The 72,089-nt window shown below is 37.2% G+C and overlaps 2 protein-coding genes, 1 long non-coding RNA gene and 2 pseudogenes across 4 annotated transcripts; all 5 read left to right on the top strand.

Annotated features, from left to right (window-relative positions):
- The first annotated feature begins 17,344 nt into the window (after window positions 1-17,344).
- LOC147498867 (serine/arginine-rich splicing factor SR30-like) lies at window positions 17,345-19,321 on the top strand (annotated as a pseudogene).
- A 446-nt stretch (window positions 19,322-19,767) lies between these two features.
- LOC147498868 (uncharacterized) lies at window positions 19,768-21,101 on the top strand. Its single transcript, XR_015195621.1, has 3 exons — window positions 19,768-20,724; window positions 20,848-20,904; window positions 21,014-21,101. It is a non-coding gene; the product is annotated as an uncharacterized LOC147498868 (long non-coding RNA).
- Window positions 21,102-27,122: 6,021 nt separating this feature from the next.
- On the top strand, window positions 27,123-30,857 carry LOC147498869 (phytochrome A-associated F-box protein-like). The gene is made up of 2 exons (XM_086560741.1): window positions 27,123-28,149; window positions 30,559-30,857. The coding sequence occupies exon 1, from the start codon at window positions 27,138-27,140 to the stop codon at window positions 28,140-28,142; it is 1,005 nt and encodes a 334-aa protein (XP_086416867.1). The 5' UTR covers window positions 27,123-27,137; the 3' UTR covers window positions 28,143-28,149; window positions 30,559-30,857.
- A 2,765-nt stretch (window positions 30,858-33,622) lies between these two features.
- On the top strand, window positions 33,623-38,824 carry LOC147498870 (beta-glucosidase 11-like; annotated as a pseudogene). Its single transcript, XR_015195620.1, has 13 exons — window positions 33,623-33,927; window positions 33,997-34,060; window positions 34,160-34,212; window positions 34,843-34,918; window positions 35,005-35,076; window positions 35,419-35,506; window positions 35,625-35,880; window positions 35,962-36,077; window positions 36,164-36,383; window positions 36,984-37,012; window positions 37,096-37,183; window positions 38,160-38,251; window positions 38,337-38,824. The product of XR_015195620.1 is annotated as a beta-glucosidase 11-like (transcript).
- Window positions 38,825-43,005: 4,181 nt separating this feature from the next.
- LOC147498871 (cyanidin 3-O-glucoside 7-O-glucosyltransferase (acyl-glucose)-like) lies at window positions 43,006-44,854 on the top strand. Its single transcript, XM_086560745.1, has 5 exons — window positions 43,006-43,277; window positions 43,364-43,427; window positions 43,527-43,585; window positions 44,423-44,496; window positions 44,816-44,854. Exons 1-4 carry the CDS (start codon window positions 43,125-43,127, stop codon window positions 44,462-44,464), a joined length of 318 nt encoding a protein of 105 aa, XP_086416871.1. The 5' UTR covers window positions 43,006-43,124; the 3' UTR covers window positions 44,465-44,496; window positions 44,816-44,854.
- Window positions 44,855-72,089: the final 27,235 nt, after the last annotated feature.

A 72,089-nucleotide genomic window follows, 5' to 3' on the forward strand; every position in this document is an offset into this window, starting at 1 on the left:
TGCATTGTTTCAAAAAGTGCACATTTCGAAAAGGTCGCACCTTTTCGCATAATGCAATCGTTTCAAACAAATGCATCATTTTGAAAAGGTTTTTCTCACATTACGCATCGCTTCAAGAAAAACCCATTTCATCTTAAGTGGGGTAACTTGGGAGACAAACTACTCATTCATATTTAAATGGATTTGAGCAAATCATTTTTCTAACAATCCCCCACATGAATGAAAATTTGGCTTCTTCTATCATAAACATCGGATTTCTCGTTTCTTTTACAAATGAAAAGATACCGCGATCGTCAAGTAGCATGGGAGGCCTTGAACTTGCCTTAGTGAAAGACGATCGGATTTAATTGGATGATCAGTAGACTTCAATTAATGTCCTTGAACTGTCACCGCTTGTATAAACCCTAGACAATCATCTTCACGCCAGCATCACCGCCTCAAATCTTGTTGGTTCTCACGCTTGTGTTCATTTTGGCCTTGAACACTTCTTGGTTTCGAGATAGTGCTTTTGAGACATTTGTCTTTAAAATTCTCATAGAAGCGGCCCATTCTCGCACTAACATAGGTGATTTCTATAAAGAATATCCCGCAATACTCCACTTGGATAACATAACTTTCCAAGATATAGTAAATCATTAAAAGCTTGACTTATCCCGGTTCTCATGGCAGATATGCACCGCCTTATATAGGAATGGGTTAGAGTATAATATTACCCCTGCTAACCGAGTCACAAACATAATTCAGGTTGGCTCATTGAACCTAGATCTTGGGATCTCCAAATAACTAGGTTGGTTTTTCCATTATGATAACTCTTGGTTGATTATCTCAAAAGCTTTAAGCCCATTCCCTTGATAATCTTTCTACTTGCTCTCTTGTTAAACCTTTTGTAAGGGGATCCCAATGTTATATTTTGACCTTACATAGTCGATTGAGATAACTCCATTTGAGAGCAATTGTCTAATCCGGTATTATGTCTCACGACGATATGTCGAGACTTCCCGTTATACATGCTACTGCGTGCTCTACCAATAGCAGATTGGCTATCACAGTGTATACACACTGCTGGCACAGGTTGAGCCCAGTTTGGAATATCCTCTAAGAAATTTCGAAGTCACTCAAACCTTCGCTTACAATACCATCCAACACTATGAATTCTAATTCCATAGTGGACCTTGCTATGCACGTTTGCTATAAGGATTTCTTTGAAATTTATGCATCTCTCCTAGAGCAAAACACCACATTTGATGTCTTTTGAGTAATGCTTCAACAAATTTCCAATTTTGAATTGAGTAATTCAAGAAGATACATAATCCCCCATGTTTCGACCAAATATGATCAAAACACCAAGTGTTGATGAAAAAGACGAAGAACGTAGAAAAGTAATTAGAAAAATGATGGTGATCGGGGGAATGATGAGATCAGACCTTGCGGTTGCCTCACGCACTCCAAATTATCAGTGGGATCAAGTCTCAAGAACGTAGTTCTGAATGAAAAATAGTTTTGTATTTATTTAGGTAGAGTAGAGAGTCCTTGCAGCTCAAGTAATCTTGTAGCTTGAGCAATTGTGATAGACTATAACTTTCAATTGATAATTATCTCTTTGATAAGAAATGAATCTGGACATAAATCAATGTACATTAGTGGCAAGCCATGTGGCTAAGGTTCGGCCTTAGACACATGAGTTAATGGGCCTGTACTTTGATCCATGATATTGCGAATTGGGCTTTAGCCCTGTCAATTAAACGAATAAAGTGGAGACTCCTACTAATGGACGTTTGCCACGTAGGTGGGGGTCGAAACACCGCCCCCTCTTTGGCATGCGAACAAAGTTCATATGGCAAAGAAGAAAGAAAAATGAGCGGAAATATAACGAAGTGTCGTGCGAAAGGAAATGATAGGAAAATTGACTGTCGAGAAAAAAACGTGAATTATCGGGAACGAAAAAATGTCAAACTAACGTTTACGGAACGCAATGTAATTAAATAAAAGATGGCCGAAAATGCATATAAAAAAACATAAAAATAAAAATAAAAATATGCACAGAAATAAATGTCAAAAGAAATTGATTGCCGAAAACTGTACCGAACGCATTACGTAAAAATACGAAATTTGAATTCGACGATGCGTGCCAGCGGAATAGCGATACTCGACTTATATCGTTAAAAATTAAATGTAGGGGCAGTTTAGTAATAATAGTAATAAAAGGAAGTTAAATACTAATTAGACTCAAAGTGTGTGGATGAGATAAGAATGTGGAGGAGATAATAATTGAGATTAGAGATGGAGTTGGATTAGTAAAGAATCCTATCGGAATCGAAAAACAACTCGACTTTATATAAGTGTTGCGCTTATCAAAACAAATCGTGGTTAAGAAAAAGGTTTGAAGTCACAAAATACTCGCCCTCTTCCGCAGATCGCCGCCTTAACGCCAGGTGCCGTCTTTGCTTAGACTAGTAGGTACGTTTCCTTACCATCAAGCTCTTCTCATAAATAAAGTTGTATCAGTTTCCGGGAAGGCGCAGGGCTGGCCGACAAAGCAACAAGGCCGTGATAGAAACACTGACAGAGAAGAAGAGGACCTCATCTGAGAAGGCAGACAACCCTCCTATAGCCATAGAGTAGTCTAGCTCGTTCAGCGACTGCCTTCGCTGTAGCCTTTGCCATAGAGTTATGAAGTTTGGTTTTGGCATGACCATGCAAAGTCGGTCGTGACTTCCAGGCATGAAATCGTTACCTTTTCTAATAAAGGTCAAAAAGAGGCACTCTGAGCAGATAGATCCAAGTCACGCATGTATGCCTTATCCTTTGGAGTTTGGCAGCCAGATGAACCTGTAGACTCCGGTCTTTTCCGTTGTGGTGCCTTTGGAATTTCGGGGTAGTTAGTCACAGGAGTTGTAGTGGCAGTCCTATCGGAACTCAAAAGATGGGATTCCTCAACAACTTCGTTAATCTCGGTTGCAAGTTCCTGAGTTGGTAGTTTACCATGTCCCTATAATGGATATCCGAATTTTGAACTGGTGGTAGCATGTTTGAGTTATGGAAATCCGGATTTTGAATTGGTGGTTGAACGTCCTCACGCATTGGTGGTGTGACCTTAGTCTCGTCCTCAATGAAAACTGGGACACATCTCTTTGAGGCGACAAAAACAAAAAAATAAAACATAAAAAAAACTGAAGATCGGCTGGAGAAGATGGTGATGAAGGCGCTGATGTAGAGATGGTGATGAAGGCGCCTGGAAAAAATTCAAACCGATACTAACAAAACACGATATGGTGCAGCGCCCTCTAAGGAGGGGCACCGTACCTGTGTCCCATATATTTGGCTTGGTTCACCATTTTGTACTTAGTGAACCCGGTTGTTGAGCTACCTAACCCGGTTTTTTTTTTTTTAAACAGGTAGAAACTACCGTACTATACAGATGAAATATAATCGAGAAGAAAAAAAACTCGATGACGATCGGAGACTTGGTGAGGTGGAAAGAAGGTGACAGATACCGCGACAACCTGAAACCGCGTCGATGGTCGCTTAAGGAAATACAGAAAATACTAGGACTCGAGAAATTTGAGATGGAAGAAGTGTACGAATTTGAAATGAAAATTGAAGAAGATGAAGTAGTAATGGCTTACACACAATTAAATTGCAGGAATACAATTCCGTTGAACAAAGAAATTGCGCAATTATTGGAGTGGTGGCAAATTGCACCGGGACAACTGTCAATATCGTTCTGGTTAATCTTTACGAGAGCACACCGTTTACAAAATGAATTTAAAATAAGGTTTGGGGCTCAAGAAATCTTCGCGTTGATACGACCGAAACCCATACTGACGAAAGAGTACATAAAATTTGAAGTTGAATTCAAGGATTCAAACAGAACTTTTAAAGGGTTCCCAAAAGTATACACCGGATGGGATAGATTTCTGTACCGTTTGCGAGGGAAGTGGAATCCGACAGAGTTTAAAGTGCCGAACAAATTTCGAGGTAAGCCAAAACATAAGTATTGAAAACTATACTACGAGTAACCGGTTGACTAACACGAGGTATTTTGTGTCTTAACAGAAAACGCGAGTACACTACCAGACCTTGAATTGGACAAGGAAGTGGAGAACAACCTTCGTTTCTTCTTTCATGAATGTTCTGACGAAAGATTGGTAGATCTGAGCTACTTTGATGATATTGTTGATTTCCGACACTACGGGGGTAACGAACAACAGCCCGATAGGTCCAAGGAGACACATAGTGAAATGGCGAAGAAGAATAAGATTCTCAGAAAATGCAATATTTGGCAGCGATAGCGATAGTGAAAAAGAAGATGGAACGGAATTAACACAGCGAGAATTAGTGCTGAGCTTGCCAAACACAAATAGCGAATTGTACAAAAGAAAATGTTCCACAAGAAAACGGGCGAACGGAGATCAAGAGAGACACCAACGTTACAATGTATGATGCCTCGAGGGACGAGACTACAATGCACAAAACAGCCCAGACGAAATAAAGTACATTCTCAACACCAAGAGGAAAAGGTATGTACCGTATAAAACATATATATGTAAAAGTGTGGGGAGAGGTAATATCTCGCTCTGGTTTGGTATATACAGGAAAAGAATGGCGGGGAAAAGAACGAAACCGTGATACCTACAAAAGATAGTATAGCGAAGAACACAAAATCAGTGAAAGAAAACAAACGGCAAAACAAAATGCAGGAGCAAAGAATCCAACCACCATTGACAAGTACTATCCGGGGTAATACTACTCATGGAGGAAAACCACAGAATCTGTTAACAGTAAGTGGACCGTTGACTTTTACTATTGTGTTAAGATGGTAAAGAAATTTATGTCCAACACTAAACCGATGAAATTGGTAGATGAAGCAAAGATGTTCAAGTCTGGACGACGAAGCGAAGGTATCACCAGAGACCACGCCAATGGAGGGGCTCGAAAAATATCAAAACCGCGGACTTAATCACGGAGAACATCGGAGAATATGAGAGAGCAAAGTTGTCAATGATTTTCGATACTATGAACTGTATGATAGTATTTTTTATCGCTTATTGCAAACTTATGTTTAAGTCTGAAAAATTGATGAAACAAAAATATTTTTCGCCGCAGTTAAAACGGGCGTAGTAACGAGCCAAAGAAATTCATGAAAAAGTTGCGAAGAAAAGTATCCTTCCGAATGAAGTCAATGTCGTAGAAGAAATAGAGAAAGTGAAAATACTCAACCGAAAACTGGAAGAGGCAAACAAAGCGTTAAGCGGAACCAACAGAGAGTTAGAAGACGAAAACAAAAACTTAACCGAGCGGACGGAAGAAGCCGAGCAGAGATCATATGAAGACTTTGGGAAAGCCTGTGAGATAATGGAAGAACACAAACACTTAAAAGCAGATGTGATAGAATTAAAGGCACTCGTGGCGACCAAAGATCAGGAACTTAAACGTGCGCAGAAAGAGACAGAGAAAAATAACAAGCGAATGACCGATTTAAACGAGCGGCTTGGCCAAGATCACGTGCAAATGACACATTGTGAATCGTCCGTAAGACAATTGACAGAGACTTTAATAGAAACGGGAGATGAACTAGAACGTGAGAAGATGAATTACAAAGATTTGTACGCGAGTTGTATATGCTAAAAGTTTGTAAGGAACCATTGGATTTGCCCAAACCAATGAACATGTGATTTTGCGTTGGTAATACCATAGAGCTAAAAATTCTTTTTGAATAGAATAAAGTATGTGTTGGCAATTGAATATCATTGTGTTGTCAGATAACATACCTATGGAAAACTGACAATGTTGTTGAATTATATAAATGACACGAAATAGAATGAAACGCCCCCAATGCTAACTTTAAGCTTGCAAAATTAGATTGAGCTAAAAAATGCTCCGACGCTTAACCGACGAACGAACGGGTAACGCCATCGATGATGACATAAGCGAGTAACCGACTTGCCTAAAAAGCGGCGTAAAATTGTTCAAGTTAGATTGACGAAATTAAACGTGGTAACTTCGCCATATTTTGTCGAGCGATATTAACCACTGCCGAAAAGAAAAGTTGCTCGATTTAGACCGATTTAAATTAAACGCGTGGTAATTTCGCCAGAGTTTGTTGTAGCGATAATACGACTAAGCGAGCGTAAAAGCGTTCGACTTAGGACCGATTTTAAAATTAAACGTGGTAATTTCGCCAGAGTTTGTTGTAGCGATAATAACGACTAAGCGAGCGTAAAAGCGTTCAACTTAGATCGATTTAAATTAAACGTGGTAATTTCGCCGATTTTATCGTAGCGATAGTAACGATTGCGAAAGCGTAAAAGCGTTCAAACTTAGATCGACAAAGCTAAACGCCGTAACTTCGCCATATTTTGTCGTGAGTGATAGTAATGAACTTTTTAAAAGCGTTCAAACTTAGACTAACGGTTAAACGCGTAACTTCGCCGATTTTGTCGTAGGGATAGTAACGACTCCGAGCGTAAAAGCGTTCGATTTAGACCCACCTAAATTAAACGCGTGGTAATTTCGCCGATTTTGTTGTAGCGATAGTAACGACTAAGCGAAGCGTAAAAGCCGTTCGACTTAGGACCGATGAAATTAAACGCGGGTAATTTCGCCATTTTTGTCAAAGCGATATTAACTAACTAAGCCGGCGTAAAAGCGTTCAACTTAGGATCGACGAAATTAAACGTGGTAATTTCGCCAGATTATGTTGTAGTGATTATAAGGTTCGCTAAAACCAAAATCATACCATTGAAACTGAAGTGAAATAACTGCTTCTTTATTGATTACCGAGTCTTAAAAAATGCAAAGATAACAACGGAAAATACATGCCCGAACCGAAACAAACTAAATATTGTATTATTTTATTTCTCCGGGATAACGGAAAAAACACAACTAAAATCTACTTATAGAACTTGCGCAGATGAAACGATTCCGGCTTTCGAGAACATTCCCATCTAAATCTCGGAGAAAATAAGATCCTTTGGTGGTAGAGGCGATCTATGATGTATGGACTGTCCATTTTTTTCCAAATTTACGGAATCTATCAACCCTCGTCTTTTCGACGAGTACCCGATCATCTTTCTCAAATACTTTAAGTCGAACTTTCTTATCATATTTTCGTTTCATATCACTTTGATAACGAATTAGCTCGTTGAAGACCAACATCTCTTGTCTCATCTATCAAGGCTTTGGCTTGAGCAAGTGCTTGATCATTCGACTCAATTCCACGTTAGAAGTTTGTGTGGTTGGTGTCATCAACTCGTAGGCAAAACCGCTTCCGCATCAGTAAGCAAGATTAAACGGAGAAAATCCGGTTGAATGCTTAGGTGTGGTTCGATAAGCCCACATAAATTAGCAGGAAGTTCCTTAACCCAATTTCCTTTGGCCTGTTGAAGTCGCCGAAAGCATTGCAATAATGGATTTGTTAGTAGCCGACTTGTCCATTAGCTTGAGGATGGTATGGTCGGAGAAATTGTGATTAATTTTCAAGTCGAACAAAATTGTCGAATTTCTTCAAGATCAAATTGTTTGCCATTGTCGGAAGTCAATGATGTTGGAATACGAAGCGACAAACAATGTCTCGCCATAAGAATTTTTAACATCCGGAAGCATGGATCCGGGCTAAGGGCATAGCTTGAGCCCACTTGGTAAAATAATCGATTCGCGACGAGTAAGAAGCGAACAACTGCCGGGAGCTTCGGAAGAGGATCGACGATGTCAAGACCCCACTTTGCAAACGGCCAAGGGATCAAGATTGGATGAAGTTCCGTTGCTGGAAGATTTCCCATGTTAGCATATTTCTGACAAGGAACACACTTCTCAGACAAACGCTTAGCATCCTTTTGCATGTACGGCCACCAGTATCCTTGTGTCATTGCTCTATGAGCGAGACTTTGCCCCCGGGAGTGGTTCCCACATAAGCCTGAATGAATTTCCGCCCGGGGACGAGCAAACAAACCAGCTCTGGACAACGGCATAGGGTTAAGACTTGTGCCTTTGCGATAAAGTTGCAAATGTAACCGTTCAAAGTCGATATGAGACAATATTTCCAAGCATCGCGTTTGACACGATCACCCACTTTATGACCGGGAGGCAAGATGTGATCATGTAAATATGTGATATAAGGAAGGCGCCAATCATCTTCGTCACAAGGTGTAAGTGGAAAACTTAGCTCTATATCGGGGAACCTCACGGAGCATTGGAAACTTCATGATCGCGTCGTCGGTATGGACCGAGACAATATCATTGATAGGATCATTGTGGTCATCTGATAGCATAAGTTGTGGATCAAGCGTTTTCTCTGCAATGATAGCTTGATTATCAAGATCACGCTTGCGCTTCCGAGTCAGCACAGGAGATATCAAATTGGCATAACGTGATTCCTCAGAAAATGTCTTGATGAAAAAACAACTCTGAGTGATGTACATATCGCGCACATCCTCGATGGACAGATCGATACTCGGTTCCTTTTGAAATTCAATGGTAATCTGGCGAGGCTTATCTGACTTAACTGCCGCGGATAAATAAAGAGAGAATCCGCGATGTCGCGACGCGTCATGGCCGATTTGACCGCAATCTTGATAGAATCAAAATTTCGAGCAATCCGATGAATTAAGTCCACATAAGCTGCCATTCTATCGTCACGAGCTGCATACGATCCACCAAATTGGCTAGCGACTAACTTAGAATCTGTGAATAATTGTAGTTTAGTAAGCCCCAAAGTGAAAAGCGAGACAAACCGCAAAAATGGCGACCGTACTTTCGGCCTCATTATTTGAAGCGTCAAAACCCAAAGCGACCGACTTCTCATTTTTTCTCCATTCGGTTGCAAGATTACACACCCGATACGAGCCATACTTATTATGCGAACCATCGATTGTAAACAATCCAACAATCAGCGGATACATCGATAAGTTTGGCAAATCATCGTCCACGAGGTAATGGCGTGTTGTCGGCGACATTCTCTTCGTCTAGTAATCGTCGGACATAAAATATCCTCAATTGGAAAATCAGCCATTAAGCGAAGCCAAAGCTTGTCCTTTCTCACGGTTTGTCGCGAGTTTCAAACACAATGCTATAAGCGCTAAGGTAACTTTCCCATTCTGCAAGGCGACTTGATTCACGAAAGCATTACGAAAAAGCTTTCGCGATGGATATTCCATTATAAACTTTGGCGACTTCGTCCACGGAAATAAGGTTTAAGGCGTCGGGCGGCATGAACCAAAGCCAATGCAATTTTCTCCACTCGAGAATATCTTGTTTTTCAGCAGTTGTAAGAGTCTTGCTAACAAAGAATATAGGGCGCCCATCGCCACCGTTGACAAATAAGGCGGCACTTACGGCATGATCGATTGGCGGCTAAATCTGAACCTATAGGCTGCCCGTTCTTTGGGGCAAGAACTGGAGGTTGGACTAAGTATGCTTTCAAATGGCGAAATGCAACTTCGGTCCTCGTCAAATTGATCGTCTTTCAATGTTTGGAAAAAGGGCGGCATCGATCGAATACCGAGAGATAAAGCGATTTAGGGCAGCCAAAGCGTCCCGTAAGTCGTTGAATTTCTTTCTTTGGCGTCGGAGAAGGCATTTCAAGGACAAATTTCGAATCGATCGGATTTGCTTCAATTCAGCGTCTAGTCATCATGTATCCTAAGAATTTACCGGATGATAAACCCAAAAGAACACTTAGCGGATTCAAGCGCATGTTGACATTGGAGAGTCGCGTCGAAAATAGCTTGCAAATCGATAAGATGATCGAGGTGCTTTTGTAGATTTGACAACCATGTCATCGATGTATCGCCATTTCTCTTCCAAGTAGGTCGAGAAAAATAGTGTTGACTAGCTTTTGATATGTGGCTCCGGCATTTTTCAGACCGAAAGGCATTACGGTAGCGATGAAATGCCTTGGTGCGTAATGAATCTGATGAACTCTTGGTCCTCAATGAATAGCGGAATCGATGATAAACGGAATAAGCATCCAAAAAGACAAGCGCTGAAAACCGGATGTTGCATCGACCATTTCGGATATCTGAGGCAATGGATATGGATGAATCGGACAAGCCTTATTGAGATTTGTGAAATCGATACAAACACGTAATTTGCCGTTCTTTTTAGGGCTGCGACAACATTTGACATCCATGTTGGATAAGTCCGCGGGCCTTATAAAGTTAACGGACAAAGAGGCGGTCGATTTTCGTCTTTCACTTTCATCTTTCTATCGGGGGCCATCGCCGGGGCTTTTTGTCGAATTGGTTTTGCATTAGGATCAATGTCGAGTTTATGACAAAGCCACCGAAGGATCTATACCGGGCATTTGCTCTATTAAGCCAAGCAAACACATGATTATTCTTCCTTGATAACAAAATAAGCTCTTGTCTCTCCTCTTACGGAAGTTTGGTTTGAAATAAAAAGTAGTCTCTTCGGGGAGTTGGCCAATTTGAACTTCTAAAAGTGGATCGATTGTCGGGGGTCCTTCAACATTTCTATTGGCGAGTAAACCCTGAAGGTCGGATCTTTAATTGCTATTTGGTGGCGTTGGAACTCAGAATAGTTAGATCCAACAACCCGGACTTCTTATAATCATCGAGAACATTGTCGTGGCAAATTAGAGATGCCGGTTGATCATTGCCAAGACCTTTACGACTCTTTTATTGAATGGGAACTTGATGGCTTGATGATATGTTGAGGCGGCGAGCTTCCATATAATGAATCAATCTCGACCAAGGATGACATTGTAAGGGGATTTACAATCCATCAATAAGAAATCAATATTGACTTCCTTCGCATAAGAGTGGCCGGGAGAGACACCTTTCCAACGCAATGAGTAGCGGTACCATCAAAACCAACGATAGAAGCGCATTTTCAGGGGGTGACCAAGTTATCAATAAAAGGAATCTTTGCGATAACACCCGGAAAACATGGCTTAATTTGAACTACCGAGTGTCGATCATTATCGTTGTACCGCGATATCGGTGATATCTGCAGTTATCGCGACAACATCATAATGAGGAACATACGCCCATTAGATCTTGGTGGGTGAAACATAATGGTTCATCTTCAATAGTCTCCGTCGAAAACCTTCCATGAAATTGATCAGATTACCCATTACAAATTAGGCGGATATTTGACTTTAGAGCGACGGCGGTTTTCGTGAGTATTGGACAATGAATCAATGATGGCATGTCCAACCTTAATGACATTGTGATCGGTGATAGTTAAAGCTTGAGTTGTTACTTTCTTACGCACATATTGATCAAGTTTCCCATTCCGCACAAGCTTTTCAATTCTTCCCATAAAAGACCGACAATTCTCCGTCTCATGACCATAATCATTATGAAATTTGCACCATAACGATTTATCGCGAGTTGATTTATTTAGTGTCGTCGGCGCAAAGGGAAAGCTTGGCGAGTGAAGCGGACTCTTATCCTTGATTTTGTCGTAAACTACCGCATATTTGGTATTAAAGCGGAGTTAATTCAAAATCGGTAAAAGGCTTTCGATCTGCTTTCGTGGAGTCTTCTTTCTTATCACGGAGGCTTCGATTGGGTTCTTTGTTGATCAAAAGTCGGATTCTTACATTTTATTTATTTGATCATTGAAATCCTTTCCTTTATTATCTTTGTCACGAGAAGTTCGAGCGCCCGTGTCGTCTTCAACATTGATAAATTGTTGAACTTCATTTGGTATAACGACGCGTCGGGAAGATGGAATATCGAACAAGAGAGTTGTATAACCCATCTTTATCAAACAAGATAGCTTCTTTAAAAGCGTAAACCACCATTAGATCGGATTGCTTTCGAAATCTCGAATTTGCGGCTTGGCTTAAAAGCGATAAAACTACGGAGAGTTTCCTCGCGTTGTTGCTTGATGTTGAAAAGAACTTCGGACTCCATTTGGGCGTTTGAGATTATGATGAAAACGTCTTGAAAACTTTTCGGTTAAGTCCTTGAATCGACGAATGAAGCGGAGGTAATTAAGCTAAACCATACCAACGCTTTCCCTTTTAATGTAGAAGGGAAAAGTTTGCATTTTAAAGCATCATCACCTCCGATAAAACCGGTTTATTTGTTTGTGAAATTAATCACATGAAGCATAGGGCAACCCTCGACATCATCATATTGATCAAACTTTGGTTGTTTGAAGTCTTTGTTATGAGTAGCCCTTTGGGCGGCCGAGAAAATTTGTCCAAAATACCATCTTCATTTGCCGGATTTTCTAGTGTCGATTCAAAGGATCATTTGTCGAGGAAAGAGCTTTTTTAATCATTTTCTCGACGCGTTGAGGAGTCATCGGATCCGTATCTGTTGGATCGTGATCATAGTCCGCGATGGCGCCTATGGGCCGAAACGAGCGAGAAGAAAAGCGGCGAAGATTCATCGTTTCCGTGTCGAGATAATTGTGGATGAATGCGTTGGGCTTTCGATGCGATAATGTTCATAATGATAAGAACAGCGTTCTTTGAAGTGTTTCACCATCTTGATGGTTACGATCATGAGTCGCGATCATTATTACGTTTCGCCATTTGAATTCCTCGGGACTTGCCGAAAATTTGTAGGACCGTAAGAGTGCGATCGGACGATTATTAAGCGATTACCTTGCCTACGAGAAGCGTGACCAAGTGGGTGGAGATTTCTCGGGGGGTCGGGAATTAAATTAAGCCCATTACTCTTAACTTGTTGATGGGTACATTCGCGAATATTGCGAATCTCATCCTCACCACTTAAAGCGATCCCACACACTATTATGTGGATTGCGTGTGTGGCGTTGTGGTGTGGCGGATACAACATCATCTACGAGTGGGAGTAGCGTCGTTTAAGATGGCGCTGTAGTAATTATTACGTTTGAGGACGATCTTTAACTTTTGAAGAAGTGCTTCTCGAGACATATGACTTACATTATCCGTCGACGATCTTGGAGAATCGTCGGAAGCAATAACCTCCATATTTGAATAATTTGGCACATTGGTGGAGCAGCCGGTATTTGAAGGTATTATCTTTGTCGTCGCCAAGTTGTCCTTGACCATCATGTTCGTGATGATCGTCGATAATCACATCGGGACCTTGAGCTCTTGGTATCGTCATAACTTTCATGAGCGTGATCGAGGGGTGTAGTATAAGACCCAGGACGGCGCCAATTATGTTTCGACCAAATATGATCAAAACACCAAGTGTTGATGAAAAAGGCGAAGAAGCGTAGAAAAGTAATTAGAAAAATGATGGTGATCGGGGAATGATGAGACTGTACCTTTGCGGTTGCCCTACGTACCCAAATTATCGGTGGGATCAAGTCAAGAAAGAGCGTAGTTGAATGAAAAATAGTTTTGTATTTATATAGGTAGAGTAGAGAGTCCTTTGTAGCTCAAGTAATCTTGTAGCTTGAGCAATTGTGATAGACTATAACTTTCTAAATTGATAATTATCTCTTTGATAAGAAATGAATCGGACATAAATCAATGTACATTAGTGGCAAAGCCATGTGGCTAAGGTTGACCTTAGACACATGAGTTAATCGGCCTGTACTTTGATCCATGATATTGCGAATTGGGCTTTTGTCGGTCATTGAATAAAGTGGATACTCCTACTAATCTACGTTTGCCGCCGTAGGTGGGGTCGAAACACCACATTTTTCCAATTTCTCATGACAAAGTCAATAAATTGGAAAACCATTTAGATATATGTTTTTCAAGTGAGGCTTCTTCTTAAAGAATGTCACATATCATTCATATATTGTCGAAAACACTTCTAAGACCTCAATTTTGCTTACAAGTATCTTTATAAAACAATATCTTAAGCAATCTTCTTTATTGACACTCTTTGGCCAATAGTAAAACACATATATCTTACAAATAATACAATATTTTTAGAACCCTTTTAGCACCCTCCATTCCTAACATCCGGAATGAAGCAAGGATTTCGGAATCTTGGATCATAATTTCCTCCAAGTGTGGCATTACCACCACCTTGTTTGCTTTCAAGAAGTCCATTCAAGAATGACTTGAAAATGGTCTAAGCGAGCTACCATCAGTCCACCTTTCCTCGCCCGGTTGTGCATCTTAATGTCAACTTCAAAGCTTTTAGTCCTTTCACCCGGTTCGGCTTCTTGGTTCAAGCCTCTCATAGAGCTGTGACATTCTCGCTAGTTTCAATCCAATAGCCTCGTATACATACTTTCGAGAGATTAGCGTATGAGTTGAACGATTATCTACCATTGCTAGTATACACCCAGTAGTTATTGAGTTCCACTTCTACGAACATAAGGTCGTCATCGGGGACCAAAATGTTCATACCATTCAACGAACTAGTAGGTCTAACAAATGAAATAGGAACAACATGAATAGGAGAACCTCGTGGTGTTGTCATTTCTATTCTAAAATAGAAACACACCTTCGTTATTTCCTTAAACCAAAAAAGAAAAGAAAAACAAAACAATTTACGTTAGGTAAAGAAGAAGAAGAAAAGGAAATCATGCCTTAAGTTGTTAGGAATATACAACTTAATTGTACTTACTCTTTTACCAATTACCAAACTATACAAACCTTTTGTCTTGTAAGTGTCTTGTACTTCTTAATTAAATCCGAGCCTAGTGTAGATACACTATGTCCTTAAGACGATTTTCCCCTCACCGGTGCTTGAAGGTTGATGGGAAACTATCTCCCAAGATAGAGCGGATTTCCTTATAGAAAGCTAGCACTTCAATTATAGACTCGGCCGAACCACAACATAGTATTTGACTAAGAACGGAAGGAGAAGAGAAAAGATCATCGAACTACGTGTGATATGGTTTTCTTTTTCTCCAAATTCATCCATTATTTATAGGTGAGTGGTGCCTTTTGAAACAACACAATGACTCTTGGGAAAAAGTAAGCAACTCTTTTGAAAAGTCACATGTTTGAAATGACACACCATTTTCGACATATAGCACTATTTCGAATCGGTGCCTATTTTGAAAGGTTGCACCTTTTCGGCATGATCGCATTGTTTCAAACCGGTGCAAGACATTTCGAAAAGTCGCGACCTTTTTCGGCATGATCTTGTTTCAAACCGGTCGCATTTAAAAGGTCGCACATTTTCGGCATAATCTTTTTGTTTTCAAACAAATGCATCATTTTGAAAAGGTTTTTACCACATTCGCATCTTGTTTGAAAAAACTTCGTTTAAATCTTAAGTGGGGTAACTTGGGAGACAAACTACTCATTCATATTTAAATGGATTTGAGCAAATCATTTTTTCTAACACAAATCTATTTAGACTCTCTTAGTAACTCTCACAGGGACTCTATATCTTAGGGCATTCAAATTATATTTATTTTTTCCAATCATAAAAAACAATAATAAAAACAAAAAAAGAACTAATAATTTACCCAATTAAATAACTAACACCCGAAACACAATAACAAAATAATAACAAAAATCTTGCTTATATTTCCACAAATAAATAAAAAAAATAATAAAAAACAAACAAAAATAGATAAAGACAAATAAAAGTAATAAATAAATAAAACCCAACTCCTAAAAAAAGTTGGGTGCCCAAAAAATTCACTTTCGTCATTCTCAACCCCCCACTCTCTTTCTTGTTACAAAATTTAATTTTTTTTTATCACTTTAGTTTATATTAATTTTGAACGGAGAAAAAATATTTATATGATTATCTATTTATTGATTTGAACAAATATTTTAATGATTATGTCAAAAAATATAATGATTTGTTTCACAAGTGCACCCAGTTCATCTTTTTTTTGGAAGCTAGGGGTTATTTTTCTTTATTTGTCTTGTTTGATTTGCTTGTGGAAACATAGGCAAGATTTAGATTTATTTGTTATTTTGATTTTAGACATTTAATTAGTTATGTTATTTGGTATTAATTTATTTATATGTTGTTTTTTGAATTTTGGAAATAGATAATAGGGGTGGTATTTTGATGCTATGTAAGAAATGGAGTCCCGTATTGAGGGAGTATGAGTAGAACTACTCTTAATATAATAAAGTGGAGAGGCGAACTGTAATATTACTGGTGAAATAAATGAAGAATATTATATGGAAACCAATATTCAAAGGATTTTTTGTTACTTTTAGGGAAAGAGTTAAAATTTGTGTAAAAAAATATTGGTAGTGTGATAAATTCCTCCATTTGTTTTAGTAGGTTTGAAGTCTGTAATAATGGAAATCAAATTAGATAGAGATTTATTGACACAAGGCGACAATTGAAAATCCATATTGTTTCACCTATATCATTCACTAGCAAACAAACACCGAGTGTTACTGTGCCATACAAAATAGCAATTTTGAATTGTTCTAAAAACCTATAATAAAACCCTAGTACTGAACACACATAATCAAAGAATGATAAATAACAAATTTGTGCACCTTGATGTGAGATTCAACATAATCCTAAGTGATAAAAGTTTTATTTCAATACTTTGTGGGGGTATCATATGGACCTGCTTGAACTGGCAAATGAGGGCTTCTTGATCCCATTGTCAGCTCTTTTTTTTTAATAAGAAAAACCTCAAAAACCCTTTAGCCACGTGTCAAGATAACATTACTAAAAAAAAAAAATGCAATTGCAAAATAATTAAACATTAAGACCTTTTGAGAGCTTCAATTTTGCAACAAAGTGTCGAGATAAAAATGCTTCTACACCGAACTTAGCGACTTTATTTGTGAGAACTTCATAATTCTAGCTTATCATTTTTGCCTGAACTCGCATAAAATTACAAACTTCATAATTCTAGCTTATGAACAACCAGCTCTCTAAAATTCATCATCCTATTTGTTTTTAGTCAGTTCTAAAAATTTGGAGCGCTCATACTCAAAACAAATTTAAAATACACAAATAGTTTAGATTGATGATTGTATTGTATTGTATTGTATTGTATTGTATTGTATTTTATTATTTATTTTTTAAATTATTATTTGTTAAGATAGATGGCAAATGGAGCGCCGACACTTGTTACAAGTGTCTCTACTTAATACGAAGCAACTTTTCCGTACCAAATACAAACTCACAGCTAAATTATATCAACTTCAAAACCCAAAGCCCTCGTACAACAAACAGCTTCTTCCTTGTTTCTCTCTTTCTCTCCGTGGAATCTTCAAAAGGTAATATTTCAAAACCATAAATTCTATAAATTTCGATTTTTCCAGTTCATATAGTAAATTAGTTACCCAATTAGTTGTTATTCGACCTCAATTATAAGTTCTTTGAGCTAAAAAAAGACAGTTTATTGTTTTTTTTTCATCGTAAAGACTCAATCTTTGGTCGGTTTTAGAAACTGGGTAGGTTGAATTTGGTGTGTGGAATGAGGGAATTAGGGGTTTTATTGTAATTTTGTTTATTTTTTATTTTTTGTTAGGAATTATGAGTAGCAAAGCGAGCAGGACTCTTTATGTTGGTAATCTTCCTGGTGATATTCGTGAAAAGAAGTTGAAGATATCTTTTACAAGGTAATTGTTATGTGTAAATTTATTTGTTTGGATTTTGAAGTAATTGCGTAATGATTATGTAAAATTATTTAGTTTTGTATACGATGTTAGGGAATAAACTGGTTGTTGAATTTTAGTGTAGTTTCGGTTATCGTTGTGTTTGTTGTGACGTGTAGAACGAGCAATCAGTGAGGTTATTCATGTCAGATTGACTATTATTATGAGATTTACGTTGTACGCATGCGTGACATGTTCCATGGTTGGTAAAAGAAATCTAATGACATGATGGGTTTTGATCTTTTGACGTGTTTTAAGTTGGGCAACACATGTCACACTCTACTTATAGGTATTATCATGTAGGAAGAATTTTTGATAAAGTAAGCTTTATCCCCTGTTGTTTGTTTACGTGAATCGTGATGTCAAAGCAAAGCTGGACCTTAAAATATACTGGAGAAGAGAAGGGGAGTGGGATGAGGACTGGATATGTACATGAGAGGCAGCATGGAGGTGTGTTGGAACTTGGAAGGGTGAGGGTGGCCTGGTTAGGTAGGGTAAGTGCTGATTTTTGCATTATTGTGTTCACTGGTTCTTTTTAGTGTGTTTTGTGGCCCTTAGCGTGTGTATTGGGGATTGGCGGTACTGTTCCTGGAGAAATAGCCCTTGACTATTGATCTTGGCGTTGCTGTAATTTCAAAAAGTTTTGTCAATAAAAATAAAATTCTTTATTAGAATATACACCCAATCTCTTGAGAAACTTTTTTCCCAGGAATTGTGGACCTAAACAATGCTTTAGGATGACATGGTTGGAAAGCATATGAACAATTTAGGACAAAAGTATGGTTTCAAATTCACATATGCTACATTCTAACTAACAATAGTGTCTTTGGATTTTGAATTGCAGTATGGACCAATTGTGGAAATTGATCTAAAAAGATTCCACCAAGACCCCCCAGGTTATGCCTTTGTTGAGGTAAGTTTGGCGTTCTTTGTATGTTTTAGCTAAGGGCATTTTATTGTATTTTATCTTGTCATGATTAATATTCTTATGTTAATTTTTTTTCTTCCCTCCCCCAACTCTCTCACACACACAAAAACATGCCTCTTCTATCTATATTAATTTTAATTGCTTACTTGACAGTTTGAAGATTCCATTGATGCGAAGATGCTATTCGTGGTTAAATTGATGGTTATGACTTTGATGGGCATCGTCTTCGGGTTAGTTATCCATGCCATTGTCGATGTCTGTTACTGTGTTGATTAGTACCTTTAGCATCCTGTCCATTAGTCTGTCTGTCTCTCTTAATATTTTGACATCTTTATAGGTGGAACTTGCGCATGGTGGGCGAGGGCAATCATCTTCGATTGACCGCTATAGCAGTTACAGTAGTGGGGGTAGCCGTGGTGGAATCTCTAGACGTTCTGATTATAAGTGGTTTGTGTTTGTACATGTACATTGATGTTTATATCCCTAGTGCTGTTTTATCCCAATTTTTATTGCTGTAATCTTTTCTTTGGAAAGTGTGGTCAGTTACCTCCTTCAATTTTTATTGCATATGCATTTACTCATTTTCTCTACTGAATCTTTTCTTTGTTTCTGGTGTAGTGTGGGTCAGTGGATTGCCTCCTTCTGCTTCACTTTTGGCAAGACCTGAAGGTATGATCTGCATATGCAATTTACTCAATTTTTCTTTGCAACTTTTTGAATCAAATTAAAATGTTATATTGGTTAAAATTGGTCATTGAAGTTTATGATTTTATATATCAGGAAATAGGTCTTCCTTAGTTGGAGATGTAAAAACAGGTCTTCCTTCAAGTCTATTGCATGATGACATTTATGTGTTTCTAACTGGAAAACTTTTGTTCATCATCATTCTTTTCCTTTTTTTTGATAACGGAGTGATGGACCCATGATTTCTATTGAGGGGATTCAAGTAATATGGTGTGTGCTTTTTAAACTAATTGACAATTTGTAGAAAGCTTTGCAACTCTTTTGAATCTTATAAAGCTTTTTAAATAAAAATAATTGGTGATGGCAATACCTTGCAAATTTGTTAGTTGTAAGTAACATGTAAAATTTGTGTATCATACTGAGTATATCATTCTAAAAATAGGTCTTCCTTAGTTCAGTTCTAAAAACAGGTCTTCCTTAGTTCAATTGCATGATGACATTTCACTTTTAGTATATGGTAGTGGGCCAAATGTTTGAAATTGATAATGGGTTCTAACTGGAAAAGGATTATTCATCCGAATTATGGTGTTTTAGCTATCTTTTGATAACAGATTGCATGATGACAAGTGTTCTAACATTCATCGAATTATGGTGTTTTTAGCTATTTTTGATTGAGTGAGTATAAGGATTCACTTTTAGTAATATGGTAGTGGGCCAAATGTTTGAAATTGATAATGGGCTAAGTGACTGAAATCAATACTGGGTCAAGTATTGCAACTCTTTTGAATCTTATAAAGCTTTTTAAATAAAAATAATTGGTGATGGCAATACCTTGCAAATTTGTTAGTTGTAAGTAACATGTAAAATTTGTGTATCATACGAGTATATCATTCTAAAAATAGGTCTTCCTTAGTTCAGTTCTAAAAACAGGTCTTCCTTAGTTCAATTGCATGATGACATTTCGTGTTCTAACTGGAAAAGGATTATTCATCCGGAATTATGGTGTTTTAGCTATTTTTGATAACAGATCGCAACCACACTCTCGTTGAGTGAATATAAGCATTCACTTTTAGTAATATGGTAGTGGGCCAAATGTTTGAAATTGATAATGGGCTAAGTGACTGAAATCAATACTTGGTCAGGTACCAAGTTTTTATAACAGTATGAATTACCTTGAGAGTTGAGTGGGCTATTGCCTATTGACAACAGGTTGATTTTATTTTTGTAAAACTTGGGGGTATTTAAATAAATGCCTTCAGCAATACGTGGGTCCATCCCTGATTGGCGGTGTTCCCGATCTTATCCTTATTCTATTGAAGTTTGGGTAATCTATTTACCTTGATATGGCTGTTGGTAGGTTCTTAATTGGTATTACAGAATATCACATTGCTCTGTGGGCAATGAATGTACGAACCTGATATGATCTTGCAATATAATTTGTTTATCATCTTAATTTTTGCACAACTTTGCTATGAGATCAGGTGTAGGCTAAATATGTCCTTGTTAGGATTTGACCTTCCCATCATGGGGTCTCAACCAAATAATTTATTATTCTTATTCAGTGCAAATTTATTAATTTTATTGTTCTTTTACAGGTACCACCGGGGTTGTGGACTATACCAACTATGAGGACATGCGATATGCAGTAAGTTGATATAGCTGAATAATTAAGTAGTAATTTTGGGGTGGGGGGAAGAGGGGTGTTATTCAGCAGATTGTAAGAGATGTACTTTTTTAAAATAATTTTCATTTTTTTTCTTTTGTACAGGTTCACAAGCTTGACGACTCTGAGTTTCGTAATGCATTTTCTCGAGGTTATATACGGGTATAATATGTTGTGTTTACTTCATTCATCATTTATTTTCATTTATGTTTTTGTTATGCTAGTATGCTGTATATTTGCTTGAGGGTCATTTAACGAGTTCTTATGGCAGGTCAGGGAATATGAGTCAAGGCGGAGCTATTCAAGGAGCCCTACCCATAGTCGTTCATATTCGAGAAGCAGAAGCCCTAGTTACAGTAAGTAGCTATAATTAAGTAGCAGGAGTCAGAGGTTCTATTCTTATTTTTTTTGGCCCGATAAGCTAAAATTCCTTTTTGGTTATTATGGTTTTGATCATTTGCAAAATTCTTTTGCAGCTATTCTCCAAAGCATAAAATCTAATCGTGCTTTGTCTAGATCTCGATCGAGGTCTGTTTCATCTCGTTCTCCCTCAGTGTCAGAACCCGAGCCAGGTACATATTCTTGTTTGACTGTTTATCTCCATTTTAGATTCATATGATGCTTTGTTCATAACTTGGTGTCATAAATAATTTTGACGATAATGATTTCTTCCTAGTGTTTAACCGTGTGGTTTTCAAGTAGGCGTGTTTACTACTTTACCTAATTAAAAATGTAGAAGATGTATAAAAGCTTTACACCTCCTCTCCCCTCCCACCACTTATTAGTAACACATACTTTTTTGACTGAGGGCGAACCTCAGCTAAAAGTGTACGACTCAAATGTAGAATCTCCATCACATTCTATAGCTAGGAATAGGATGACTTTAAATTAGGGTTGCATCACTTTCTACAGCTAGGAATGGGATGTAGATCAAATACATAGGGTTAAACTAGCCTGTTCTTCCGAACATTTAATGCAACCGGCAACCTTAGATAACTGTTTAATGTCTTCAGGATTTTTGACCACAAACGTCACTCCAGTTAGCTGTCTGGTACTGAAATCTTGTTTGTATGAAAGAATCTATACCTATCTGAACAGTAAAATTGGTCAATGTTTGTATACTAAATCAACTATTTTAATACCAATAAGGAAAGTTGGTGTGGCTCACGAAAGAAATGACTAAATACACATGTGAAGTGTGATTACCATACTTGGGTCTAACTTTTACCATAGTTTAGTATAGTATTTACTACTAATAAGCAAAATATACCATCATTAGTATTCTTGACATAGTTTTAATTTGTTTTTCACACACACACACACACACACACACACACACACACACACACACACACACATATCTGTGTGTTTGTGCGTGCGTGTGGGTGCGTGTGATCCATAATCAATAGTAATTATTGATAGATTATGAAGTTAGATACTACCCAGCTATTTAAATAGTTTATTAAGAGATTTACCAAAATAACTTATTACTTATAGCCTTATAGGATAGAAAAAGGGAACAACAAGGAAAAAAAAAGTGAATATCAAATTACATTTTACTACTTTTGATGGTGTTCAGCATCAAGTACGTGTGAAATACGTGAACGTGACCTTAGTCACCAGAACGCTGAGCGGGAGCGAGAGCGAGAGCGGAAGCGGGAGCGTAAGAGTGCCTAACTTGAGAACCTCGTGTTTGAGCCTTGAGGAAGCGTATATAATATATAAATAATACACATATTTGTAAAAGCGAAGTAGTAAAAAAAATTATTCAAACAAAGTAAAGCTTATATATTCAAAATGAAAGCGAAATATAGTTACAAAAATAGAAAAAGAAAATAAACATATGAAATTTCTTAGTCAGATTACTACCAACTCATTATCTTTAGTTCTTTATTATTTTTTTTTTAATATAGAATATCCAACTCCACTCTCTTCTCTCCTTCCTCTCTTTGTTTTGCCAAAAACATAGTGCGAAGTCATGTAAACCAGTGAACACACACCGTCAAGCTTGATTTTTTTTATCATCTCGACCCAAATACTAATCCTTTCAACTGAAACTTCTTGTAGATAGACCTAAAATAAGTTCTAAGGTAGTTCTCAATTTTTTTGTTGAAGGAAAAGGCGATTTTTCGTTGAGATTTGAGGAGGCCTTGGTTGCAAAAAATTGAGGCCGGGTTTTGAAAATCTCAGAGCTGGCGGTTTTAAAAATCTCAGGCGGGGGTTTTATGAGGGATTGGCACTTAAACCCGAGAGTGAGGTTTTAGAGCGGGGCGGTAGGCACTTCCCACGGTTTGTGTGACTAAGAGCGTGACTAGTCTATACAATATGGAGCATTGGTGTTGATCCCAATACCCCAAGTCCCCAACCATCCAACAACCTCCAGCGATTTTACTTCCCATCTCAAATCCTGCACTATTGGTCTTTACTTCCACAGTGTAGATCTCGGTGGCGAGAAACACCCCATGTAACTAAATAAAGATTCATGGGCACACTACTCTTCTGTATCTGAGAAGAGTCAACAGCTAAATAGAAATTTTAGTGTCAAGAATAGATGCTATCACATTTATTAATGGAGTGGGTATGTGCACTCAGGCCATGGTCTGGAGAACCACAATTAATTCTACAATATCTCTCCCTTCTTTGTAACTCCAATATCTTCTGGCGCGGAACCTACTTGAAAATTAATTTGTGTTTTCCTTTATTCTCAATATGGGATAAAAGCAGAATCCCATCCCATCAAATGTGCTACTGGAATGACTGTGGTGCCCCGAAAGAATATTTCTCATACTCAATTGCTTAGATGTCAATAGGGACATGGGTAGGTTTGGGAGATAACTCGTACTGAGTGTAACGATACCTTCCTTGGAAGGGTAGATGTTTTTGTTTTTGTATCTAGCTAGCTATATAGTAATCCCTAAATGAGTGATCCATTTTTAATAAACCTGTCATAGGTCCTACATTAGTGACCCGTTTTTTAAAACCTGTATTAATAGGGGAAGCATTTCTGTTTTATAAGTTGTATCTTATTTTGAATTTTCGAGTTGCTATTAGAACTCTTTTCTCCTGTGTTGTATTTGATTTAGAAGTCCGAGATGTTATTACTAGTAATATAAAAGAGAGAGGATTTCTGACGTAGATTTTTAATTGAGCTTGAAAATTACTTTTGGTATATATATATGTATATATTATTTCTAAGTTATTATTCGAGGGGCAAGGCCTGCTGAGTTCTTACTTTTCAATTAGTAAAGTATCTCCGTGTACTTGACTAGGATCCATTCCCACATCATCCTTTACTCAGCCTCTTGCAATTTAGATCTTCATAAAACAGATAGCTGTTTCTGCCATTGAAAAGTTAGATTGATATCTTCACTTGAACAAGGTTCATTCATTTGATCTAGATTTGCCATCGTTAAGTATTTGATTCTTGTGGAGCTTAATTTTGCAAGATTGACACCATTTGTTTCTCGCTTGCTTCGCTTTTTATTTTCTAGACATAGTTATCTCTGGCATGGTAGGTGATTATTTCATATTATGTGTTTTGGAGGGGGATTTAACCTGAAATAAAGTCTCTGTGTGTGTGTGATGGTTAACTGCAACTGAACAAATGCACCTTAAAATTCTTCCTTCACCTTCTGTGTTTTTTCCCTTTTCATGAATTATAAAAGTTCTTGAAGGACATGTCCCATGTGTGAAGTTGCTCTGTTGCATATGGGCATTATTTCTAGTTCTAATCCCTTGTCCCACCAGAATTTACTCCTCAATTTTAAGCTCAGTTCAATTATTTGAGGAGTTAATATCTAAGTTGCATTGCAACAATGCCCCCTTTTGAATGTAGTGCACTTGCTCTACCTCATGATTCGTTTCTTAAAAACGGATGGAGGTGGTGATTGAGAAAGAACTTGGTCGCCCATTTCTCATCCAATGTTTATGAAGGTTGCCTTGTTTGTTTTTCTAGATTGGCGTTTTGGCGTGATGTGGGGATTGCATGTTAAGATCTTGATGGAATATGCAACTACCCAGCGACTCATTTAGTCAGTAGGTATGCTGTTACGTAAGTGGGCAGCTTTGAAACATTAAATAATATGTTATTCTTATAGGTTGTGCCCAGGGCCTGGACATGCAGCTAGGTTGGGGTGAAGGATATATTGGGCTGTGTTTTTTGAACCGGAATCATGGTCACCACTAATCGCTAGTAAATGAAATATATTTGTTTTCATTTTCAACATGGGCATGCTAATAGACGTTGCGTTAATGTGGGTTTTAATGGCACAAAAATGGATAGAGGCCATTCACCTATCCTAATTCATTGGTTCATTGTTTTTTGTTATTTCCACTGGATATCACCCGCTTATCAGTCACTTGGTGGGTGAAGTTTGTTTTGTTGCCTTGAAAAGTGGATTGTTTTCTCTATGGTTTCTCTGTTGAACGATGATACTGGGATTGCTTTTCTTTTTCCATTTGAATGTGGTAACTCTGTGGTCTTTGGAAGAGGCGTCAAGGCTTCTGGATCAAAGGTGTTAGTGAAACATAGTGGATATTGAATTGGGTTGTTTTTGGAACTTTTGCAGATCCGAATCAAGATCCAGATCTCCATTGCCATCTGTAAGTGTTCAAGCTAGAATTGAAATGTTGTAAAGCTTTCCTACTTTTTTTGTCCTAAAAGGGCTTAGCATTCTGCAGCCTCGCCACAAGCATGTCAGCAAAAAGTTCAAAAAAAGCGGAGCCCCAGTGTGAGCAGTAGGAGCCTAAGCAGGGCGGAGCCCAAGTCGGAGCAGAAGCCTATCACGGTCTCTTTTTCCTACAATAATTATAATTTTGTTCAAACCAATATAGTCTCGACTGCTTTCTTCCAATTTTTGTTTGTCTAATCATTCTTTATCAGGTTTACATATCCGAAAACAAAAAGTTTCTGATGATTGGATTTTTGTTGGCAGGTGAAATCAATGCAGTCAATCTTCTGACTAGAGGCTGTCGGTTATGGACAAGTTATTCGCCCAGTATGTCAGATGAATATTTTCACAGACGGTGTCACTGTTACTTCATTTTAGGTTATTTAGGTTATGGACGAGGTTTTGCCATTTTATTTTATGACATGTTGAATATTAATAACATATTGGAAGTCAGATTTTTGGCTTCTTAATTTGGTGTTTAGGAATAGCAATAAAGTTGTGACTTCATCTATTTCCTGAAGCTATGCAATTTAAGGCTTAGCAGTTATAATTTAATGGGTAATTTTCTTGATATGCCCTTTTGAAACATATGGGTAATTTTCTCATGGCGGTTGTCTTCTCAAAGGTACCATTTTTTTGGTGCTTTTTCTTACCATTGGTGGATGGGCAAATATACTTTGATGGGTGTGTATATATTGGAAAAACAGGTCAGCTGTATTGCTACTGGACATACATTTACCGATTCTTCCCTCCTTTTCTCCTTATGCCACCTTGACCTGAAAATATTGATGATCCTCAGAGGCTCAGAGAATCAGAGTGGTATAGTTTGCTTTCAGCTAATGTCGACTTCAATGTGTCCACACAAGCTTGCAATGTCAAATTTATCTAAAAAAACTTTTCAGACTTGTCGGCTACTACTTCCTGCTTCACGTTCTGTAGGTCTTTGTTACTGTGCGGTTTGCACGCAAGCTTGGCACACGAGAAAAACTCTTTCCTACAAAACTACGTGGCTGGTGTTGATTCCTATTCCTGAGTGACCAATAAACATTAAGAATTAAGAATATCCTGGAAGATATCTAGCAAGTGGCTTAGTGAGCCTACCTTTAATTTGCGCTTGCATAAATGGATTGCAGAAGATTTACTGGCAATGCTCTAACCTGGCCAATTGGTGGTGTTAAGTTGTTAACCCCACAAGGCCATAACACAGAGTCGTAACTCGTAAGGAAAGCCTAGTATTCTGGAGATATATAAGAGAATAGTATGACTGTATGAGGACTAGGGAGACACGGATAGGTGAAAAGCACATGGTCACATGCTGCATGCAACCTGGTGTCTGTTTAGTTCAAAGAGCTCAATTACCATTCATTTTTGTGTGGACATGGACGAAGGATTCGTCTTTCGTCGTGTCCTTTCTAGCGCCCCAAACTAGTCTAAAATCAACTTCCTCCACACACCACATTAGACAATAGACAATAGACAATAGACAAAGCAATAAAATTTACAATGTTTTTACCAAAAAAAAATTACAATGTGGCTTGTGGTTATAATACTATAAGTTGATAATCATGCACTCAAGCCCCGGCAGAATTAACGTTAATAAAATTCCCCGCGGAATATCTGGTAAACTGAATATAGACAGAATAAAATAAGTCAAAAAAAAAAAAAAGAGTTCCATCCATTTGTCTTTCTTCATCATTTCTCCACTCCTTCCTTCCTCAACAAACCATGTCTTCAACCGCTTTAATCTTCATCTTAACAGATGATATAATCCTAAACATACTCTTCAACCTTGAAGACGACCCAAAAAGTTGGTCTAGTCTTGCATGTGTATGCACAAAGTTTTCATATTTGATCAAAACCATTTGTATTAAAACTAAATGCTTAAAAACCATTCCTTCAATCACTTCCGACCTTCTTCATTCTTCATCTTCTTTAGAACCACCAGGTGGTTGGGTATCTCTTTTTAAGCTTTCTGTTTGTTGTCCAGGTCTTCATCATGCAGGAGTTTTGTTAGAAAATTCTGATTTTGGACTTGAACGTGATCTTGGCCCAGATGAGAATTTTCAACAAAGTGAGCAAGTGGACTTGTCTCATTTTGATCAAGTTCCATCTACTAGTCATCAAGAATGTAACTTGGTAACTAATACTATAACCCCTTGTAATACTACTACATGGTCTTTGTATGATGATTTATATTTTGATACTGTTTATGATGTTTCTGAAATGAAAGAAGAAGTAGTACAACCTGTTTTAGGAGATGAAGAACTTAGTGGAGTTGTTGTCAAGGTTGGTGATTTTTCTATTAGTAATAAGAAGAGAAAGAAATGTACTAGATCAATTCAGACACATTTAGCAACTGGGGTATGGAATTTAAATCGAGAACCAGGGAATAAGTTATTGGCTAGTCGATTTAGAGGTGATTGTTTATATATATGTGATTGGCCTGGTTGTGTTCATACTGAAGAGAAGAGGAGTTATAAGCTGTTTAGAGGTGTTTTTAAGAATTTTAAGAAATCTCAAGTTTGGAGAACGATTAATGATGGGAATCGAAGTAAGATATCATTGGATTGCGCATTTTGTAATTGTAAGGAGACTTGGGATCTTCATTCCGCCTTTTGTTTGAAGCGTGTGTTCGGGTTCCATGATGACGGGGAACCAGTTGTTCGAGCTTATGTTTGCGAGAATGGACATGTTTCTGGGGCTTGGACTGATAGGCCTATGTACTCTTGAGTATGAAGTAATTTCTCTTCTTTTTTATATGCATTTTTTTTCGTATTGTTGATATAATCTGTTCGTGTGTTCATTTTCGGGTTTGGCTAATGTTGTGTCAATTGAACTATTGATTTCCTCTATGTATTTTTTTATTTGAGATATTGAATGCTTATGGTTGGTTGTGCTTTAAATTCGATTCTTTATCTAGTATATCTGCTTGAATTTCTTATTTTCTGCTTTTTTTGAATTTCTTTTGGTGGGTATGCTGTAAAGTTCTTAAGAAACAATGATAGTAGAGAATTACAACCTAGATGAGGAGTTCCTTTGAGAGAATATAGTAATCTCTCAACCTTAGGTACGTAGTTGAGTCTCAAGTCAATAACATGGAAAGAGTAACGGTAAAATAATAAGATCAAATGAATCAACACGTCGAAGAAGGATATTGGATTCCTGTCTATAGTCGTTGAATCGAGACAGGTTCTGCAATCTCTTACTTCCTCATGTATTTGAGGACTAATGGATGGATTGTACCAAATTATGCATGAACGACATAAAAACTCGCGAGATCTAATACTAGTGTACTTTGAAGCTTAGGTTGATTTTAGAAAGGGATACTTTACTGCACTACAAGGTTTGGTAGTTCCAGTTCAGGTCAAAGGATGAGATAATGAAACGTGGGAAATACTTAGTGATCTGGACTTAACTACATTGTTGAAAATCAGATACAATATTGCCAAAAGATCTTTCTTGTGAAGCTAGTGAAATTTTGGATTGTATTGAGATCCAAATGAAAATCAAAATTAGATCGTATTGGGGAAGAACCTTGTGGGCCTTTGGCCAAATAATACCAAAATCTATGTCAACTGATTAGCTAGTTTAACTGAATACAAATCTGAAGGTGGCTAGACACAGAAATAGGAGGAGATACACAAATACTGATACTCTGACAGAAAGAGAAGCAAAGCTTACAGTTGATTTCTGGGCAATGACCAGAACAATGCTTTATAATTTAGGGCTTCAATATAAAAATTTCTAGGATATCTATACTACCTTGTAAAAGGGGAAAAATAAGGACTTGGCCTTGTTCACTAAGAACCAAGTCCTGAATACAAAACCTTCCCAGCATCATAGTTATAGGTATGTTTTCTATCAATGAGCGAGCTAGCTCAATAATGAAAAATGTTGATACAGAGTCCATGGCAATCTCTTTATCAAGTAGGATTGACGGAGGTTGACACATAAGTTCAATTCTTTGTTACTCACTAGTAATATACTTGTGCTTCAAGGGAAAATCCTGACAAAGAGAGCAACTAAGAATCAGAGGCACAGAGGTCCCCTCCCTTTGTTTTGCAGCTTTCAGGAAGAAACTGCAGGCAGCCTTATGCTTCACTGTCTTCTTCTTTTCCCAAAGGTTTGAAATGCATTCCCGACTTCCATGGGTTCACAACCAGATAGTGAATGTCTAAGATGGATCTCCCAACTACAGCTTTGAATCTCATTTGGCCCTTACTCCGTTACAACCATATGGGGACTAGGAAAGAAGCAATTTTTATAGACGGCTTGCTTTGGAGGAGAATGCTATTCGCCATATGAAGGCACTCTTACGGCTCTGGACCTCTCAAGATAATAACATATTACTTTGTTAGGCTGATCATTGATTACTTGATTAGGGTTGGGCCATTTCTCGTATAACTCGGCATGTATTGTGGCTCTTTTTACTACCCTTTCTACCTCTCTTTTGACTTAGCTTGTATAGGTGAGCTTCTCCCTCACCCTCATCAAGCTTTATATGTAAAGTTCAGTACAGTACAGTTGGAACACCTTTGAAGTTTGAATACAGTGTTTTGTTTATACTATTCGATTATCAAGTTATGGATCTGTAAATGTATTGCTTGTAAGTGTGTGCTTAGATCCAAGCCTCAAAGCTTTGGCTAGTGAAGTGCATTGCGTGTCTTGTATTCAATACCACTAAACTGTACCTCCTTCCCATTTCAATTAAAGGAATGGCATCAGAAAATTAGTCAGAGCCTCAGAGGTGAGCCCTATGCGGGTTTAGTGGAGTGGAGCAGCGTAAAGTCAAGTTTAGTAGTAGTAGTAGTGGGTGAATCGGTTTCTTAGCAGGTGCCAACTAGCAAAGTTGGTAAAACTTTTGGATGATGATACTAGAGGTTTGGGGCTCGAACCCCCCACGTTTCTATAAGTGTAGACATCCATATCTAGGAATTTCTATTCTCATGTTTTAGGTTAGTATAAATATGTATTAGAATATGTCCTATATGTAAAGTCCCACGTTTCTATAAGTGTAGACATCCATATCTAGGAGTTTCTATTATCATGTTTTAGGTTAGTATAAATATGTAACTTTGGGTTAATTGATGCGAGACAAAGAAGCTCTCTATGTGCCTCACTAATCAGGTGTTAATGTGGTCAACAGGTGATAAATAATTAAGTCTAAGCATGGAGAAAATTTAGAAACAGTTCGAGGAGCCCCGTCCTCTACAGCTAGGAGACTCCTACCAGACCTCCAGCACTACTGACACTCTGATCGTACTGTCCTGTTTCATCTATCAGGCTCTGGTTTACGGTTTATCTTTTGCTTGCCATTCTCCTGTTCAAGTATGGTATTGTGCAGCTATTTTTGGTCTGTATGGAACTAAAAGCCAGCATTTATGCTCTCACAAAAGCTGTAGGAAGCAAAGCCAAAATAGAAACCAGACCCAACGAATTGAGATCTACGCCTTAATGGGGTTTTTTAATGAGTTAATCCTCACTGGGAGGGAGGGAGTGCAATGCACAGAAAGTACAGTTCGTAAGTGAGTCAGTTAGATCCTCACTAGAACATGTTACAAGGTAAAGGAAATACAATGAGATCTGACGGACTCCCCAACTTAATAAGACCAAAAACATCATACCCCATTGATAACATTAGGCCAATCCAATACAAAGTCTGAACAGTAACATGTTAGGATCGTTCAAAGAGCCTTTCGTCGTCGTATATATGCTTCTAGCCTTCTGCAAACAATCTTCAGCGTGACAAACTGTACCTTTTATGACAAGTTCATTCATTAGCATTTACCAATCTCTAGTTTCCAGAGGTGCTAACGTATTTAATGTAATAGAACTGGAAGTGCCTTTTTGAAGGCAAGCAGACAAGAACACAAGACACACATACAGTTGCACCAGTTATGATGAACTCATGATGCCTTCTGAACTCTGAAGAGAAGAAAAAACTATAGTGGAGGGTCTAAAAAGAGCAATTTAGATGGGATGGACCACAATTTGGATTTAATCAGACTCAGTAGCTGCCATTAAAGCTTTTCTATCAAATAAAGTGCACTGGGAGGTAAAAGAACTTAAAACCAAAGCTGAATTGATCAACCTTTCTAGTACATGGCCGGAAACATCAAATTTTGCTGTGGATGCTTGTACAAGACATGGAGGAACCATACCTAAGGGTGTCAAGCAGTGGTGGGATGACAGACCACATTTCATACTAAGGCTAGAAGACCAGAACAGCACGTACTATAGATTTATGCATTAGTCTATTACCAATTCTGTTACATGGAAAGAGTCAAAACCAGTTCTTAAGTTATCCAATGAAATCCCTAGTAAAGGGTGCGGGTGAGCATGCATACAACCAAAACAGTAAAAGATTATGATAAAAAATGGCTGCATACCTATGAATTGAACTATAGTAAGATATTATAGTAAAAGAATATGATCGACTACCATCGATCGACTATAGTAAGTACTATGTAGTAAGAAATTATGTTAGAAATTTATTCTCCTGTAGCTGAATAAATTTCTAACATAAACACCAGATTTCAGGGGTAAGGCTGGCAACATAAGCCACTATAGTAAGAGACGACGGATCCCGTATACTCGGAATATCAAGGTATGTATCCTGTTTCGGGTCATACAAAAGAAGATCATTCTTGTCCTTGAATAGAATTTGACCATTCTCAGCAAAACATAATGGCGTCTTATCTGTTCCAAAGGCACGAAGTTTTGGCCACATATATGTGATCAGATGCTTTAAACACACATATTTTAGACCAAGAAGAGTCCTTGTTCAAGACCCATAACCCATAAGAAGGACCATACATGCAAAAGATAGCAAGTTGTCCTCCCAGCTCACCAAAAGTTTTAAGGGTTAGTTAGTGTTAACTCTTTTAGGGTCTTCCTTCCAAGTACACACCAAAAAAAAGACGGTCAACCGAAAAATCCTAATTGGCTCATCTAGGAGATAATACTAGTTAACCCAAGTTTTAAAAGCATATGAACTCTCATCAGAAGGTCCTTGAACCTCTCGAAAAACTTTGTTCCAAACATGAAAAGAAATAATACGTGTACCACATACAATTTCAGAAAGTCCAATCCAATAAAGAACTCCATTCGAAAAAATTGCCAACTCAGATGATCTTGAGATTGTTTAGGGAATGCCTGTGATTTTTGAGGATGAGCCCTCGTTTAGAGAGTAAACCATCACAAAAGAGTCATAGTAATATGATACTTTCAAATGACCAAAATGTAATAATCAGTAGCAGAGTCATAACCAAAACTAGATTGATGCATGCACGTTGTGCGTTTTGCTTAAAACATAGAAAGGTAATACTAAATGAGGATGGGGACGGGGACGGAGAAGGAGAAGCTAAATCGAAGTAGGTGAGATAGGAAGATGATTATATCCCTTAAATAAATAGAAGATACAGGGGCAAAAACGTTATAAAAAGTGACGAGGTATATAAAAAATATATTATTCAACTGTTGCCGTACTATAGATGAGAGTTTGGATTTTTAAGATAGTTTAGATTAGTAGAATGCTTATGAAATGCAAAGATTACAGCCCAAGGACAAAAACCCAATAATAATTTCGTAATAATTCCACCTTGATTTTTCATTTCACCATAAGTCTCAAACCGACTGACGTTATTATTTTTTACTTATAATTTATATTTTCAATTTTAATTTCGCCGTAAGTCTTATGAAATACAAATTTAAATTTACATAGGACTTTAGGATTTATGGTGAAATTAAAATTGAAATAGAATTAGGGGCAAAAATATTTGGGAAAAACCCAATTATATGGTGAAATATTCCAATTTTTTGCCCCCAAACTCCACATGCTTAACCTCTCTAGTAACCGGATTAAACAATGACAAAACATTGCTCAAACCGAAACAAACAATTCCATTACAAAAACCTAAAACTCTAATAGGTTCAACAAACGTGTTATATGTGCGTGCAGGATTTGGGATGAGGAATTGAACATAAGTACCCATTTCTAATATCCACTATTTCCATATATATTTTCATATCAAATGATATTTGGGGTAGTTTTGAAAATTGTGTTCCCTAGTAGTCTAGTACTGTGAAGGAAACGGGACTCAGGAAATGGCCAGTGTCATGATTTTTGTAACACAGCGATTATTTACAAAGCTGGAAGCGTGGAACCACCAAAAACAAACACGTATTTATTAGTGACAAGAAAACAAAACGTTCAACACACGTACTTGTTTCAAGCTTCCACAAGTCTCTTTCTCTTGCTCTGTTTCTATCTAGTGCAGCCCATTTTTTTTTTTGAATTGCTCATAAATATCATAGATAGAAAGACTGAAGTAACTAGTAAGAGATGATGGTACTGTTTACTGATTCTCCAAGAACACTAGTTCTACTTGTAGCAATGCTTTTTCTCCTAAGCTTACTAGCAGAAAATGGTCATGGTGTGTTAACTACTCCCACATATAGCAGAAATGACTTCCCACCACACTTTGTATTTGGTTCTGGCACCTCAGCTTATCAGGTTCTCTGAATTCATTTTTTGATTTTTAGTATTTGAATATGAGTATAAATGAATTCTTTATTAGTGCAGGTTGAAGGGGCAGCAGCTGAGGATGGAAGGACTCCAAGTATTTGGGACACAGTTGCTCACAGTAGTATGCTTTCTGCTTCTTCAATATCTTTCTGTTTGTTGCTTTTGTTTTGTTTCAGTTGAAATGTTCCACAATTACAATGACGCTTTGTCTATAATTCAGAAAAATCTATGGGTAATGGAGACATAGCCTGCGACGAATACCACAAATATAAGGTCTGTGTTATTGCACCTAGTATATATTACTGTTCTTAACTTCTTATAACTTTTACATGATGGAATGCGAGTATGTACTAATGTAATGAATCAAAAATGGATGGTGGTAAAAACGGTGTCATTTATTTTTCTGATCTTGAGATAATCTGAATTTATTCATTGTCGTGTGAGAATGAGTAAAAGATAATAAATATACACTGGATATGCAAAATGATCAATTGATCTTTTCTTGCTATATTTGATTTCTAAAGATATTAAGTAGGTAAGTTGCAAATACAAGTACATCAAGATGAGTGGGAAAAAGGATTGTAGGAGGTCGCTCTTATCTAGTCTAATCTTAGTTCTACTTTTTGAAAGCGTACATATCCTATGAAAGATTGATCTCACACATTGAGAAAGCTGGGAATGGTCAGTACGTTTTATTGCCTTGAAGCTATTCTGTTTGGTTTTAGAAATCCATATGTAGAAATTTCCACTTTTTTATATTACATATCACCCACTTGGTCGAATTTAGAGGGAGTTTTTTGAAACAGAGTTGCACCTCAGAATTAGCACAATATGTAGAGTTGATTTCACTGAGCAAGGTCTATAACATTCGTTTAAGCTTGTTCAATGACATTTTATTTTCAGGATGATGTGCGACTTATGGTAGATACAGGCCTAGATGCTTACAGGTTCTCCATCTCATGGTCGAGGCTTATCCCGAGTAAGCATAACTAGCCATGACACGTTTTCACGTTAACGAGAAAAAAAATCATTAATAATTAGTCTGAAAGTTTTTTTTTTTTGCAGATGGGCGAGGTCCTGTCAATCCAAAGGGTTTGCAGTACTACAATAACCTCATCAATGAGCTTGTAAGGCATGGTAATGTATGCTTTTTCATCAGAAACCGAGCAAATTTAGAAAAACATAAACACATAAACTTATCAAGTCTAGAGGTTTGTCAAATAAAGTAGCATGAAGACGTTATCTCAGCTGGTGCAAGTTAGCGTAATCATCTGATCATCCAGTCCAAATCAAAATATGGTAAGGAACCAGTATTTACTGAGTTGTTGTGGGTGTGAAAATTAAAGTTCGAGTTGTGGCATCAAAAGCAGCAACAATGTTACTCTCTTGGTGTCGGACTACTTTATTTTGCTTAGTTGGTTAATTCCTTGATTTTTCCTATCGAATATGCTTATTTCTCCTTTAATGCAATTTGAGCAGGAATTAAACCACATGTTACTCTCTTCCATCATGATCTTCCTCAGGCACTCGAAAATGAGTATGGAGGATGGCTGAGCCGGAAAATTGTGTAATTTTTCGCAATTTTCTTATGGTTTTGTGCCACAAACCACATTCAACTAGAATGAATACTTATCATATACTAACTACGATTCCGTGCAAATATGAAGTATCTTGGTGTGGTGTAGGGACGATTTTATGGCATATGCAAATGTGTGCTTTCGAGAATTTGGCGACAGAGTTTCCCATTGGACTACCGTGAATGAGGTCAATGTGCTTGTATTGGGAGGGTATGATTTGGGATTTTCTCCTCCTATGCGTTGTTCTTCCCCATTTGGCTTTGACTGCACATCTGGCAACTCGACATCAGAACCGTATACTGTTGCTCACAATTGCTTGCTAGCGCACGCATCCGCTGTGAGGTTGTACAAGACAAAGTATCAGGTATCAAAAATGCAATATTTTACTACATGTTTAAATATGAGGTTTTAATGGCCATGGTTTGAGACAAACTGGTTGATGTAGGCCAAACACCATGGTTTTATTGGTTTAAACCTTTTTTCATACTGGCTCATTCCTCTAACCAACACGACAGAAGATATTACGGCTACTCAAAGAGCCAATGACTTTTACGTTGGTTGGTAAGCTGAACCCCCACAAGCTTGATCTTCTATTAAGACTTTCTGTGGTCAACTTTATCAACGAATTTATCAGTGTTTATCATCAGGTTCATCAATCCTTTGGTATTTGGAGACTATCCTGATGTTGTTAAGAGGAATGCGGATCGAGACTTCCTTCTTTCACTTTCGATATGAGTCTCGTCAAGTTAAGAGTTCTTATGACTTCATTGGGTTAAACCACTACAACACATTGCGTCAAAGATAACACAGACAGTCTCAATTCTGATAGGAGAGACGTCATTGCAGACATGGCTGCAACACTTATATGTCTGACGTTCATTTAGTTCACCTGCTCATATGTGGTACTGATACTTGTTTACTTACTCAATAATTTCGGTGTAAAAAATCTTCAAGCCATTACTTCCTGGCTGAGACATCCTTGCAAGCGGAGGATCAATACTTTTAGCAGTTTGACAAACTTGAACAATATGCTTTGTTTTTAGATTTTGAAATAATGCTAAAACTGTAGCTCTTCTAAAGCATTGCGTAATAGCGACAGAAACATTATATTGATATTTCTCAGCTACACGAGGGAGGTTACTGGTTTGAAACTCGCTAGTATCATCTACGGAGTTTTCCCTCGTGTAGTTATTTGGTCTTAAGAGGCTGGTATCAAAGCCTTTGGTGTCTAGTAGCTAGTTACGGCTCTATGGGAAATCACCCTTCGGGGCTAGCTGCTTATCCAGGACAAATGGATAGTGAGGTGACTGCGACCAGAGCAAAGTGCGCGTGGTCTTTGTAGAGGTGGTAGTGTTTCATTGACTATCAGCTACAAATGTGGCCTTTTTTTTTTTTGAAAAAATTATAATATGCTTCCTAGCTTCCTTGTTTTGTTTTATGTTTATTTTTACTTTTCAATGTCTGCAGTTAACTGGGATGAAGTGCCTGCCGGTGAGGTAATAATGAAAAAGACACCTGTAAGCATACTTAGATCCAGAGTCCCTGTATAACCTGTATTGACTAGTGTGAATTAATTCAGTTCCCCATTACTCCATCGGGCATGCAAGGAGTGCTGGAGTATTTCAAGCAGAAATATGGAAATCCTCCAATGTTCATTCATGAAAATGGTGAGAACTCTTTTCTTTCTTTCTATCCTTCTTTTTCTTTTTTTCACAGATAAGAAACTATAGTGTTGAATAAAATAGTAGAACACAGAGTATATCCACTGATCCAAAATGCTCCAATGAAATACACACAGATTCACGAATTACAATACCCTTTAAACCTTCAAACAACTTGTCCCAAGAGCAGCTCCACAGACAGCCTCTGAGACACAAATTCCATATGAACTACAAGAAACTTGCCATTAATCCAAGAGTTATGACTTCTCATTGAGGATGAAATTGCCAGTTAATCATATCCCATCCATAATTTCTGTTTTGATGAAGTGTATAATCTAGAACTAGTGCCATCATTTTCTCTGACCAATTTCAACTGCCAAAGTTCTATATTGTCTCATAAATATTGAAATCTCAAACTAAGCAGCCACAGCCTGAAAACCAGGTGAACCAGTTATATATATACTGATTTAGTTCAGGACACTGAATAACGATTAAGAAGTCTTTCAACATGTTATTCATATAACTATATAGTAGCCAAAAATTAGTTTCAGTGTACCAAGAGAGATTAACATCAATAACTCTTAACAACAATTTAATTTTTGGTCTTGGAATTTATCAAATTTATGCATTTGCTAATGGACAAAAAAAAAGTTGAACCGTGCTAATTAGTAGCGCATCCGTTCATATCATCAAAATATGCATTTGCTCTCCTGGCAAAAAATTGTGGGTACTCGGTCTCAAATGAATTAGGCAAATGGAAAGCATTCATTGTCTCATAACAAGATATATTTCACATATAAAGCAGCACGACAAAAACTATTTGAGCCATGTATTGTAATGTTGGGCGTTAGTTTTTGAGCTATATATATATCTAGAAAATACATGCAATGACATCAATACTGTCTTCTCTTTACAGAATTAAAACCATAGTTATTTTTAGTAGTTTCTGATGCTAAATGTGATAGCCACATTCTGTTGATAGGTCAGAGGACATTTCACAACACGTCCTTGAGCGACACATCAAGGATTAAATATTTGAATGGTTACATTGGAAGTACGCTTCGATGCTGTGAGGTAAAATTGTATAACAGGAATTCTGTCATTTTAGTATACATGTAATATATGATTTCCTTGTCTAAAATTTCATAAACATTGGCAGGAATGGATCTAATACTAGAGGGTTTTTCACTGGTCTTTCTTGGACTTGTACGAATTGTTTGGCGGAAATAAATCAAGCTATGGCCTCTACTTTGTAGATTTCAAGGACCCAGATTTGAAGCGATACCCTAAGCTCTCTGCATACTGGTATTCTAAATTCCTTAAGGGAGGAAATATCAGTAATAATCAGGGTGTAACTGAAGCTAAGACGAATATACATACTTGGTTTGAAGCTTCTCATAGTTCTCAGTAAAATTTTCAGACTATGACAAGTAACAAGTCATATTGGACTTGTACAGTGCTGGGAAGTTCCAATTGAAAATTGGGTTAAACAAGGAAATGGGTCTGGAATGTATTCAGTGTTTATCATTTCTGTAACACCCTAAAACAGATATTAGTTACTAAACGTTTTACTTATTGTCATTATGAAACCATAAAAACAGGTGCTGCAAGCCCGCAATGCGGTGATATATTTGATTGGCGACTCTACACTTTCGTTTTCCAATGTAGAATTTATTTTCATTTGAAAATTGGATTATAATATTTATATGTACAAGGTTACCAACTTACCATCAAATTAAAAATAAAAAAGACTAGGCAAAATAAACGTTTTCTAAAACAGCAAATTATCCTAAAAATTTATGCACACTTGGAGAGAGTATTTTTCCCTCTAAAAGACATTTATTAATAAAATTAAAGATTTTGCCCCCAAGACGTTTTTTTAGTTGGAACAAATAAAAATACAAGATTCATCTAAGACTGGATGCAAAATGCACGATGTATCCACCATATTAATGGATTATTTATGTTAAAAGCATGTTGCTCTGAGGTTACTTAATGATAGTGAAGATGTCGCCCAAAACTTGCTATATGAAATGACTTACTGATATGTTAGTGCTATAAATTAAACAACAATTTCTGTCCTCTGTTGCCTAGTATTACTGCGTACCCACTCCAAAATCTTGCTCTATTATAAGATGAACTAAGATGGACTGGGAATAGCAGCAGCACCTAACTGGGAATTTTGGTCTAACTAGTGCTACGATAATTAATTCAAGCACCTGTTTTGCTGGTGCACTAGACTTGATATTATGTACTAGAAACTTGGAAAAAAGTTGAACAGTCAAAATGTGCAACAGCTAGCTAGAGGAAATATAATATTGGAGCTCAATCATATATAGCCTGTTTTTTTTTTTTGATAAAACACTAATTTCTATTAAGAAAACCACTAGTTTCTTAATTTAAATGAATCTCCACTCTACTAAGTAGAACACCAGTAGGGGGGGGGACCTGAGAGACAAGATCGTATGTGTCAGAGTGCACCTCTAGTATTTTTTTTAAAATAATTTCTAGGATGTTTCCCATCCTCGCAGTACTACTTTGGCTTGGCAAGATTGTGTGGTTAAAAGCGGATCTCTGGTGAGAATGAGGCAGCGACACGTGCATTAGGGATAACATGATTACCACAGGACTAGAGTAACTGTGTTTCGTGTTAAGCCCTAGAGGAAAATAGGGAATGAGGACTGCAATGCCGTTCATGGCACCACCAAAGCACATACTAAAAATTGGGCTCTAAACATTTTTTTAGTGTGTTTTTTGTCTAGAGAAAGATTAATATTATCTTTTGATTCTACTCTAATTTTAACAACACGTCACTTTTTTGATGTATTAACTGTTTTTAAAACTTTTTATTTATCTTTTTTACCCTTTCATTTGTAAATGTCAATTTCTTCCACAAATAAATAATATGATGAAAATCTAATGTCTACAAGCAGTATGGTGTGTGTCAATCGAGGCCACTCATCAAACAAGAATGCGTGTGTATTGTTTCAAAATGTACTGCAATAAAATAATACAATTGTCTTATAAAAAAAAACCATTTGTCTTTTTACAATTTCAAAATTTGAATTACATCAAACAAAGCTTAAACATGCTATTCAAAATTATCAGAGATACATTTTAAATTGTTAAAGTTGTATTGAAATTAGTTGTAATCAACATTTCCATTTTTGAAGTTGATGTTTTTCACATTGTTTTGGTCTATTCATAAATTCATCTCACTTTTAATTGGAATTTTGTAGATTTCGGATGAATTTTAGTTATTTTTGATTAACCCACTACTCTTTGGTGAATCGATTTAGTTCATAGTTTTTTTTTTTTTTGTTTTGTAGTTGGCTTCTTTTAGTTGGTAATAAAAGAGGTCAAAATCGTAAAAATCGAGTTTGAAATTTTGAGACAGATGTCAAATTTTAGTTTTTATAGAGGAAAAAAAAAAAAAATTGCTATATCCTCTAAACTTAAAAAATTGAGTCTGTGTAGACAATACCCAATCTTCTGAAAACACATATGGTCCAACTTACAAATGAACAGTTAGCAAAAACCAAATCATCGGTAGAGAACTACATTTGGGCAGACTTGCAAATTCTTCTACTCAACACATCTGTCACAGTTACATCAGCCAATCTGATGGTGTAATTGAAGCTAAAACGAATATACATACTCGGTCTGAAGATCCTCCTAGTTGTCGATAAAATTTTCAGACTATGACATATAACAAGTCAATATTGGACTTGTATACTGCTGGGAAGTTCCAAGTTGGAAATTTGGTTGAAACAAGGCATTGGGTCTGGTAGATATTCACCAATGTTTATCATTTCTGTAACACCCTGAAACATATATTTGTTACTACTTGCTAAACGTTTTACTTACTGTTATTATGAAACCATAAAAACAGGTGCTGCAAGCCTGCAAGCCTGCAATCCGGTAATGTTATGGCGACTCTACAGTTTCTGCTTTGCAATGTAGAGTCTATTTTCATTTGAACATTTATTATGAAATTTTTATGTACAAGGTAATTACCTTCAAATAAAAAATAAAAAATAAAATAGACAAAATAAACATTCAGAGAGTAACTCTAGAGGACAAATTGGGGGAAAAAATAATTTTAGAGGACATATATATTTTTTTTTAATCACTCATAAGAACCGGGTAGATGAAAGATCAAGTATACTCTTGGCGTGAAATTATAAACCGCATGGGTAGATGAAATGTCAAGTATACCGGTCTGACGAAATAATAAATATCCCTACCAACCAAAACGACCCGGTGTATATAGTATGAACAATCATTGTTCATACTTTTTTCATATATTAACATCATTGTTCATATAAACAATTATTGTTGATTGTTCATACCTTAACATAATGTATGATCAGTAAAAATATTTATTGGAGTTTGAACAATCATTGTTTATACGATGGTATGAACAATCATTGTTCAGTATATATTTCAGGGTATGAACAATCAATGTTAAATACCTCAACATATATAATGTATAATCAATAAGAACATTTATTGGAGTATGAACATGTTCATATATATTTGGAATATGAACAATCAATGTTCATACCTCGACATAATGTATGATCAATAAAAACATTTTTTTGGAGTATGAACAATAATTGTTCATATATAAAGAATAATTATTGTTCATACTTATTTGGGATATGAACAATCAATGTTCATATCTATTTCGGATACGAACAATAATTGTTCTTACTGTTGATACATATTTGGGTTATGAATAATCAATGTTCATATTTTAACATAATGTATGATCAGTAAGAACACCTATTAGAGTATTTAACAATTATTGTTTATCCTCAATACGTAGTATGAATAATAATTGTTTATACATCAATATATTATATTAAGTCACATTCGTTTATTTGGGTATGAACAATCATTTGTTCATACGTCGATATAAAAGTATGAACATATATTGTTCATAACAAAATGACAGAAATAGTAAAATAGGAAAATATTTATTTCAAATCCGGATTATTTGTCTTTGAGAGTTATTTTCACTTTTTCACTCGAAATTTGTCTTTATGAGTGATTATAAAAAAACTCTGTCATCTAGAGTTGTTTTAAATCAAAATTGGGTTTTGGGACCAATTTCTTGATAAATATTTTCTAAAACAGCAAATAATCCAGATTTCTATCACACAGTATAATAACGAAAACTAACTATAAATCTATAATAACGAAAAATGACTTTACAGGAACCACTGAAGGCGATTAGCCATATCCACTTTATGAGACAGAAAATGAATAAAAAATTTGTTTCTCGATTTAAATGAATCTTAGCTATTAGGATTCGTTTTTCATTTAGTCCAAAAAGCAATTCTTCATGAGTGCCGCCTGGGATTCAAAATCTAGCTAGTATTTGTACTTTGGTTCTAGATAAGGGTTTTAATGTTTTTGTACCGGCCGGCTTCAGTTTGTTTGGTGCATGATACTGGAACTAATTTAAAATGCTCGCTCGACGTCGCTCCAAGGTAGCTTTTTTTCAGTACATCCACTGTCCAAGTATGCAAAAACATACAGTCAGCTTGGCAGCTTGAAAACTTTTCTCATAACCATAAAAAACAAAAAAAGTAGACTTTTCTCAGCTTTTGTAGATGTCCAGTAGAAGCATCTGTCACCATTACATTAAGTCATTAACTAGACTGTTCCAATTTTCCATCTAGGCTTTTGTTAATTAGTTTTTTTGTGTCTTCTGACGTACATACAAACACGCATATCAATATCTTTTAACTCTACAATTTTGTTTTCCGGCCCTTCTTTTGTTTATTTGTTTGGCTTCATGTTCTCATTTATATATAAAAAATAGACTACTCTTAAAACTAACTGATAAGCAGTAAAAACTCTAAAATTCAATTTTGTATATATAAAGAATGTTGCACTGTTAGTTGGGAGTAGTAGTATACTAGTATTGCACTTTGATATGGCCGGAACAATGAGTTTCACTTCTCTTTTCCTTCGTCTTCTTTTAACTCTAGTGGTAGCAGAAGTTGGGATAGGCCAAACCACTCCCAAGTTCAGCAGAGATGACTTCCCATCCAACTTTGTATTTGGTGCTGGCACTTCGGCCTATCAGGTTGGTATATATACTTCGTGAACGACGTGAAGTAGATCAATATATATGAATTTTCTAACAAATAATGGAAATGGATGTTTTTGCAGATTGAAGGAGCTGTAGCAGAAGATGGAAGGACACCTAGTATATGGGATGTTTACACTCATAAGGGTATGTACACAAACTGATGCCACTAATACGATGATGTTTATGTAATAGTAATGATGATGCTGATGTTGTTTATGTGATTCATGGTCTTGAATGTGTCAGGATATATGCCGGATAAGAGCAACGCAGATATAGCTTGCGACGGGTACCACAAATACAAGGTAAGGACTTACTTTTATTTTGTGGTCCCCTACAAGGTGCTGTGAATTACAGAAAGCTAGGATTAAGTACAAGTACCGATCAGTTATACATTCTAAACTCCTTTTAGGTCATTTCTTTACACGTCGATGAGAGTTTTATCTGTAGTGGTTCTCTCTCGCTAGTATGTTAACTATGTAAAAGAAATTTATGTAAGATTACAATCTCCTAATGCGCATGTTGCAAATTTTAATACTGAATTTGCAATCATGTGTTGAGTTTCGTGGAACAACTTCCACAGTACAAGCCCAGCCCCTCCCCCTCCCCAACAAATAAAAAAAAAAAAAAAAAACTTTTGTAATTTTGAAAATTCTTGCAAATTGCTTTCTTAGTCATATTTATGCTTTGAAAAATTTGCTCTGATTTTATTTTTTCGTTTTTCTGTTTTGTCGTACGTTTCTTTCTTAATTGACTTCTGTGCAATCTTCTCAATAATAATGACGTCGATTAATTCAATGCTTCACCAAGCAAATATGTCACACACGAGTGACACACACTCGCTACCTAGTAAGTACTCATAACTAAATCCCAACTGATCAAATATATCATTTTCCAACTCAACATCAACTCTAATTTTGGAGCTTACCCAACACATCACTTTTCAACTAACTCTATTTTCTTAGTTCTTGGGAATTGATTTATAGCACAATATAATATTTATGCCTATATTAATACGCCATGGTTTGATATTGTATTCTGATATGGAAGCAGTTTTCAAGTTTTGATTCAGTATTATATTCTGAATATGTCATACATTAATTTCTTTTGCTTAATTGATAAGTTACTGTTGGTACTTGTAGGAGGATGTGAACATCATGAGTGATATAGGACTTGAAGCCTAGATTCTCCATCTCATGGTCAAGGCTGCTTCCATGTATGATCAGTACTCATATTGTTACTCAACAATACATAATTCTTTCCTGGCTACGAAAACTGTTAATGACCAATCCATTTTAAGAGTTGCAGGCCTTAGTGCCACCTATGGCTAATATACCCATATACCCTGAGGCCTGAGCATTTAATTTTTTACATTTTAAGCTATACATATGGAACCAGCATAATAAAATTAAAATTCATGTTTTTATAGAATAACTTTTAGCAATCCTCATTAACTTGCTATTGTTATGGTAGTGCATATGCTCAATCGTGATTTTTCTATTATCCTGAAATGCCGCCACATTGTTTTAATGTAGATGGAAGAGGAGCCATTAATCCGAAAGGCCTCAATATTACAATAATCTCATTGACGAACTGGTCGGCCATGGTATCTTCATGGAAAAACACATGGAAGAAGAAATTATTTTATATACTTTATAGCTATATTCATTCCTAATATTTTTATCTTCACTTTATATATATATATATATATATATATATATATATATATATATATTCTGTAAAGAAAACTCCTCGAGTAACAGTGACAATTGGGTCGATTGGATTTTTATTTTTCCTGATTTGTCTCCATGGCTCTTATCTACTAACATCAACAAGATAAAATACTCCTCGAGTAACAGTGACAATTAGATCGGATTTTTGAAACTTTCCTGATTTAACATCAACCAGATAAAATACAATACGTAGTTATGTTTAACAGGGACATATATGTCATTCGATATGTTATTCATTATTATTGGGTGGGCCCAAAAAATCAGACTCAGAACCTCACAACTTTCATACCCACCCCGTGGACTATTGCTTTATGTCTTTATCAAACTATCCTAATTCACTATCATAATTACCCATTGTAAAACCCTTTTCAGTTGCACAGTTGCGCAATTAGTACAAAGGGCCCAAAGTTTAAAAACAAAAACACACACACACACACATTACGGCTAATAAAATAGTACACGTGTACATCTATTAGGTTGCCACATTTTGCATAAACTCCTCCATTTTACCTATCTCATTTTATTATTATTATTATTTTAATGAAATTTAAAAAGGAGAAAAGACTTAATTTTTAATCTTCTTTTTTTAATAAAATTTAAAAGAAAAAAGGCTTAATTTGAATTATTTATATATGTAAGATGTAGTAATACTTTTTATATATGCAAAGAAATAAAATAAAATTATGTTGAACATTAATTGTATTAAAAAATATATATATATATATATTAATCCATATCGATGACAATGATTTTTTCCTTTTCAATTTGTCCTCATTGATATTTGCTAATTACAACACTCAGGCCAAATCTAATATGGATTGTTGTATGTAGAGATATATATGTCGTTGATATGTATTTCTTCGCTATAAAATTCGGCAAAATTGTGGGGCTTTATGAATTTGTTTTGTTTAGGAGGGTTTAGGGGGCTTTATTATTAATTGAATTGGAAACTTTTCATTACGTGCTAAATTTGGACCGACCAACCCCACTACCAATTTCCAACTCTTCCGACCTATTTCCCATCACTACAATAGCGTGAGATGTTTTTGTGAATAATAGTAAAAAAATTGATTTCTTCCCACCCGACACCGTATAACCAAATAAGATAAAAAGATGTGTTAATTACATTAAGCATGCATAGAAATTTAAATGCAATTGTTTACTTTAAACACCATGTCTTTTGTTTTTCTCTTTGTTCTCCTATTAGAAATATCTCAAATTAATTTGGAAGATATTATTGGATTAGCGGTTATTGGGGTATGACAAAACTGAGTTAGTTATGGGGTACGGGAGTATTTTATGGGCATGTCGAGATCACCCTAAATTTCCACATTTCACTTCTTTTTGCACTTATTTTTCCCGGCGAAAAATGAGCATGTGAAACTTGGACCGATTTAGATGGACCCTTGGGTGCAGTGGAGATCTTAGTAAAACAGTTAATATTCCTTCCTTAAAATAGAAATACTGTATAAGATAAAGTCATAAAGTATCTTTCTTAATAATTAAGGCCGGGTAAGGACTATTCAATATAATTCATACTCACAAGATTTCTATCATGCTTAACCGTAGGAGCAAATGAATTGTACTAGAATTAACTAGAAATAAAATAACTTGAACAAGATTTTCTTACTACGAGGGGTGAGGGTTTTCCTTTGGAAGCGGTGAGCCGGTGGCGCCCTCACGTACCCATTTAGGGATCAAGCCAATCATAGTTCCCCTATTGGTGTAAGGATCTATGGGGATGGATTAAGCCGTTTCGATGAAGGAAGGCAGTATAGGTTCCTCACTCTTTGTTCTAATAATGCGTCCCTCACCCGATTCTCAACTTTGAATCGGTATTCTATAGTATGTCACTTCGCCTACTTATTCGAGATTTTCCAATTCTCGAAACGCTAATTCATATATATATTAGTTATTCAACCTAGACAAAAGAAGTAGACAAAAGAAGTATTTAGGCCAAAGAGAACCTATGATAATGGCATGTCAATAATATACTTATCTCACTACTATTCTAACAACCAATTACGCTGGAAATAAAACAATAAGTTAATAAAATAGGTACGGATATATCAAAAAGCTCATTAAACGGCTTGGTAGCCCGGATGAAAGCCCTGAAGTGACCTAACATGGCATGTAGACAAATGGCTTGGTGATAGACTCCTTGTGGCGACAACGCCTATTCGCGGCCTTTTCGAAAGCACAACTCTCCACCCGGATATCAAAACAGTTCTTGCTTGGTTCCGGCAGGGTCTAACTTATCAACTATTAATTCAAGATACAAGGAATTGAAAATTAGAGGTGTAAGCCCTATGACATGCACCACCACATGTAACTCCTAATATATATTCTCTTCAATCCAACATTTAAGGAAACCTAGAAGTCGGTTTCTCCATTCATGATAGCTAAACAAAAATAACTAACCTTTGAATAAAATCCTTTTGAAGGAACATACACTATACTAGGTTTTTAACAATGGGTGTCGGCAATTCATTTAACGTTTCAAATGCCATGTTTTGGATAACCTTGTGCTCGATGATTACCGTGTCGATCTGCCGCGATTTCTGGCCTGCTCGGTGTTATCGCCAGCTCTTAGTTTCTGTTTTGCAGGGTGAAATCATTGCGAGAGGGATTGGATCGGTACTTTCTCTTTTCTCTTTATACAAGTGTTCAAAATGTTCTTGACGATTCCTTTAGTTGATTTGGAGTAAATGTAGGAACCTATAGGTTAAATATGTTTTATCGGCATCCACCAAACAATACCCATTGTTAAAAAACCTAGCATAGTGTGTCCTAGAGGTTCTAGGATAACGATCACAGTGGCCAGTTGAAAAGAAATTCCATGGGATCCATTCGGCTCAAATTGATTAATGATCAAGCACTGTAAGAAATATATTGATTTCTAGGTGTTGGACTCTTGGTTCCCAAGAAATCCTAGATTTAAGTATGGGCTTGTAATGGGGAAGTAAATTGGATGGTTCTTTAATTTGTTTTCAGAATTATGAATCAAACTAAAAGGAAAACCTAGAATTATAAATCCATATTCTCTTACAATCCAAAGATTTAAAGGAAACCTAGAAGTCGGTTTCTCCATTTAATGAAGAATATATACATCCGAAAAATACATAGGGTGTTTACATCCAAACACAACTCGATCCTTCCTTTGTCGCTTGTTATATAGGCAAGTAAAGGCAATGACAACAACATATGAGGGTTAGGCATACCTCGACCTATACTACCCAAGATTACAAAGGAGCATTCATTAGTCGGTCAGAAAAATGAAAATTTTAGGAGATAAGTCCTTTCCCACTCCACCCTAATTTGGTAAGGTTCATAATAAAATAAAATACCTTTGGGTTGCAGTCACAAAGATACAAATCAAAGGGAAAAATATTTGTTTCTCTATAATTGTTAGAATAAAGGGGAGGTAGTAAGGTGACAAACACTGCTACATCAAGTTACTAGAAGCCAAATAATGCTAAATTGAACAACAATTTCAAATCACATGAAGTAATTTAGGGTATCAATGGCTTCTTAGATTAACCGCAAATCTTGACAAGTTTGGTAAGCAAAAGGCAAGGTATATTAACTAGAAATTAGGGTTCAACACTCCAACATTGCAACTAGAAATGAATAAATTCACATAACAGGAATCTTTTGTAACCTAAATGATAAAACCTCTTGTTTCTCAAATAAGCTTCCAAGATCGAAGCATTGTGATCTAGAAATAAACTCAAATGCATTCATTGATACGAATTTTCTTTCTTTTCAGCATAAGATATTCCTACAAAATGGAGTGCCACATTAAAATTAAAAGATCCCAATAACAAGTTCACTCTTTCAACCATTTTTTAAAGGTTCCATCTTCTAAAAGAAAGGGCCGAGATACATTATAAGTCTTTCTTTTTCACCAAAGACAAAAATAAATTGCTAAAGGAAACAAATATGGCTTTAAGAGTTTTTGACCAAATGTGGTGAACGAGAATCATACTCTTTACAGTTACATTAACACCAGCGAGCTGGGAAATAATAATAATAATAATAATAAAACCGGAAAGCATAAGAAGGGCTCAATTCATCGAAAATTTGGAATGCTGAACATATGAATTAATGATCATACCTTGAGTCGTTAAATCTGCAACAACATCATCGAGGCTTACGTCTTCTCCTTGTTCAAAGTCCGGTGGTATGTACCCTTTCTTAAACCATTCATTTTCTAGTATGTTAGGGATTGTAATTCTCACGGGGAAACATAAAAGGTGTAACATTATAGAAAAGCCAAGCACATTAAATCTAGGATGCTGATTTGATCTGAAACAAGCTCAAAGATTGGGATTGGGGACAAAATTTAACTATAAAACCACTAGCATGGAGGAAGCTTTCGAGAGTGGAGACAACTTCTGATAAGAGGATTGTGGTCAAGGATAAAACAATTTATTTAGGTTCTTCTTGTTGGATGAAAACCATGAAGGACCGTAAAATCAACCTTGTTGATCTGAGTTTCAGTGAACTAGATCATGCATCACTTCTCGATCAAATATTAATATTGAGATGGGAAGGAAAGCATATTTAAGTAGTCACCTTTTATCGAGAGATATTAGATTTGGCGTCAAAAGGCAAAGGCAAGTAGCCAGACCATAAGAACAAAAGAATCACTCCACGGGACCATATATCCTCTGTTGTTCCATCATAACCTTTATCATTAAGAACCTAATATAAGAAAAACACCGGGGAAAAATACAAAAGCGGTCATAAGATGCAATAGTGAAAACCAATTCATGATTAAGCAACATATAACCAGGAAAAATACCTCGGAGCAACATAATTTGGTGTCCCACAAAGCGGTGTGAAGTAGGTCATCTGCCTACAATAAATTAAAGAGGTTTTTCTCTTAGTTTATCATTATCTACCAATAAATTGAAAATTGAAGGGTTTTTTTTAACAGTGGCACTTTTGAATGTGATGTGATCATGTGAGAGAGAAGTGTAACCACGGAAAAAAACCCAAACCCGGATATTGTTATGCTAACCAAACCCCAAAACCAGGGCATTGAATCTTGGCTTCTAATCAATCTTTCTCTTGATTCCGGCATCTTGTAACCAACTTCTATCTTTCCCGGTTACAAGATGAACAAAATTTCATCAAAAATCAAGATTTACGGCAAGAAACCATTAAAAGTAAAAAGAATTGAAGAAATGAGATGCACCATTGTTTTAATTTCTGAAAAAGATTAAGTTTTACCTTTGATTCTTGTTTTAGAGAGAAATTGGTAATGGGTTCTTTACATCTCTTGAAATATTTACACGCAAAGGCAGCAAACTTGTAGTTGGTCATTGATTTCTCTCAAATCGAACCATGGTGGCGAAAATTATGAAGAGATAGAAGTGGAGCGAGGGAAGTTCTAGCGAGTCTTTCCTTCTCCTCGAAATATTTACACGCAAAGACAGCAAACTTGTAGTTGGTCGACTGATTTCTCTCAAATCGTGAACCATGGTGGCAGAAATTATGAAGAGATAGAAGTGGAACAAGAAGTTCTAGCGAGAGTCTTTCCTTCTTCCCCTTTTATTTATTTTTTCTTCGAACTCGCCACGGTAGCTATAATTTTGCCCAAAATATAAACCACCGTTTTCACGAAAATAGTGGGGTATACGAATACAAAAAAAATATTATGTTATATTTGATAGTACCGTGGTATATGAGTATTATATACTACCGTTTCACAAAATCCCGATGGTATTTGTTTGTTTCCAAAACTAAGAAAGTGTTTTTTGTACCGTGGTGAATGAGTATAAAACCACATTATTATGGGGAACATGGTATATACCAAATAACCTACCGTGGCTAATGTGCATTTTGTAGTAGTGTATATATTATGTTCCTTAGGTTAATATCTTGTTTCCTTTTTATTTAAAACTTTCCGAAAATTAAAGATAATCAAATCCCACATACTAGAAAAATAAAAATCAAATATAGAAATACTAAATATAGTTCATAAATAAAGTAGAAATAAAATAGGGTCTTACAAGTCCGGTGATGAGGAGGTAACGCATTATTTAAAATACGTATTTATTTATTAATTAATTAATTTAATTATTTATTTAAAATTGATTGATTGGATTAGGGATATGTGGGCCCTGGTTTACGCCCGAAGTCCGGGGCTTGGGTTTCAAATCCAAGTATATATTAAATATTGTTACGGAGAATAGGGTTCTTAGATAATAAAATAATAAAAAATGGCGCTGGTTGGCTAAAAATTGAGCCACGACGATTAGGACTAGGAGGGGATTCATGAGTTGTTAATTAAGGTGAGTAGTTATTTTTTTGGCTATTTCACTTGAATCTATAGTTTTAGTATATCGGTGTATACCGACATATTTCTATCTAAGGTTTAGCCTATTGATCCGCTTTCATTATCATGTTTTATTGACGTCGTGCACAGTCGTTATTATTAAACTTTGTTAAATATCGAAAATTGTATTTGAATTCATTTAACCTTGGAGGCCATTAATGGCGTGAGCCCGTGAGTCGTCATGTACATTGTTTGAACTTAAATACTGTTTGGGTTATTGTTGCTTTGAACTTTGATTGCCGGATGATTAGTCGTAGTGGGTGTTGGAGTATTGGAGAGTTGGGTGGGTTGTTTGAAGCTTGGAAAGCTTAAAATTATTAATGGCGTGAGATCGCCCGAGGCTAGGGAGTAATATATACTTTATGTCTTGATGTTGTGAATTTCGTTTTGATTTTTGATGGGATGATGTTTGGTGGTAGCGGGGATGATTGGGTGCTCGGCAGGTAGTGCCGTTTGAAGCTTTGGATCCAGGTGTTAATGGAGTGCCTTAATTGAGATCTAGTTTTGGATGTTAATGAGGTGAGATTTTGTGTTTGACAAAGTTGTAAGGTTTTTGCAAGGGGCCAAAACCCGATGTGTTGATGAAGTGAGGGTGGTGGCGGAAATTTGGGGTGTGGTAGAGAAGAAGTCCCGGAGAAGATGACATGTTTGGTTGGGCTTGAGGCTTGGGCCTAAGCTTGTTTAGTTGTTAGGCCTTAGTTTGCTTCTTTTTGGCGGGTTATAACCTTTTTGGGCATTAGAGTGTTTTTTTGGGCTCATTTAGTTTAAGTTGTTTTGGGCGGACCACATTAGTTATTTTGGCCCGATTTTGTTTGTTTTGTTTGGATTGAGTTTAGTTTAAAGTTTAAGGCGGTTTCAATTCAAATTTTGGGACCCGAACCCATTTGTGTTTTAGGCTAGTTCAGTTTAAGTTTTGGGGCGGTTTCATATCTTTTCTTTTGGAAGGCCGAACCAAGTAAAGTTTGGGCGGTTTAAGTTTCATTTTTAGTTGGCTTGGGCGAAACCTATTAGCTTTCTTTGGACCCGGTTTCAAGTTTGTTTGGGGGCGGTCCATATAACTTAAAATAGATCTAATTGGGTCTTTAAATGTTTAGACTTTTGGGTTCTAAGGTTTGGGTTTGGGCAGCTGGTTAGTTATTCGAACCATTTCCTTAGTCATGAGCCCATGAGCCATGCACCTTTGACCTTAGCCATGAACCATGGCTATGACCCTAAACCCGTTGAACATGGAAACGCACGGTTTGACTTTGACAATGGCGTGTTGACTTTGACTTTGACCGTTGGATGTGGAATGTTGATTTTTTCTAGTTGTTCACATTTTTTATTTTATGGACAAAGGTAGTAATAAAATATTGTCGAAATTGTATAACTTTGTTTGTCAATATCTAATTAAGATTTGACGTGAGTAGTGTGTAAATAATATAAATATTGACACGTAACAAGAAGTGAATTCTTATAAGACTTAGATTCATGGACTTTAGTATTGGGCTTTGAGGGTGACTTGAGTTCACATAAGTATATTGAACGAATAGATTACATGATTGATTACTAGTATGAGTTGCTACTTAAATGATTTGTAGTATTTATGAAGGCTTGAGATATTCTATATGGTGTAGTGGAATATATAATTGGCACGTGAAATAATAAGTTTCTAGATTTGATATAGAGATAATTGGATATCGTGCAATAAATAGTATTGTCACGTGATAATGTGGATTGTATTATAACGAGAAGCGTTGAGCTTCAGTACAATTAAGTATACTGGCATGAGATAGAATAAGAATTATTATGAGATATAAATGTATGACACTTGAATAAATTACGTAATGAAAATCCTATAACCTAGCTACCACAACTCATGTGATTTGGCCCTTGTGATGAAGGGTGTGATATGATTGGCCGGGCGTGGTAATGTGATTGACCTTTAAAGGCGTTTCAGTGAATCTGAATGGCCCTTAAAATAGTCGAATGGTGGCTTGATTATTCCGTTCACAAAATTAGAACGAGGCGTAGCGATATTTTTATGCGAATAGTGGCGCGATTTATATAATGGCTTTAAGTGTGAGGGTTATCTAGTGTCGCGCATCCCGCTCAAGGTAGTTACGCTGCGGAGTGGTTCATTATGTAAGGGAGCCATGTGGATGTACATGTTAAAATTTGGGAAGCAATTGTGGTAGCCAGGAAACTAGGTAAGATATAGATCTGACGTTGATTTTAGGGGCATGCAAAGAAAGTCTTAATTAATATAATTATGGTAATATGTTGGTTAATGATGTATCTTTAGATAAATGATTGTATATGGTTTTGCGAGGTGTGGGTCAAACTAATTACTTGGGCAAGCAGACCCACTCTGTAATTGAGCATGAAATCACGGTAAGTATAGGATATGTTTGGCTGGTTATTAGTTTAGTTAGAACCTAAAATTTTGTGGAGGAACTAAATGCTTTTTATTATGCATATGGTTTGTTGTGTGGTTAGTGGGAAGTTAAAGCCTCCAGGTGGAGGAACTACTTGCCTTATTTATTGTAGTTAAGAATGTCGTTATTGGTTATTAGAAGTTAAAAAGCCTCGGTGGAGGAACTAACCCGCCTTATGGATTGTGTATGTATATGTATAAGTATATGTTGTATTATAGAGCTACTCACACTAGCATTGTTTATAATCTTGACCGATTTGCATGTTTGCTTATCGGGTGTGTTTATTAAATGAACATAGTTGATAAGTCTTGACAGGTTTCATGTTGAAGAAGGTTGGTTCTTTGCTTGTGGTTTTGCATTAACGCCGCATTAAGGATATGTTTTGTTTTCCCTTAAGGTGTAATAGATTTTTTAGTTGAGACAAATGTTATTTTATATTTTTAGGTTGTATTTATAACTAAAGAGGGTTGAAAGGAGATTTATAACTTAATCGGTTTGTGAATTTTGTAATGAAGATGACTTTTGTTAATTTGAAATTTTTATTGGTTTTAATTATCCGTATTTAAACCGATTATGGGTTTTGGGAGTGGAGAAGCATCACACCGAAAATCGAAGAGTCGGGAACAAATATTGTTTTTTCGAGATTCACGAAATTAGGGTGTGACAAGGAGGAATGATAAAAGAGGATGGCGATGATAAGGAGGATGATGATTTGGAAGATTTGATGGAAGTTAAGACATCGGGTGGAAGTAGAAGTCGAAGCACCTCAAGTGGGATACTATGTGAGAAAATCCAATGATGATTTGAGTACACACAACATGTATATGGTGATATCCCTCTTGATTGAGCTTTGTATGACTATCTAGTGCATGTGGCTCGCGATGTTTGAAAAAGAAAATATTAGTATCTTGATTTTTCCTTTGTTTTACAAAACCGTTTGTTTCTCCTCATTGAAGTTTTTGTTGTTTCAGGCGAGATGTGAGTGTTAAAGTGTGTTCCGCATCTATCCAAGTTAAACGATGAGATGTAAAAATGAGTTCAAAAGATCTCCCAGTTGAAAATGAGCTTAAGAAGACCGGTTTTATGATCTCATATTTGGGTATTACAAACATCACGATCCGTCGTTGGTCTCTGCGTTTGTGGAGAAGTGACTTCTTGAGACCAACACCTTCTATATGCCATTTGGAGATGACTGTGACTTTGGATGATGTCTTCCAAATCATAGGTGTCGCGATTGAGGCGAGAGCGGTCTTGAGGAACACCAGGAGTTGACTTCGTGAACAATCGAGTCTCTCTACACCGTGCTATGGGTATCTCGTTGCCTGTGATTAAGGGGGAGATGGATGCGAGCCGGTTCATTTCAAAGGTAAGGCTAGAATTCCTGAGAGCGAGTTTGCTGGAAAGGTCTGCGATAAGGATAAAGATGGGAAGGCAAAGGGGAAGGTGTCGACTTTGGCGGAGGTACAGTGGGCTATAAGAGCTTATCTACTATTTTCTTTGGATGTACCATCTTCATCGACAAGTCTGGGACTGGAGTGCCGGTTTATTATTTGAGGTTGTTGCTGAAATTCAGTAAGATCCGCGAGTATGCATGGGGTGTGTAGACACCCCATTTTTACACCCCAGGCATAATTCATTCATGATTTTGTCTTGAATTAAATTTGATCATATAAGGTGATTTGCATTCTAGAGTCTTCATTTCTATATCAAACTTCTTTCTTTTCATCTTCTATTTTATGTCCGTAGACTCTTTCTTCTCATCATGTTCTAGCTATGGTTTGAAGTTTAGTTGCATTATGAGTTTTGAGCTGAAAATGACAAAAATGCCCCTATAACCCTTTGGAACCCAAATGTCAAATTTTCCATTCTTTATTTGGATTAGTTTATTTAATATTTGAATTCCCCTCAAAAAATCCTTCAAAATGAGTATAATCTTGCCGAGGTTCCTTTTGGATTTCAGAAACCTTAATCTTGTCCTATCCCATTTCAACCCCGTTGTCTGTTCAATGCAATACATTGTTGGAGTAAGATTTCAACCGAAGGGTATTTTAAAGAGTTCATGGACCTTACTAATGGATTAAGGATCATTTTTGTGAAGAAGAGTTTGCCTAATTTTGACCGGTCAAAGGAAATTTGCAATGCTCATATAATGGTCAAAGCGGGCCTTCTTTGTGGATTTTGGACTCATGCTCGTGGGTTGTGGATCCAGCTCGTGTTAAACTTTTTTATTAGGGTTTCTAGACTATTCTTAAGCATCCAAAACCCTAGATAACCTTTCTTAATTGTTTGATTTGATTTGATCCCTAAAATTAATAATATTCTATATTATATGCCATTTTGGAGCCATGTTTAGAAACTTCAGATTGTGAGAATATTGAGGACGTCTAGGTTTTTTTTCCCTAATCCATCTACAAAACCCTAAAAAATCAAAGGCCAAGATCGCACCTCTTTTCCATCTCTTGAATCAAATGCCAAATTTAGGAGGTGCATCGAGGAAAGATATCAAGCCATTGGATTTGTCTTTAATCAATACTTAGCCATTGGATCAAACTCATTACCATATTGGAATCCACGCTCAAACACTATAAATATGAGTTTCATTCACCCATAAAAAAAATATCTTCAGCTAGTTATTCAGAGTTAATAACCTAGTAGTTGTCTTTTTCTTGATTCTTCTTCATTTTTTTTTTATAGTTATTCATTTTAGCCATCGTTTCTCCTAGTTCAATCGAGTAGAAGTTTCATTTCACCCAAATTGTCACACCCGGACCGAACACATCCCGAGGGCGTGAAGATAAATCTCGGAGGCGGTCGCTATCCTGATTCTAACGAAATTTTGGCAGAGTTTCCTTTGTTTAATCGACGTTTCGTATACCAAAAACCTGTCATAATACCTGGACATCGCATAATTCATCATTCCAACAACCATATATATGCAACCAACCTTATACACAACAGTACATACATCCACCAAATGTTTAAGTGTAACAACTAATCAATTACATCAAGTATTACATCAAAATGAGCGAAGCTCTCTCTATACAACCAAAATGAGCTAATACTCTCTATAAACAACAAAAGGAACTAATTTCACCTATACCACAAAATACTTGACCACGTCCCTCGTCAAGCATAAGGAAATCCCCCAAATCCCCATAACCATCATCACTAGGGTTAGGGAATGCCTCCTCCGCCCAACTCGGGCTCTACTGAAATGTTAATGTAGGATGAGCAAACCACTATGCCTAGTAGAAACGCACATAACCAATAAATAGTCTACTTATAGAAAACATTTAAAACATGCAGGGTTTCCATAATAATATCCAAATATCGTGACTATATAATACATCACTAACTAGTATAAATCATTTCGACATGCTTCGTTAATATTCAAAATATAGTTTTCACAAACATCATACAACTATTGTGGCCGCTGCATCCTATTAGAATGGTGAAGGTAATTTGACCGTACTCATCCCTACCATAGGCATATCTCGGTTCAAGATTTTACGGTGTGAACCATGCACCGTTATTTTCTGATTTTTACCGGGCGGGAAGCTGAAATGCCGTTGTTGTGTTCGTTACACACAAAATCCTCAAAGCTTTTAGGGCTCAAAGGGTGGGCCTGTGACCCACGACCCCCATACGGTACTGTCACCTAATTTAAGGTGGTCAACCGTTCGACGATTGCTGCTTTCGGGATCCCGACGACATCGAGAGTGGACTAAACTCTCCTCCTCCGGCGTCTAAACCTCATCGAGGTAACATGTAACCTCACACAAGCTAAGCACCATATACAGCGTGACACGTACAAGCATGGTTATCTAGAAAAGTAGAAAAAGAATTCCTGGACTACATCCAGTGATGCATCCCTTTAAAGGTGGCCCACCACCTCGAAGGTGTGCACCACCGTTGGAATCCTAAATGACTGCCGTCTCCGGAAATGCGACAACAGTTCCTTCTTTATAGGAATTCACCAATTATTTTCCAAATCCCCCTCGTGATAAGCATAATAATATATATATACTCGTATTACCGGTTATTTCAAAATACTATAATTACATATTTAGTTTTCCTTCTAAACTGTTGATTCTGTAGGTGTGAGTTCCTGGATTTCCCACAATCGAGTAAAAGCAACCTATGACTCTCAAACGGGCCAGTCATAGTAAATAACAACCGATGATTCCCAAATGGTGAATCATCGTAAATAACAACGACCATCCCGGGAACAATCCAGAACCTCACACCTAGTTACAAACAACCGGGTAATCCTTACCCGCATTACAAAATCCATCTCTCTGTCTCCTTACTGAGACAAGAGACGAGAACCCTTCCCAAAACCAGTTTTGCTCTTTTAACAAATAAAATAAATCCCGCTACCCGATTTCACAAAAGCCATTTCACACCGAAAGCTATCCATATATATAGTTTATATCGAGGAAATACAATGCAAAACATGGATATCACATATACATGCATGGTTGATACACAAACTATCTTTCCCAATTTAAAACAATCAAATCATGCATGAAAATAAGCATGCTATATATTTGGTATGCGTAAGTTCTACCTTAGCAAGCTCCGTTTTCCTTAAGCCCACTTAACCGAATCGAGGCCCGCTTAACCTGAATCCACTCTTATTTGACTCTATAACATCATATACATGTAGGTTATTAGAATTTATCGAGCGAAACGAGGACTTCTTATCTAACGTGAAATTCGATAAGAAATCTCGGCCTTCTGAATTTGGTTTCGGTATTTTTTCCTATAACTTCACGGTCAACCAGCTACAAGCCATTTTAAATGCGATACTCGGACGGGGCTCGGTAGTCCGTTTACACCATTGTAGGACCTTATGCCCACACACTCCTATCCATTCCAAATTCTAACTACGACGAATTTCTACACCTCTCGAATTCACATTAATTATATTAATAAAATCGGTGGGTGTTTCTTATCCCTCGATCATTACTCGATCAAATCTTAAAACGGTTATAAACCGACATGAATTGCTTTCAAAATTGGAGTGAATAACCAAAAATTCTTACCAAGTTAGCAAAATGGCTCATTTAGCTTTCTTCTTCACCAATTAAGCTCGCCATATCCCTCGAATGAGCTCTTGCCGACATGAAAACCACCCCATTTCAATTATTTTTCCTCAATACAACCCACTCCATCCGAAATCAAGTTTAAACTATCGATTTGAAGAATCTAACTCACTGCTTTATGGCTGCAATTTCACTTCGGTACGCTGGAAATTTGAACTCCCACACTAGAGTTTAGTGTTACTAAGGATGGGGAGGTGCAAATTGAGGTTTTAATCCCTGAATTTTGGGTGAATTTGAGGTTTCTCTCTCCTAGGTTTTGAAATTGGCGGATTGGGGGAAAATTTTGGGTGCAATTTGGTTCTGTGCGATTTTTGTTTTGTGCGATTTCTAATTCCTTTGCTAAATGACCGTCTTACCCCTTACCTTGTAATTTAGCCTCCAACAAGGTTTTGAATCCCCCGCTCTCACGTGCAGCATGAAGTTTCGCCAGCGATACCGAATTACGACCAATGTCGTTGAATGACTTGTCGGTTTTAAAGTTTCGGTTTACGGTGGCGGACTCTTATTGACTATGCAAGTATTTAATTATCGCTGCAATTTACCGTTATCGAATTATTTTATCACGATTATTTATCTTCTTTTTCGACTTTTCGAATATTCTAAGTAGCCAGTTTATATGAAACCTTAGACTTTTTGAAGGTTTTTCTAAACTAACTTGGTTTTCTCGATCGGTGTTAAATAAATTTACGTTACGTCGGGGCTAACCGTCTATCCGGTGGCCAAATAAATGCGCAAGCCCCTAAGGTTCAAGTGTCTTTTACTAATTTACCCTTAATAATAATTCAGATTTTACACAAATCACTGTTTCAATCATCAAAGTTGTCAATTCAATATCAAGTTCATCATCATCATTCATCAACAATCAATCAATCAATCTACAATCAAGTATGAGGCAACATTTCAAACAATGTGACATATTTCTTTTTTTCTTCATTTAGTATTGCATATTAGGATTATTTTTCAGTTTTATTATAGCATATAGTTATTAGATTTTAAATAATTTAGTGAAGATCATCCAACATAGTAATAAAATTTCAAGCTTTCTTCATTCACCTATCTTAAAATATTACACCTTAATAGAAGTAAGACTGGTTTTACCAGGTGAGTGTAGGTGCCCAACACCTTCCCACATCATACCTTGACTCCCGAACCCAATAATCATATAGTTTGAGGGACTAGTCCTTCACATTTTTACTCGACTTTTCCTTAATAAAGTTAGTAGTGACTCTAAAATCAATTGCATAGACCTAGGTACACATTTTTGTGCGTATAGGGTGTAGCAATTTTGGCCTTTTATAGAGGACTTGAGGCGCGGCGTGTCTTGTGAAAGGTGTTTGAGGCTTCTTAACTCTTTTACGAGTAAAACTTAAATATTTTAGCATTCTTTTAATGTTAATTATATTATTCTATTAATATGTTAACTGTGTGTGTATATATCTAAGCGTGAATCTATGAGTACTTCCCGTTATTCATGCCAATCCCAAACTTGGAGTATAAGTTGTATGAGTCGCGTGTTATTAGACACACAGTTACCTTTCTGGACTATGAGAACACATATCATGCATTGCAATATTATCGAGCGATACTTGATGATATGACGACGTTGAATGTAAGTATTTTAGTTTGTTTCAATTTTTTTTTAGTAATTGATAATTGGAGTATGTGATTAATGACACATTTTATTTTGTTTAAGGTTGATTGGCGTCAATACGATAATGTCAAAGCTACACCCGGATCGATGACATTGCCTTTTAAAGGGAATGATATGTTTTTTTGATGTTGTGGAGATTTACACTGTTGCAAGGGTCATGCGTCAGTTGGGGCACGTGCAATTTATATATACCCGCAGATTGGACGACCATGACTGTAGCCGGACGCGGGTATGAAGTGAAATGTACATTGACAACTGTTGGGCCTGTATATTGGGAATCGTGACAGAATCACGTGATCCAACCCAATAGTCAAGGACCCATCTATACTTATCTATGAGAGTGTCATCCAAATTACATGGGAATTTCTGCCTTTTAAAATGTGAACATTGATGATTTAATTAGGGTACTTGGTCTAGCTCGACCCTTACTTTAGTTACACCATGTGGCTAGGTTAGGTTAGATTTGCAATCCACTTTGCCTTTATATATTTTTTTTTTGAGAATACACTTTGCCTTTCCTTCAATCAAATTACAAAAGACATACTCTAAGAATTTTAAGTCCATTAACAATTTCTTTGTGATGAATTGGTGTCTGCTCAATGAGGAGATTTCAATATCTCATTTAATATAACAACAAATTGTTAGAAAAATGATTTGCTCAAATCCATTTAAATATGAATGAGTAGTTTGTCCCCAGTTACCCAACTTAAGATGAAATGGGTTTTCTTGAAGCGATGCGTAATGTGAGAAAAACCTTTTCAAAATCTTTGCATTTGTTTGAAGCGATTGCATTATGCGAAAAAGGTCGCGGCCTTTTGAAATGTGCCTTGGTTTGAAATAGTGCATCATGCCGAAGGTTGCACCTTTTAGATGATGATTGTTTCAAACCGATGCACATTTCGAAAAAATCGCACCTTTTCGGCATGATGCATTGTTTCAAACCGATGCACATTTCGAAGGTCGCACCTTTTCGGCATAATGCACCGTTTCAAACAAATGCATCATTTTGAAAAGGTTTTCTCACATTACGTCTTTGTTTTCAAGAAAAACCCATTTCATCTTAAGTGGGGTAACTTGGAGACAAACTACTCATTCATATTTAAATGGATTTGAGCAAATCATTTTTCTAACAATCCCCACATGAATGAAAATTTGGCTTCTTCTATCATAAACATCAGTTTACGTTCTTTTACAAATGAAAAGATACGCGTCGTCAGTCAAGTAGCATGGGAGGCCTTGAACTTGCCTTAGTGAAAGACGATCGGATTTAATTGGATGATCGGTGGACTTCAATTAATGTCCTTTGAATCCGTCGGCCGTTTGTATAAACCTAGACAATCATCTTCCGCAGCGATCGTCTCGAATCTTTTTTGGTTCTCCGCGTTTGTGTTCATTTTGGCCTTGAACACTTCTTGGTTTCGAGATAGTGCTTTTGAGACATTTGTCTTTAAAATTCTCATAGAAGCCCCCCTTCGCACTAACATAGGTGATTTCTATAAAGAATATCCTGCCGATACTCCACTTGGATAACATAACTTTCCAAGATATAGTAAATCATTAAAAGCTTGACTTATCCCGTTCTCTCCTTGGCGGATATGCACTTGTCTTATATAGGAATGGGTTAGAGTATAATATTACTCCCGGTGCTAAGCGAGTCACAAACATAATTAGGTTGGCTCATTGAACCTAGATCTTGGGATCTCCAAATAACTAGGTTGGTTTTCCATTATGATAACTCTTGGTTGATTATCTCCAAAAGCTTTAAGCCCATTCCCTTGATAATCTTTCTACTTGCTCTCTTGTTAAACCTTTTGTAAGGGGATCCGCAATGTTATATTTTGACCTTACATAGTCGATTGAGATAACTCCATTTGAGAGCAATTGTCTAATCGGTATTATGTCTACGGCGTATATGTCGAGACTTCCCGTTATACATGCTACTCTACATTGCTCTACCAATAGCGGATTGGCTATCCACGATGTATACACTGCTAGCACGAGTTGAGCCCGTTTGGAATATCCTCTAAGAAATTTGAAGTCACTTTCGGCCGTCTACACCCTCGTCGACACTATGAATTCTAATTCCATAGTGGACCTTATATCTTGGCGTTTGCTATAAGGATTTCTTTGAAATTTATGCATCTCTCTAGAGCAAAACACCACATTTGATGTCTTTTGAGTAATGCTTCAACAAATTTCCAATTTTGAATTGAGTAATTCAAGAAGATACATAATCCCCATGTTTCGACCAAATATGATCAAAACACCAAGTGTTGATGAAAAAAGGCGAAGAACGTTAGAAAAGTAATTAGAAAAATGATGGTGATCGGGGAATGATGAGATCAGTACCTTCGCGGTTGCCTCGTACCCAAATTATCGGTGGGATCAAGTCTCAAGAACGTGGTTCTGAATGAAAAATAGTTTTGTATTTATTTAGGTAGAGTAGAGAGTCCTTGCAGCTCAAGTAATCTTGTAGCGAGCAATTGTGATAGACTATAACTTTCAATTGATAATTATCTCTTTGATAAGAAATGAATCTGGACATAAATCAATGTACATTAGTGGCAAGCCATGTGGCTAAGGTTCGGCCTTAGACACATGAGTTAATGGGCCTGTACTTTGATCCATGATATTGCGAATTGGGCTTTAGCCATCGGTCACGCGAATAAAGTGGAGACTCCTACTAATGGGCGTTTGCCGCGTAGGTGGGGTCGAAACACGCCCCTCTTTGGCATGCGAACAAAGTTCATATGGCAAAGAAGAAAAAAAAAATGGCGGAAATATAGCGAAGTGTCGTCGCGAAAAGGAAATGATAGGAAAATTGGTATCGAAAAAAAAAAAATTGAATTATCGGAACGAAAAATGTCAAACTAACGTTTCACGAAGCCGCAATGTAATTAAATAAAAGATGGCGAAAATGCATATAAAAAAAAATAAAAATAAAAATAAAATATGCACGCGAAATAAATGTCAAAGAAATTGATTGCGAAAACTGTACGAGCGCGCATTCGTAAAATCTGAAATTTGAATTGACGATCGTGCCCGTGAATAGCGATACTTCGACTTATATCGTTAAAAATTAAATGTAGGGCGGTTTAGTAATAATAGTAATAAAAGGAAGTTAAATACTAATTGGACTCAAAGTGTGGGATGAGATAAGAATGTGGAGGAGATAATAATTGAGATTAGAGATGGAGTTGGATTAGTAAAGAATCCTATCGGGCCCGAAAAACAACTTCGACCTTATATAAGTGTTGGCATCCTTATCAAAACAGTCGTGGTTAAGAAAAAGGTTTGAAGTCACAAAATACTAGATCTCTTCCGCATTCTTGCCCAACTCGAGCGTTGTTAACTGCATCTTTGCTTAGACTAGTAGGCACGTTTCCTTACCATCAAAGCTCTTCTCATAAATAAAAAGTTGTATCATGTTTAGGAAAGGGCTGGCCGACAAAGCAACAAAGGCCGTGATAGAAACAATATGAGAAGAAGAGGAGGACATCATCGAGAAGGCGGATGGGTTCCTATAGCCATAGAGTAGTCTCTTACTTTGCCTTAAAGCTTGTAGCCTTTGCCATAGAGTTATGAAGTTTGGTCTTGGCATGACCATGCAAAGTCGGTTAAGCGTGACTTCCGGGCATGAAATCGTTACCTTTTTCTAATAAAGGTAAAAAGAGGCACTGACGGCGGATATAGATCCAAGTCAATGCATGTATGCCTTATCCTTTGGAGTTTGGCAGCCGGATGAACCACGTAGACTCCGGTCTTTTCCGTTGTTTAATGCCTTTGGAATTTTATGGGGGTAGTTAGTCCGCGGGAGTTGTAGTGGCAGTCCCCATCGAACTTCAAAGATGGGATTCCTCAACAACTTCGTTAATCTCCGGTTGCAAGTTCACGAGTTGGTAGTTTACCATGTCCCTATAATGGATATCCGAATTTTGAACCTGGGTGGTAGCATGTTTGAGTTATGGAAATCCGGTTTTTTTTTGGTGGTTGAACGTCCTCACGCGTTTTGGTGTGACCTTAGTCTCTTCCTCGATGAAAACGGGACACATCTCTTTGAAAGCGACAAAAACAAAAAATAAAACATAAAAAAAACGAAGATCGGTTTGGAGAAGATGGTGATGAAATCTGATGTAGAGATGGTGATGAAGGCGCGGAAAAAATTCAAACCGATACTAACAAAACCGATATGGTGCGATGGAAGAAGGAGGGCACCGTACATCGATCCCCCATATATTTGGCTTGGTTCACCATTTTGTACTTAGTGAACCGGTTGTTGAAACTACCTAACCGGTTTTTTTTATTATATACAAGTAGAAACTACCGTACTATCTGAGATGAAATATAATCGAGAAAAAAAAAACTTCGATGACGATCGGAGACTTGGTGAGGTGGAAAGAAGGTGGCGGAATCGCCGACAACACGAAACCGTCGATGGTTAAGCAAGGAAATCTGAAAAAAATACTAGGACTGGATAAATTTGAGATGGAAGAAGTGTCATCAATTTGAAAGCGAAAATTGAAGAAGATGAAACATAATGTAATGAAACACACCGCGATTAAATGCATGAATACAATTCCGTTGAACAAAGAAAATGCGCAATTATTGGAGTGGTGGCAAATTGCACCGGGACAAGTGCCAATATCGTTACGGTTAATCTTTCACGAGGCACACCGTTTACAAAATGAATTTAAAATAAGGTTTGGGGCTCGAAATCTTAGCGTTGATCTGACCGAAAACCCATCTTGAAAAAGTACATAAAATTTGAAGTTGAATTCAAGGATTCAAACAACTTTTAAAGGGTTCCCAAAAATATACACCGGATGGGATAGATTTACATACCGTTTAAAAGGGAAGTGGAATCCGGCCGAGTTTAAAGTGCTTAAACAAATTTGAGGTAAGCCAAAACATAAGTATTGAAAACTATACTACGAGTAACCGGTTTGACTAACCACGAGGTATTTTGTGTCTTAACAAAACGCGAGTACACTACACTACACATGAATTGGACAAGGAAGTGGAGAACAACCTTCGTTTCTTCTTTCATGAATGTTACGAAAAGATTGGTAGATCTGAGCTACTTTGATGATATTGTTGATTTCCGACACTACGGGGTATTAACAACAACGCCCGATAGGTCCAGGGAGACACATAGTGAAATGGCGAAGAAAGAATAAGATTCTCGAAAAATCATGCAATATTTGGCAGCGATAGCGATAGTGAAAAAAAGAAGATGGAGCGGAATTAAACGAGAATTAGTCTTTGAGCTTGCCAAACACAAATAGCGGGTGTACAAAAAAAATGTTCCACAAGAAAAGCGGGCTTACGGAGATCAAGAGAGACACCAGCGTTACAATGTATGATGCCTCGAGGGCGAGACTACAATGCACAAAACAGCCCGACGAAATAAAGTACATTCTCAACACCAAAGAGGAAAAGGTATGTACCGTATAAAACATATATATGTAAAAGTGTGGGGGGAGGTAATATCTCGCTCGGTTTGGTATATCTGAGGAAAAGAATGGCGGGGAAAAGAACGAAAACCGTGATACCTACAAAAGATAGTATAGCGAAGAACACAAAATCGATTGAAAGAAAACAAGCGGCAAAACAAAATCACGGGGAGCAAAGAATCCAACCACCATTGACAAGTACTATCCGGGTAATACTACTCATGGAGGAAAACCACGAGAATCTGATTAGCGATAAGTGGACCGTTGACTTTTACTATTGTGTTAAGATGGTAAAGAAATTTATGTCAACACTAAACCGATGAAATTGGTAGATGAAGCAAAGATGTTCAAGTCACGGGCGGCGAAGCGAAGGTATCACCGAGAGACCACGCCAATGGAGGGGCTCGAAAAATATCAAAAGCGTGACGAATCTGGGAGAACATCGGAGAATATGATGAGAGAAGCGATGTCAATGATTTTCGATACTATGAACCCGGTATGATAGTATTTTTATCATTTATTGCAAACTTATGTTTAAAGTCTGAAAAATTGATGAAAACAAATATTTTCGCCCATGAGTTAAAAGCGGCGATAAAATACGAGCCAAAAGAAATTCATGAAAAAGTTGCGAAGAAAAGTATCCTTCGAATGAAGTCAATGTAATGTAGAAGAAATAGAAAGTGAAAATACTCAACCGAAAACTGGAAGAGGCAAACAAAGCGTTAAAAGCGGAACCAACCAGAGTTAGAAGGCGAAAACAAAAACTTAACCGAAAGGGGAAGGAAGAAGCCGAGATCATCATATGAAGACTTTGGGAAAGCACGTGAGATAATGGAAGAACACAAACACTTAAAAGCGGATGTGATAGAATTAAAGGCACTTTCGTGGCGACCAAAGATCGAGGAACTTAAGCGTCTTGTGAAAAGAGACGAAAAAATAACAAGCGAATGACCGATTTAAGCGGCGGCTTGGCCAAGATCCGCGTGCAAATGACACATTGTGAATCGTCCGTAAAGACAATTGACGAGACTTTAATAGAAAGCGGGAGATGAACTAGAGCGTGAGAAGATGAATTACAAAAGATTTATGCGAGTTGTATATCGCGAAAAGTTTGTAAGGAACCATTGGATTTGCCCAAACCAATGAACATGTGATTTTCGCGTTGGTAATACCATAGAGCTAAAATTCTTTTTGAATAAAATAAAGTATGTGTTGGCAATTGAATATCATTGTGTTGTCGGATAACATACACATGGAAACCCGACAATGTTGTTGAATTATATAAATGACCGCGAAATAGAATGAAACGCGCCCCAATGCTAACTTTAAGCTTGCAAAATTAGATTGAGCTAAAAATGCTCCGACCTTGGAAGTGAGCGAAGCGGGGTAACGCGTCATCGGATGATGACATAAGCGTGAAATAACCGGCTTAAATTTAAGCGTAAAATTGTTCAAGTTAGATTGATGAAATTAAACGTGGTAACCGCCATATTTTGTCGGGCGATATTAACGACCAAGCGGCGTAAAAAGCGTTCGACTTAGGCGTGAAAAATTAAACGCGTGGTAATTTCGCCCGAGTTTGTTAATAGCGATATCTGACTAAGCGGCGTAAAAGCGTTCGACTTAGGCGGTCGCGTTAAACGTGGTAATTTCGCCCGAGTTTGTTATGTAGCGATAATAACGACTAAAAGCGGCGTAAAAGCGTTCAAACTTAGGCCCGAAGTCGCGTAAATTTCGCAATTTTCGCGATTTTATTTAAACTAGCGATAATAGCGACTAAAAAAAGTAAAGCGTTCAAACTTAGGCCGACAAAGCTAAACGCGGTAATTTACCGTCATATTTTGTCGTAGTGATAGTAATGAACTAAAGCGGCGTAAAAGCGTTCAAACTTAGACTATTAAAATAAAATGCGGTAACCGTCAGTTTTGTCGTAGGGATAATAACGACTAAGCGGCGTAAAAGCGTTCGACTTAGGTATTGAAATTAAACGCGTGGTAATTTAAGCGGTTTTGTTATAGCGATAGTAACGACTAAAAAAGGCGTAAAAGCGTTCGACTTAGGCCGATGAAATTAAGCGTGGTAATTTCGCCATTTTTGTCAAAGCGATATTAACGACTAAAAGCGGCGTAAAAAGCGTTCAACTTAGACTGAGCGAAATTAAACGTGGTAATTTCGCCCGATTATGTTGTAGTGATTATAAGGTTCGCTAAAACCAAAATCATACCATTGAAACTGAAAGTGAAATAAGCGCTTCTTTATTGATTACCGAAGTCTTAAAAATGCAAAGATAACAACGGAAAATACATGCACGAGCTGGAAACAAACTAAATATTGTATTATTTTATTTCTCGGGGATAACGGAAAAACACAACTAAAATCTACTTATAGAACTTGCGCGGATGAAGCGCGTTCCACGGCTTTTCGAGAACATTCCCATCTAAATCTCGGAGAAAATAAGATCCTTTGGTGGCGGGGCGATCTATGATGTATGGACTGTCGATTTTCTCAAATTTACGAATCTATCAACCTCGTCTTTCGGCCAGTACCCGATCATCTTTCTCAAATACTTTAAATTCGAACTTTCTTATCATATTTTCGTTTCATATCGACGATAGCTTAATTAAGCTGTTGAAGACCAACATCTCTTGTCTCATCTATCAAGGCTTTGGCGAGCAAGTGCTTGATCATTCGACTCGATTCCACGTTAGAAGTTAAGTGTGGTTGGTGTCATCAACTCTGTAAAGCAAAACCGCTTCCGCATCGTAAGCAAGATTAAGCGGAGAAAATCGGTTGAATGCTTAGGTGTGGTTCGATAAGCCCACATAACCGCGGGAAGTTCCTTAACCCAATTTCCTTTGGCTGTTGAAGTCGTTAAGCGAGCATTGCAATAATGGATTTGTTAGTAGCCCGACTTGTCCATTAAGCTTGAGGATGGTATGGTCTTGAAATTGTGATTAATTTTCAAGTCGAACAAAATTGTCGAATTTCTTGACATCAAATTGTTTGCCATTGTCGGAAGTCAATGATGTTGGAATACCGAAGCGACAAACAATGTCTCGCCATAAGAATTTTTTAACATCCGAAGCATGGATCTGGGCTAAGGGCATAGCTTGACCCACTTGGTAAAATAATCGATTCGCGACGAGTAAAAACGAACAACTTGCCGGGAGCTTTTGGAAGAGGATCGGCGATGTCAAGACCCCACTTTGCAAACGGCCAAGGGATCAAGATTGGATGAAGTTCCGTTCTTTGGAAGATTTCCCATGTTAGCATATTTACGACAAAGAACACACTTCTCGGACAAGCGCTTAGCATCCTTTTGCATGTACGGCCACGGTATCCTTGTGTCATTGCTCTATGGCGAGACTTTGCCCCCCGAGTGGTTCCCACATAGGCTGAATGAATTTCCGCCCGGGGCGAGCAAACCTTCACTCTGGCGACAACGGAAACATAGGGTTAAGACTTGTGCCTTTGCGATAAAGTTGCAATGAACCCGTTCAAAGTCGATATGAGACAATATTTCCAAGCATCGCGTTTGACCACGATCACCCACTTTATGATCGGGAGGCAAGATGTGATCATGTAAATATGTGATATAAGGAAGAGGCGCCAATCATCTTCGTCACAAGGTGTAAGTGGAAAACTTAGCTCTATATCGGGAACCTCACGAGCATTGTCGACTTCATGATGCGTCGTCGGTATGGACCCGAGACAATATCATTGATAGGATCATTGTGGTCATCGATAGCATAAGTTGTGGATCAAAGCGTTTTCTCTGCAATGATAGCTTGATTATCAAGATCAACTTAGCGCTTCCGAGTCGACCGGGGAGATATCAAATTGGCATAACGTGATTCCTCGAAAAATGTCTTGATGAAAAACAACTCGAGTGATGTACATATCGCGCGACATCCTCGATGGACGGTCGATACTTTCGGTTCCTTTTGAAATTCAATGGTAATCTGCGAGGCTTATCGACTTAAGCTGCCGGGATAAATAAGCAAGAGAATCCGCGTATGTCGCCCGTCATGACGCGACGCCGCATCTTCTTGATAGAATCAAAATTTCGAGCAATCCGATGAATTAAGTCCACATAAGCTGCCATTCTATCGTCCACGAGCTGCATCACGATCCACCAAATTGGCTAGCGACTAACTTAGAATCTGTGAATAATTGTAGTTTAGTTAAGCCCCAAGTGAAGAAGCGATCGCATGAACCGCCAAATGACAACCGTGCACTTTCGGCCTCATTATTTGAAGCGTCAAAACCCAAAGCGACCGACTTCTCAATTTTTTCTCCATTCGGTTGCAAGATTACACACCGATACAGGAGCCATACTTATTATCGCGAACCATCGATGTAAACAATCCAACAATCGTGAGATACATCGATAAGTTTGGCAAATCATCGTCCACGAGAGGTAATGGCGTGTTGTCGGCGACATTCTCTTAGATCTAGTAATCGTCGGACATAAAAATATCCTCAATTGGAAAATCAGCCATTAAGCGAAGCCAAAGCTTGTCCTTTCTCACCGGTGTGTCGCGAGTTTCAAACACAATGCTATAAAGCTAAAGGTAACTTTCCCATTCTGCAAGGCGACTTGATTCTGAGCATTACGAAAAAGCTTTTCGCGATGGATATTCCATTATAAACTTTGGCGACTTCGTCCACGGAAATAAGGTTTAAGGCGTCGGGCGGCATGAACCAAAGCCAATGCAATTTTCTCCACTCGAGAATATCTTGTTTCAGCCGGTTGTAAAGAGTCTTGCTAACAAAGAATATAGGGGCGACCATCGCCACCGTTGACAAATAAGGCGGCACTTACGGCATGATCGATTGGCGGCTAAATCTGAACCTATAGGCTGCCCGTTCTTTGGGTGGCAAGAAGCGGAGGTTGGACTAAGTATGCTTTCAAATGGCGAAATGCAACTTCCGCGGTCCTCCGTCAAATTGATCGTCTTTCAATGTTTGGAAAAAAGGCGGCATCGATCGAATACCGAGATAAAAGCGATTTAGGGCAGCCAAAAGCGTCCCGTAAGTCGTTGAATTTCTTTCTTTGGCGTCGGAGAAGGCATTTCAAGGATATTTCGAATCGATCCGGTTTGCTTCAATTCAGCGTCTAGTCATCATGTATCCTAAGAATTTACGGATGATAAACCGAAAAAGAACACTTAGCGGATTCAAACGCGTATGTTGACATTGGAGAGTCTATCGAAAATAGCTTGCAAATCGATAAGATGATCGAGTGCTTTTGTAGATTTGACAACCATGTCATCGATGTATGCTTCATTTGTCTTTCAAGTAGGTCGAAAAAATAGTGTTGACTAGCTTTTGATATGTGGCTCCGGCATTTTTCAGACCGAAGGCATTACGGTAATGAAATGCCTTGGTGCGTAATGAATCTAGTGAACTCTTGGTCCTCAATGAATAGCGGAATCGATGATAACGGAATAAGCATCCAAAAGACAAGCGCGAAAACCGGATGTTGCATCGACCATTTCGGATATCTGAGGCAATGGATATGGATGAATCGGACAAGCCTTATTGAGATTTGTGAAATCGATACAAACCGTAATTTGCCGTTCTTTTTTAGGCATTGCGACAACATTTGACATCCATGTTGGATAAGTCCGCGGGCCTTATAAAGTTAACGGACAAAGAGGCGGTCGATTTAGTCTTTCACTTTCATCTTTCTATCGGGGGCCATCCTTCCGGGGCTTTTGTGAGCTTGGTTTTGCATTAGGATCAATGTCGAGTTTATGACAAGCCACCGAAGGATCTATACCGGGCATTTGCTCTATTAAGCCAAGCAAACACATGATTATTCTTCCGCATAACAAAATAAGCTCTTGTCTCTCCTCTTACGGAAGTTTGGGCTGAAATAAAAGTAGTCTCTTCGGGGGAGTTGGCCAATTTGAACTTCTAAAAGTGGATCGATTGTCGGGGTCCTTCAACATTTCTATTGGCGAGTAAACTGAAGGTCGGGATCTTTGTAATTGCTATTTGACGGGCGTTGGAACTTCGAGAATAGTTAGATCCAACAACTTCAGGACTTCTTATAATCATCGAGAACATTGTCGTGGGCAAATTAGAGATGCCAG

This window comes from Coptis chinensis, chromosome 5, assembly GCF_015680905.1.
Source record: "Coptis chinensis isolate HL-2020 chromosome 5, ASM1568090v1, whole genome shotgun sequence".
Taxonomy (NCBI): Eukaryota; Viridiplantae; Streptophyta; class Magnoliopsida; order Ranunculales; family Ranunculaceae; genus Coptis; species Coptis chinensis.

Excerpts from the sequence above, each read along its gene's own strand:
- LOC147498869 (XM_086560741.1), top strand. The coding sequence starts at position 27,138 with ATGTCTTCAACCGCTTTAATCTTCATCTTAACAGATGATATAATCCTA.
- LOC147498871 (XM_086560745.1), top strand. The coding sequence starts at position 43,125 with ATGGCCGGAACAATGAGTTTCACTTCTCTTTTCCTTCGTCTTCTTTTA. Across the intron at positions 43,278-43,363 it reads CTGGCACTTCGGCCTATCAG|ATTGAAGGAGCTGTAGCAGA; the intron begins GTTGGTATATAT and ends ATGTTTTTGCAG. Across the intron at positions 43,428-43,526 it reads GGATGTTTACACTCATAAGG|GATATATGCCGGATAAGAGC; the intron begins GTATGTACACAA and ends TGAATGTGTCAG.